Raw genomic sequence first — 64,679 nt, 5'->3', positions numbered from 1 at the left:
ATTGAGTTTTTGGGACTAGAAACAGACCTTTAGGGACCATTTTTCCCTTCCTTACTGGCCATTTTTCTTGTAGTGATACATCAAAATTGAAATATAAAATACATAGTAAGATGTTGCCACGCTCTCAAAAGAAAAAATATTTTACCATGAAACAAGAATCATGTCGAAAAGATGTTGAACGTGCATTTGGAGTTTTGCAATCTCGTTTGCAATTATTGCAGGGCCGTCACGTTTTTGGAGAAAAGAAGTGCTACATGATATATTAACTTCATGTATTATAATGCACAACATGATAATTGAGGATGAACGTGATCTTAATGCACCAATTCAAGATGTGTCGGAAGGTCCAACTCCGACTGTAGAAATGACAATAGATGAAAATTATCGATTTCAACAATTTCTAGCTCGACATAAAAAATAAGGGACAAAGAAGCTCATTTTGAACTACGTTATGCATTAATATAGCATTTATGGGAGCACCGTAGTGATCTTGAAAGTTGAATATTCATGTAGAATTTAAAATAATTTTTTCAATTATGTAATGTTTATTTGATTGTATTTCATTAATGATTTCACTTTTGTTTGTATTATCCATTATTATGTATAATATATAATATTTGCTAGCAATTTATATTATTTAAAAGATTATGGTATTAAAATAATTTTATATTAAACGACTATAAAATAAAATAATATGAATTATATATTGTGAATGTTTTAGAAAGAATTTGTTTTATGAAATAAGAAATAATAATATAATAATAAAAAAAGAGAAAAATATTTATTTTTGATATAAAATTTGGTACAGTGAATTGAAATTGATTTACACTAAAATAGTGCGGACACAAAATTTGATGTTTGGATCCGAGATACCTAAGAAACTGAATAATATAATGGGGGTTAAAATCGAACATTTTCCCATACTACATAAATATTTTTGACCATTTTCCCTTATGTGCAAACAAATATGCAAGTAACACGCGTCAGCCTAACAAGTGGAAGTTACAATAGTGCTCTGTGTGCACTGTGCACTATGGAAATCGATGGCGCTGTAGTACTACACTCTGCTCATTCTGACATTCAAACAAATCCCAATTTCATTTTTTCATCTCACAAATTCATGAAATCCCTCAATTCAATGCCATAGCCGACCGTTGTACATTGTCGTTTTAACTTAACAATCGCCATGGAAACTGATCAACGAGGATTACTTACAGAGGAAGAAGAAGAAACCAAGATAAGCTCAATTGGAATCCAAAGGCGAAAGAACGGGAGATATGCTGCTGTGATTACAGATCGAATTAGGCATAAGAGAGTCTGGTTGGGCACTTTTGATACTGTTGAAGAGGCTTCACAAGCTTATTTCGCTAAGAAAACTGAGTTTGAGAAATTAAACCTGGGAAATAAGGAGGATAGATTGAGGAAAAATTGTGATCCTCACAAAACAACACAGTTCGTTGGGGTTCGGAAGAGAAAGGATTCAGGTAAATATATTTCTGAGATTAGAAAACCCATCAGTAAGAAAAGAATTTGGTTGGGGACTTTTAACACTGCTGAAGAGGCTTCACGGGCTTATCAATCTAAGAATCTCCAGTTTCAGAAACTCGTCGATTCAAAGCGGCAATGTAGTAGTAATAAACAAACTCATTCTACACTGAAATCAGCTGGTGGATCAGAAATTGATGTTACAATCTCAAATTTATCTAATGGCAGAACTGAGCAAAGGATTGATTCTCACGAAATAGGCACCGATGAAGAAGGTTTCCGTGTTTATCACTCTGAGGAAAAACAGGCATCCAAAGTCTTTAACTCGGGTTTAATGGCTAATGTTTATGGCGAAGAATCATCTAATACTACTACGCATTGTGATCCTAAAGTCAAGAGATGCTTAGTTGGAATCCGAAGGCGAAAGAGTGGGAGGTATGCTGCTAGGATTACAGACCCAATTAGGCATAAGAGAGTATGGTTGGGCACTTTTGACACCGTTGAAGAGGCTTCATGGGCGTATTTCTCCAAAAAATCTGAGTTTGAGAAATTAAGCGAATTAGGAAACAAGGAGAATAAACCACAGAAGATGTCTGATCAAATTCAGGACGATACTACGCGTTGTGATCCTAAAGTCAAGAGAAGCTTAGTTGGAATCCGAAGGCGAAAGAGTGGGAGGTATGCTGCTAGGATTACAGACCCAATTAGGCACAAGAGAGTCTGGTTAGGCACTTTTGACACTGTTGAAGAGGCTTCACGAGCTTATTTCTCCAAAAAGTCTGAGTTTGAGAAATTAAGCCAGCAGGGAGAGAAGAAGAATAGTGATCAAATTCAACAGCCTGTCGCAGCATCCTTGTCTATGGCTAATGATCAAACGTTAGATACTCCTAATCTGGGTAGTAGAAGAAAGAAACGAAATGATTCTCACAAAACAACACGTTTCTTTAGGGTTCACAAGAGAAAGGATTCAGGTAAATATACATCTGAGATTAGAAATCCCATCAGTAAGAAAAGAATTTGGTTGGGGACTTTTGGAACTGCTGAAGAGGCTTCAAGGGCTTATCAATCCAAGAATCTCGAGTTTCAGAAACTAGTCGAGGAGAAGCAGCAGCAATGGGTGGGGCAAGAGGACGACGAAGAATTGTGGATGGGACAATGGGTGCAACTTCCAGGTGATGATCGGGCAATCATGTTTTCCCTGAAACTCGGCTTACCAATCATCGATAACTATGGATATCTTTTAGGTGAATTTAGCAGTTTGGATGATCTTAGTATTTGTTAAACTAAAACGATTTCTCTAGCTTGGTGTAATTGCAACAACTTTTTTGACAGTTTCAAGTTTTAGGATTCAGTAGACAGTAGATAGAAGTTAATGTCTATGCAATATCTCATACAATATTCAGTCATGGCTGTGAAATGAGAAGACTTTTCCTAACATAATTTTAATTTTTTACGACCTCCTATGGATAGCTGAAAAGATAGGGAAGCTACATATAAGTTGTATTTGTAGGATATCGTGGATTTAGTGTTACACAATTGTACTTTACGGGGATCCTATTATAAGTCAGGTTGTGACCAAGAATGAATGTATTCCTAATGAAGAATCTTGCATTATTTTTTTCGATAGAAGCATTTCTATTTCTATTACTCCTTAATATGGTGAGGTGACATAATTCCCCCTTTGAATGTTTTTCTATACTTCATTTCATATTTTTAAAAAAGAAAAAAAACTATGTAATCAAAGATAAGACACACACTGGAGTTACTACTATTAGTTTGAGTTATTTTTCAGTTTAATTTTTACACATGATATCATCTTTTTCACCTCTTTAGAAAGTATAAAGGTTGTTTTGTGCAAATGTTCCTTTTTTAAGGTTCAATCTTTTGTGCAAGTCACCTTCTTTTAAATTTTTAGAAATTATAAATATCGCAAGACTCGAATAAAATAATTGCTCATATGATATTCAATCTCATAGATAAAATATTGAATTGTCGTCTCCCATTTACAAATTACTTACGAAATTTTAGAGATGGTCTAACATTTTATCACAAAATTTTCAGTTTGCTTAAAAATTAATCTTTAAACCGTGCTCTAAAAGGTTCGTAAGTTCAGGAGGAACTAAATGAAAAACATTAACAAAACAGCTACCCTATGAATATATCTAATTGACTATGAGGAGTAGATGACTTAATAGGCATTTAAACATAAAAATTATGATGTTTGAAGGAATAAATTGAAAGATATTTAAAAATTATAACTTGAAAAAAAGTAGAAGTTTTGTGAGTGAGAAAATATTTACTTGAAAAACTATCAAAATCGTTATTTCAAACTTGAAACTTATTATTTTTATTTTTTTTAAAAAAAGTGCAATCTATAACCAAACATTTCATTTGTATTTTTATTTTTGAAGAAGAAGAAAGAGGAAAAAATTGTATGTCCAAACATCCCCTTTGCATCACCAAGGCATTTTAAAGACAAGTTATCATTAATACAATCTCATTTGCACTTTACTAAATAATGAGACAACAATATGGAAAGAAGAACCCTTTCTGACTAAAATAAGAGAATATAAAAATCAACATGCTACAATTAATAAACAAAAATAAAAAACATGTGTCCAAGTGGAAAATTTACTGTACTACTCCCTTTTTATATTGCTTGGCTGTATTGTTTAATATATTTATTTTACTAAATTAATTTTATTTATATTCTTTTAAAACTCTTAATTTAACTTAATTATTTTATGTAGTTATTTTAACATTAAAAATAATAAAACTTTCTTGAATTACTGAATCAATAAGTAAAATGAAATATCTATTTGTACTGGGCCAAGTAAAACAGAGAGGGAGTACTACTACTGTAGAAATAACTCAGTGGTAAAACACTCTCATAAATGCTCAATCAAAAAAAAAAAAAAAACATTTCCATCTTTCATCTCATCAAGAAATTTATCAATTCACTGTACATTGTAGTTTTTTTTTTGGTTACATAATGTCCATGGAAACTGATCAAGAAGGACTACTAGCAGATGAAAAAAAAGAAGAAGAAAGCAGCAGCAAGAAACAGAAGATAACACAAATTGAGCAGCCAGAGATTTTTGTTGATAAGGTAAAGTCCACTATTCCTTTACAACACACAAATCACAAAGCACAAAGTACTGCTGATAGAAGCAAACAAGAAACTGATGGTAAAATGCCCTTATTTGTAAATGAATGGCAAATGGGGGAAAAAGGGGCATTCTTGGGTACTGAGGAGTTCAAAGGCTTTAGCTCTAATATGCACAAATTCCAAGAAATAGAACCCTTCATTTGCATGGAATCTTGTTCTAAAGAAACACCATGTTTGATGTGTAATGTTCATGGTGGCATAGAATCATCTAACAAAGCCAAGATAAGTTTAATTGGAGTGAGAAGGCAAAAGAATGGGAGGTATGGTGCTGTGATTACAGATCAAATTAGGCATAAGCAAGTATGGTTAGGCACTTTTGACACTGTTGAAGAGGCTTCACAAGCTTATTTGTCCAAGAAGTCTGAGTTTGAGAAATTAAGACAGCAAGGTAATAAGGACAATAAACCAAAGGTGAATCTTGATCAAATTCAGCAGACATCCTTGTTTGTGGGAAATGACCAAACCTTGGATACTGCTAGTGTGAGTAGAATCAATCCTCACGAAACAACACATGTCGTTGAGGTTCTTCACAAGAAGAACTGGTCAGGGAAAGAACCCGAATCTGCTAAAGAAACCACATGTCTAATGGCTAATGTACATGGCATAGAATCATATGATGAGTGTAATACTACAACAAGTTGCAATCCTAAAGCCAAGAGAAGCTTACTTGGTGTGCGAAAGCAAAAGACTGGGAGGTATGGTGCTGTAATTACAGTCCAAATTAGGCATAAGCAAGCATGGTTGGGAACTTTTGACACTGTTGAAGAGGCTACGCAAGCTTATTTCTCCAAGAAGTCTGAGTTTGAGAAACTAAAACAACAGGGTAATAAGGCCACGGAGAATTGTGATCGAATTCAGCAGCCTGAATCACCTGTTGTGTTGTCATCCTCGTCTGTGGCTAATGATCAAACCTTAGATACTGCTAGTGTGGGTTGTAGAAATAGAAGAATCGATTCTCACGAAACAGCACCACATATTGTTGAGGTTCACAAGAACAAGATGTCAGGAGAAGTACCCGAATCTTCTAAAGAAACCCAATGTCTAATGGCTAGTGTTGTCCACAACACAGAATCATCTGATGAATGTAATACTAGTACAAGCAATCTTAAAGCCAAGATAAGCTTACTTGGTGTGCGAAGGCAAAAGAATGGGAGGTATGGTGCTGTGATTACAGACACCACTAAGCATAAGCAAGTATGGCTGGGCACTTTTGACACTCTTGAAGAGGCTTCACAAGCTTATTTCTCCAAGAAGTCTGAGCTTGAGAATGAGAAATTAAGCAAGCAGCGGAATAAGGAGAATAGACCAAAGAAGAATTGTGATCAAATTCAGCAGCCTGAATCACCTGTTGTACAAGCATCCTTGTCTGTGGCTGATAGTCGAACCTTAAATACTGCTAGTGTGGGTATGAGAAATGAAAGAACTGATTTTCATGGAACAGCACATATTGTTGGGGTTAACAAGAGCAAGACGTCAGAGAAAGAACCTGAATTTTCGAAAGAAACCTCATGTCTAATGGCTAGTGTCCATGGCACAGAATCATCTGATCAATGTAATACTAGTAGTACAAGCAATCCTAAAGCCAAGATAAGCTTAATTGGAGTGCGAAGGCAAAAGAATGGGAGGTATGGTGCTGTGATTACAGACAAAACTAGGCATAAGAAAGTATGGTTGGGCACTTTTGACACTATTGATGAAGCTTCACAAGCTTATTTCTCCAAGAAGTCTGAGCTTGAGAATGAGAAATTAAATCAGCAGGGTAATAAGGAGACTCGTGATCAAATTCAGCAGCCTGAATCACTTGTGGCATCCTTGTCTATGGATAATGACCAAACCTTGAATGCTGCTAGTGGTGGTAGAAGAAATAAAAGAATCGATTCCCACAAAGCAACAACAGATATTGTTGGGGTTCACAAGAACAAGACGTCAGGGGAAAAAATCGAGCCTTCTAGAGAAACCGCAAGTCTAATGGATAATATACATGGCACAGAATCATGTGATGAGTGTAATACTACTACAAGTTGCCATCCTAAAGCCAAGATAAGCTTAATTGGAATTCGAAGGCAAAAGAAAGGGAGGTATGGTGCTGTGATTACCGACCGAATTAAGCATAAGAGAGTATGGTTGGGAACTTTTGACACTGTTGAAGAGGCTTCACAAGCTTATTTGTCCAAGAAGTCCGAGCTTAAGAGATTAGGTCAGCAGGGTGATAAGGAGAATAAACCGAAGGACTGTGCTCAAGTTCAGCAGCCTGAATCACCTGTTGTGCCATCCTTATCTGTGGCTAATCATGATCAAACCTTAAATACTGCTAGAATGAGAAGAAGAAATGAAAGAATTGATTCTCACAAAACAACAACACGTTTCTTTGGGGTTCACAAGAGAAAGGATTCAGGTAAATATACATCTGAGATTAGAAACCCCATCAGTAAGAAAAGAATTTGGTTGGGGACTTTTGGCACTGCTGAAGAGGCTTCCCAGGCTTATCAATCTAAGAAGCTCGAGTTTGAGAGACTAGTCCATGCCAAGCAGCAATGTGGTAATGAACAAACTCATTCTACACAAGATGAGAAATTAGTCAATGTCGAGTCAGGACATGAAAATGAAAATCGTGAACTCGAATCAGCTGGTGGATCAGAAATTAATGTTCCAATCTCAAATTCATCAAATGGTGGAATTGAAGAAAGGATTGATTCTCACGAAATAGGCACTGCTGAAGAAGCTTTTCATGCTTATCAGTCTAAGAAATTCGATCTTCAGAACTCAAAGGAGGTTGAGCTGCAAAGCGATATGCCAACTGATTCTAGTGCAGGGGAGAAGCAAGAAGGTCAAGTGGATGATGAAGATTTACAGATGGGGGAATGGGTGCAACTTCCAGGTAATAGGGCAGTCAAATTTTCACTGAAATTGGGCTTACCAATCATCGATAATTATGGATCTCTTTTAGGTGAATTCAGTACTTTGGATGATCTCAGTATCTGTAAGACTGACCATGACAATGAAACATAGCTGTGCTTTTCCTAGCTTTTAGTTTGAAAGTTTGTAAATTGCAAGACTTTCGGGTAGTTAGAAGTTTTAGGACCCTGTAAGATAGTAATATGTAAGCTTCTTTCAAATTGTTGGTCTTAGTCGATATGATAATGCATTTTAGTAAATGGCATGCTATCCTTCACTATATTTGTTTCAGCTGTGTTTTATAAGAGTTCTTTTCAGTTGTTTTTTGTGTAAATTTCTTTACTATGAAAATTGGAGGTAGAGTAGTTCATCATGTCTACTTCCTTTCGACTTGCTCCTAGTTGTTCCGCCATTTTCCTCAGACTATGTTTCTCGGCCTGATTGTTTTGGAAAACCCCGGCTGAATACTATCTTACAACCCGCCAAGACTTCCTTTCGAACTGTTTTGAGCACCTGTCATTTTGTCACACAGTTATACTCCAAACCTGAAATAATTAACATTCAAAAGTTCACATATTCCACCTAGTGGAATGAAAAAATTATCCTCAAGAGGTTATGCAATGTGACTTCAAACCAAAAGCATTCTTGCATCAGATGTGTAACAGCAACAAATTTGCCAATTGCAATAAGGTCTTCATGCAAATGAGATTACTGGAATAGATAGATTAATACAAGGCAAGAGAATTAGCAAAAGTCATACATAAGACAGAAAATTATTAATACATACCATATATATTAATTCTACTTATACTTTCAAATAATTATGTATCTTATGACTTATTAAGAGTTTTTTAATCATATATTGAGGAAGATACATATGTTTTCGCTATTAGATACATTAAAATAGGAGTAAATGATCGAGATAAAGAGGGAGACAAACGAGATAGTCATGTATCCTAGATACATACGAATCACATTAGATACACGAGATTTATTATGTAGCGTAGATGTATACGAATTCATTTGGATACAATGTATATGGAACAAATTACACATAGTTTTGACTCCATATATCTCGAGATACATGTGTCTGAATGCACCAAGCTATAGACTCCGTATGTCTCAATTTATATGACACTTTTCGTTTTTCGAAAGTCAAATAGTTTAAGTTTGATCAGAAATTTACGCACGGAATCTTCAATTTTTTTGAAATAAAATTTATATATTTGTAAACTATGTAAAAAGTACTATAAGTCACAAAAATTGATAATTCAAAATATTTAAAAGATCTATGAACAACTTACTGTCAAAGATAAATTTGTTTGAATCTCGAAATATGAAAAGTGCCCATAAAATGAGACGGAGGGAGTATAATAGTTGTAATATTATAAACTAACGTGTATCTAAGTAACTAGTCTTTTGGAACGTGCGTTGGACGTTTATCCCCTATTATTTTCATAAAATTTGTACATGCCTAATTTTATATCTTCAAACCCACATTTCCAAAGACTGTTATTTTTACAAAATGTGTACATGCCTAATTTCAAGGCATAAATGTCATTCACCAAATGCGTTTTATGTCTTTCATTCTCTGCTCTTAGGGTTTTTCAAGGTTTCAACGACATGGCGTTTTTTTAAAAGATAAACTATTTATCTTTTCCAGCTATCATAAAAGTAATAAATGAAATATACAAATATATTTTAAAAATAGTGGACAAATAAAATTAAACGGAAGCGGTGATATAGTACTTTCAACAATAAATAATAAGACACAAAATTTTACTCATAATTCGCATTCACTGAATGCGTTTAAAGCTTTTCATTTCCAGCTCTTTCTATTTTGGTATCTACGAAAGTTTTTTAAAGTTTTCAACGACATGACTTTTTTTAAAAGATAAATTATTTATCTTTTCTTGATATTATAAAGATAATAAATCAATATATTATCTTTTCTAATATCAAGAAAAGAAAAATACTTTATCTTTTAAAAAAATGTTATGTCGTTGAAAACTTGTAAAACCTTTCGTAGATATCAAAATAGAAAGAGCTGGAAATGAAAGGCATAAAAGGCATTCAGTGAATGCGATTTATGAGTATTACCCCTTCCGTTTAATTTATTTCCCACTATTTTAAAAATATATTTGTATTGTAATGACTCGAAAGGTCATTTTGGTAATTTTTCGTGGAAATGACTATTTTGCCCTTTCGGTAGTTGCCCCGAGTCCCATGTTTTGTGGTTGTAAAGTTAGTTTGAGGAAAAGTTGGTAAAAAGTTGAGTTTTTGAGAAGTTGAGTTTTTTATGAGTTAAAGTTGGTTAAAAGGTGTTTTTTCGAGTCATTTGGAGTTTCGGGACTCGGATCGGATTTCCGTCGATTCCGGCAGTTTTAGAATGTCGAAACGGGTCTGTGTGAAGTTACGGAGTTGAATTTGGAGTTAAAACGAAGAATTGAGGTCCTAAGTGGCTAAAGTTGTGAAATTGTGATAAAGAGTTGACTTTGGTCAACATATGAGGTTCTGAGGCTCGGATTGAAATTCCGAGAGTACCGTTGGTTTCAGGAGGCGATTCTAAGTCTAGAATGAGTCTTGGTTGAATTTTTAGACGCTCCGTTTGAGTTTCGAATTTTTTTGGCGTTAAACTAGTTTCTTGGCATCTTATTGAATTTCGGGTCAAGGAGTCCTCGAATTCAAATTCCGACGGTTCCATTGAGTCCGGAACGTCGAATTTAGTGGGGGTACATATTTAGTTTGTGTGCACGAGATTCCGAACGAATCCCGAGGGTCCAACGGGGACTTAAACTTTGGTGTTATTGTTGTGTTTCAGCTGCAATAGCAGTCCTTTTTAAGTCAAAAAACAGTAGCCATTTTCCCCCAACTTGAAAAATACCCATTTCTCCATTTTTAGACTTTGAGAGCTCGAAAATAGGTGATTTCAAGTGGGTTTTCGCAAGGAATTCATTGGGTAAGTTATTTCCAACTTATATCTTTGATTTCCATCGATTATTTATGGATTTTAACATCAAAATTTGAGATCTCAACTGAAAAATTTGGGGGTTTTTGCCTAATCCGAATTTAATAGAAAATTTGAGTTTGTGAACTCATTTCAACTCCTTTTTCGAAACGGTTTTCACTATTGGATTCTAAATTTCTTGGGGAACATTTTTCACTAAAAATTTCCAGATTTCGAGAATATTTTTCGGAACGAGATTTTTTTGACCATTTTACCCTTTTCTCCAAATTTCACGATATTGGTGTTGTTAGATTCGTATTGATTGTGAGATTCCATTTATGAATAGATTGTGGTGATTTGGAGCGTGCTCGGAAGGGTAAAACTCAAATTTGAGTTACTAGTTGAAGTGTTTTGAGGCAAGTGACTTCTAAACTTTGTTAAACTCTTAGACTACACATGACTACTTTCCTAATTGTGTTGGGGAGTAATGGGGATTGAGGATGAGTTTTATTTGTTGATTGAAATTGTTGTAATTGAAAGATGGGGAATAAAACGAGCTAAATGTGTTATATGTGACTTGAATTTGTTGAATAAGTCATGTGATAACTGATATTGAGGGGATAGAAGAGCATGAGTAGGCTATGATTGATACAGACATTGATGTTGAGACAGATGATGTGTAATACTATGATGTGGTCGTGATATGGTTGTGATTGAGACAGATGATGTGTAATACTATGATGTGGTCGTGATATGGTTGTGATTGAGACAGATGATGTGTAATACTATGATGTGATCGTGATATGGTTGTGATTGAGACAGATGATGTGTAATACTATGATGTGATCGTGATATGATTGTGATTGATGACATGTGCATATTCATTATTCATCCCATGTGTGAACTATCTGTTGCATGAGTTCTGAGACACTGATATGAGGATGGATGGATATGAGACACAGTTGAGACTAGCTCCGGCTAGAGATATATGAGATGGACTAGCTCCGGCTAGCGATTTGGATGCCGATGGGATCTGGTTCCGGCGGTGATACATGGTCCATGTGTGGCCCCCATGGGTTCTGATTTGAGTATTCAGCGCGGACTGATTACGTCAACAGATGTGTATCGTAGGACAGACATGCATCACGACTACATGACATCATTATTGCATTTGCATCGCATTTGACTTCATCTTTGTCTGTGGTGTGTGGATTTTACCTATTTGCCCCTCTTCATGTGATATATGATCTATTTGCTCTTACATGAGGATATGAGGTTGATGTTGAGACACTGTTGGATATATCTGTTGATTATGAATTGTGTAGTATAGGTTGTTGATTCGCTGTTAGAATGAAGTTTCGGTGGTTCGGTTGGGATTGAAAGGAGTTGTTTGTAGCTGCTAGTTTAGCTTAGTTTAGTGTTACTTGCGAGTACCTGTAGCTTTTGGTACTCACCCTTGCTTCTACACAGTTGTGTAGGTTGACAGCTCTATCAGATCCGACTTATTACTCATCTTCAGATTAGAGCTTCCAGACTTACTTGAGAGGTAGCGGTTCATTCCAGACGTGCCCTCAAGTTATCTATATTTATTGTTTTGTTCTATTCTAGAACTTTACTATGAGACTTGTATATTTTATTCAGATTCCGTATTAGAGGTTTGTACATGTGACAACCAATTCTGGGGTTTCATTGAGTTTATTTAAAGACTTCCGCTTATCTTTCTATCTTATTCTTGTTTTATTAATTTCGTATCGTCGGGTTTTTGGGTGTTAGGCTGACGTGTCCGGTGGGGTTTGGACACGTGCCATCACATCCGGTTTTGGGGTGTGACATGTATATTTCATTTCTTACTTTTATAATATCAAGAAAAGATAAATATTTTATCTATTAAAAAAAGGTCATGTCGTTGAAAACTTGAAAAACCCTAAGAGCAGAGAATGAAAGGCATAAAACGCATTTGACGAATGCGATTTATGAGTAAAATTATGTGTCTTCTTATTTATTGTTGAAATTACTATATTTTGTCCACTACTTTTATAATATATTGATTTATTATGTATATAATATCAAGAAAAGATAAATATTTTATATTTTCAAAAAAGGACATGTCATTGAAAACTTGAAAAACTTTTCTTAGATATCAAAATAGAAAGAACTAAAAATGAAAGGCATAACACACATTCAGTGAATGCGATTTATTAGTAAAATTTCATGGCTTTTTATTTATTGTTGAAATTACTATATTACCCCTTCTGTTTAATTTTATTTTTCCACTATTTTTAAAATATATTTATATATTTCATTTACTTTTAGATTATCAGGAAAAAATAAATATTTTATCTTTTAAAAAACGTCATGTCGTTGAAAACATGAAAAACTCTAAGAGCAGAGAATGAAAGGTATAAAACGCATTTGGCGAATGCGATTTATGAGTAAAAATCTGTGTCGTCTTATTTATTGTTGAAATTACTATTACCCCTTATGTTTAATTTTATTTGTCCACTATTTTCATAATATATTGATTTATTATCTTTATAATATCAAGAAAAGATAAAATATTTATCTTTTAAAAAAATGTCATGTCGTTGAAAACTTGAAAAACCTTTTGTAGATACCAAAGTAGAAAGAGCTAAAATGAAAGGCATAAAATGCATCAGTGAATGCAATTTCTGAGTAAAATTTTGTGTCTTCTTATTTATTGTTGAAATTACAATATTACCCTTTCTGTTTAATTTTATTTGTCCACTATTTTTATAATATATTGATTTATTATCTTTATAATATCAAGAAAAGATAAATATTTTATATTTTCAAAAAACGTCATGTCGTTGAAAAAATTCTAAGGGCAGAGAATGAAAGGCATAAAAAGCATTTGGCGAATGCAATTTATGAGTAAAATTCTTTGTCTTCTTATTTATTGTTGAAATTACTATATTACCCCTTCCGTTTAATTTTATTTGTCCAATATTTTTATCATATATTGATTTATTATCTTTATAATATCAAGAAAAGATAAATATTTTATATTTTCAAAAAACGTCATGTCATTGAAAACTTGATAAACCTTTCTCAGATATCAAAATAGAAAGAGCTGAAAATTAAAGGCATAAAACGCATGGAGTGAATGCGCTTTATGAGTAAAATTTCGTGTCTTCTTATTTATTGTTGAAATTACTATATTACCCCTTCCATTTAATTTTATTTGTCCACAATTTTAAAAATATATTTATTTATTTCATTTATTACTTTTATATTATCCTAAATATTTTATCTTTTAAAAAAACGTCATGTCATTGAAAATTTGAAAAAACCGTAAGAGTAGAGAATAAAAGGCATAAAACGCATTTGATGAATGCGATTTATGAGTAAAATTTCGTGTCTTCTTATTTATTGTTGAAATTACTACATTACCCTTCCGTTTAATTTAATTCGTCCAATATTTTTATAATATGTTTATTTATTTCATTTATTACTTTTATAATATCAAGAAAAGATAAATAATTTATCTTTTATAAAAACATCATGTCGTTGAAAATTTGAAAAACCGTTCTCAGTTACTAAAATAGATAGAGCTGAAAATGAAAGGCAAAAAACGCATTCAGTGAATGCGATTTATGAGTAAAATTTCGTGTCTTCTTATTTATTATTGAAATTACTATATTATCCCTTCAATTTTATTTTATTTGTCCACTATTTTTAAAATTTATTTATTTATTTATTACTTTTATAATATCAGAAAAAGATAAATCGAACCGAAATTGTCAAAATCGAACCAAATCGAATTTATTTTAGTTTAGTTCGAATTAATATTTTCACCAAATCAAAAATCGAAAAATCGAACCGAACCAACCAAACGCCTAGCACTACATGCTGGTTTACTACTAAATCATGATTATAACTTCTAAATTCTTTGTGTATGGAGAAAATGAATGAATAAATTGGGTATATTTTATTAGGAAAATAAATCCTTGATTGATTACGTGTACATTGACATTTCAAAAGTTAATATTCCAATAAAGATCAGAAGATGAAGCAATTAAAAATTGACATTAAATAAACATAATTACGTACTAAAGAAGTGATACAAAGTTCAAGAAATAGTAAATATACATTATTAAGTCTATGAGAATTCAAAATACACGTTTCACGAACTATAAGGAGAAATCTAAACATCCAAGTTATTCATATACTAATGACATACGATTAAATGTATATAGTCTCTTACTANAATGATTCTCTATCTGAATCTTGTTCATTAGAAGGATGGACAGGGTCAGGAATTGGATCAGAGGAAGGATGAACATGGTCAAGAGTTGGATCAGTAGAAGGATGGATAGGGGCAGGGGCAGGGTTTGAGGCAAGGTTTGAGGCATTTTCTTGGGCCTCATGTGTGGCATTTTCTTGGGCCTCATATGTTGGTTCTAATTCAGCATCAAAAGATGCATTAGGCCCACTGTTTTGAGATGCTCCCTCACCTACTCTACTTTCCCCATATTCCAATAAAGGTGGGACCAAAACAGGATCAGCAACAAAGTGACACACAAAACAGTCCAAAATATCTCCATGACTCAAACACTCGGCAATTAATATAGTATCATAGTCAGATTTGATTTCTAACATAGCAGTACTTCTAGGAAGTTTTACATACAACACACATTGTCCAGGTTCATACCCCAACTCTTTCAGACAATCCCTCAATTCAAAATAAGATAACCTATCTATATCAACATCTAAAAACTCATAAACTCCTCCACCATGATATGGTTTCCCCTTGTATTCCTTTTTTCCAATCTTAATAACACCACCGTGGTAAAATCTCAAAGTAATCAATTCAAAAGACATTTTAACCTGAAAATAATGTTATCAGTTAACCCTCAACAACAACGACAAAACATATACAACAACAACGGGGAATCATGTGAATGAAAGACGACATACAATAAACTTGAAAAAAAAAATAAAGATGAAATAACCCTAAGCTAAAAAGTATGAACTATGAAGTAACCCTAGAAATGTTTGACTGACCTTTCAAATATGGAGACGACAACAAATTATGAACGATGAACGTCTCGATTGTACCCACCAAACCCTAGTAACCACCGATTTGCTTCCACCAAATGATGAACGCCTCGATCGACAATGTTCTTCAAATATAACTACAAGGATGCTTCAAAAACACCACAAAATCGAAGAAATCTTTAGCTAAAATTAGGATTTACAGATGAATTTTTTCGATTAGGTTTTGGTGTTCTTAGAGAAAGAAACGGGTGGGTGAAATAAATGGACTAGGGTAAAATAAAATGGATTTGGGTGAAAAAAATCGGGTTTGGGTGAAAAGAAACGGGTTTGGGTCAAATGAATCGGATTGGGGTCTTTTATTACGTGGCTTAAATAGGAGGCGAGTGGCTTTCACTCTAGGCATAATGTCCTGGGTTGGGTGACGGAAGGGGGAAATAAATATACTTTTATGTACTTAAGGTGTGTAATAGGTCACCCCATTAGTTAAAGTGTGTAAATGACTTTTGGGTATACGTTTAGGGGGCAATTTATGCCTTTTGCCTTGTTTAAATTTCTATATTACTCCTTCCGTTTAATTTTTTTTGTCCATTATTTTTAAAATATATTTATTTATTTCATTTATTACTTTTATAATATATAAATATTTTATCTTTTAAAAAAACGTCATATCGTTAAAAATTTGAAAAATTCTAAGAGTAGAGAATGAAAGGCATAAAACGCATTTGACTTATGAGTAAAATTCCGTGTCTTCTTATTTATTGTTTAAATTACTATATTACCCCTTCCGTTTAATTTTATTTGTCCACTATTTTTATAATATATTTATTTATTTACTTTATTACCTTTATAATATCAAGAAAAGATAAATATTTTATCTTTTAAAAATACATCATATTATTGAAAATTTGAAAAACCTTACTTAGATATCAAAATAGAAAGAGCTGAGAATGAAAGGCATAAAACGCATTTGGCGAATGCGATTTATTAGTAAAATTCTATGTCTTGTTATTTATTGTTGAAATTACTATATTACCCCTCCTGTTTAATTTTATTTCTCCACTATTTTTATAATATATTTATTTATTTACTTTATTACCTTTATAATATCAAGAAAAGATAAATACTTTATCTTTTAAAAAAATGTCATGTCGTTGAAAATTTGAAAAACTCTTCTCAGATAGTAAAATAGATAAAGCTGAAAATGAAATGCATAAAACGCATTCAGTGAATGCGATTTATGAGTAAAATTTCGTGTCTTCTTATTTATTGTTGAAATTACTATATTACCCTTTCCCTTCTATTTAATTTTATTTGTCCACTATTTTTAAAATTTATTTATTACTTTTATAATATCAGGAAAAGATAAATCGAATTAAACCAAATTTATTTTAGTTTAGTTTGGATTAATATTTTTATCATCCGAAAAACCGAACTGAAATATGCAAATCGAACCGAACCAACCAAACGCCCAACCCTACATGCTGGTTTACTACTAAATCATCAAAAGCTCAACTATACTAAATCATGATTATAACTTCTAAACTCTTCGTGTATGGAGAAAACGAATGAATTAGTTAGGTTTATTTTATTAGGAAAACAAATCCTTGATTGATTACATGTACATTGACATTTCAAAAGTTGATATTGCAATAAAGACCGGAAGATGAAGCAATTCAAGATTGACATTAAATAAACATAATTAAGTACTAAAGAAGTGATACAAAGTTCAAGAAATAGTAAATATACATTATCAAGTCTATGAGAATTCAAAATACACGTTTCACGAACTATAAGGAGAAGCTTAAACATCCAAGTTATTCATATACTAATGACATACGATTGAATGTATATAGTCTCTTACTATTAACTGATTTATTAATTGTATGAATAGTATTTACTACAACTTTTGGATTTTCTAGTGTTGTATACTATAATATTATATACTCCCTCCGTTCCATTTTATACGTCACATTTTTACTTTGCAGTTGCATTAAGAAATGATGTAACTTTACCCTTCTATCTTTATTTAATTTTTTTGGAACTCAAGTTATCAATGAATGAATGAATGAATGAATTTTTTTTGGTTAATTAATTTAACCAATGAACATGAATCATTTACTTAGCTTTTTTTAAGTTGGTCAAATGCATATATTTTCAAAACTAATAACTCACAAGGATAAAAAAGGAAGAATATTATAATTTATGCATTGATTTTATAAAATGACAAGTATTATGAATTAACTATTTATAGAAAGAGATGACATATAAAATGGGACGGAAAGAATAATTACTAAGTAAATATAATTAAATAAATGTTTTATAACGTTTTAATTTAAAGTAACTGCAATATTGCAGACTTCACCTTCTACCCCAAAATAATCCCAATTTTTCTCAACTTCATTTGGAAATTATAGGCTTGATCCGTTCCGTATAGTCGATGAAGTGTAAATCCATAGCCTGTATATGGTCAGGTTCACCGCCGGTTCACAAAGTCACCGCCGTCGCCGCACTCAACAATCCTCCGACTCTCTACACCGGCGGTTCCGATGGCTCCATCATCTGGTGGAATATCTCCTCATCGGTAAATCACTTTCTCCTCCTTTAAATGGCTGAAATCTAGCAATGTTGAAATGGTTTCAGTTCAATTACGACGTCGTATATGTTGTTAGCTAATCGCGATCTCCTTGCGCTTTACTGACTGATATCACATGGCAGTAATTTGTGATTTTCTATACGCTACAATTGTTGTTAGTTATCACTTCGTCAGCTTTAGTTGTGTCATTTTGCTTCCGTAAGTTTAAAGAAGAGATCTTTAATTGATATTTTAGCATATTCTTTCTGAACAATGCAACTTTCATTATTTGATTTGAACTGTAGTGTTTGGGATGCCACTGAGTCCATTGACCAATTGAATTACTTGGTTCCGGAGTTTATTACTAGTCCTGAGCCAAAGCTATTGGGTTTGGTTAAATCCATAGCGTATACTGTATATTCCTCATATGTTTTATTACAAAATGAATTAATCTAGGTTCGACTTAGCTTTCTGATTTTAACATATTTTTTATGAGCTTTGCAACTTATAGTACTTCTCCAATACTTTCACTTATTTTATAACAAAATGAATTAGTCGGGGTCTGATTTAGCTCACAAGTGAAAAGAGTAGACTTCTATCTCAAGTTGCGTTTTGCAGGTTGTGTCCCTGAGATAAACCAAGATAACTTTTGATTCTACCCCATTTTTTTGGACATTGTAGGATATAGTATGTTTATTGCAACTAATGGTATCTTAATTATTAAAAAAATGAAGCAATCTATGTCTAATTGAGCTCATAAGTGAAAAGAGATGAGCGAATTTGGATGGAGGGAGTAAATCATTGTAATAATTTGCATGAAATTGGACCTTTTTTCTTATTCTGAACAATGTATGGTAAAGTAACATTGGATCTTTTCTTAGTTGTGGTATTTGTTAAGGTTTAAGATAATGAGCTCTCCTTTTTTTCTGGCTCAGGAGATCACACCTGTTGCCATACTTTGTGGTCATGTTGCTCCGATAGCGGATCTTGGGATATGTGTTCCTACTACAGTTTTGGGAGATGGGAAATTAGATGATTCAAATAATGTGGTATCAACTTCTAACTCATCTGACTGTGGTGCGTTATTAAGTGCATGCACTGATGGTGTGTTGTGCATTTGGAGCAGAGCTAGTGGACAATGCAGACGTAGAAGGAAAATGCCTCCCTGGGTGGGGATGCCATACTTAATTCGACCATTTCCCGAAAATCGTAGATATGTATGTATAGCTTGTTGTTCCTTTGACCATGTTCATTTATCCGATCATCACTCGCCTAGCACTGCTGAGAAGGGTGAAACATTTGCAGATAGAGACTCACAAAATGCAAAACCGATGAAGTGCACAGTTGCTATTGTTGATACGTATACACTTGCTATCGTCCAAACAGTTTTTCATGGGAGCTTATCAATTGGGCCTTTGAAATCTGTGGCTGTAATTTCGTCCTTTGGAGATGTGTTGACCGAGTCAGTGATGATGGTTGATTCTTTTGGTAAATCACAATGTATACCAATATTAAAGGAGTGTGATTCAAGCACAGAAAAAATGACCGCCAAGACTAATTTGTCTGATGCAGGCAAAATGGATTGGGTAAATGGGTCAAAAGACAGGGGACTTCTGGTGGCCTTTGCAAATCGTGGGCCAGTTTTAGCTTTTGTATATGGTACATGCTGCATATTTAGTCTATTAGAGGATGGAAGTTCCGTGGGAGAGATATATTTTTCAGATGATCTGCTCCCTATTGAAGGAAAGTCACATGCCATTGGTGGCATGTTTGTTGGAGATGATAACAATGTGCTTGATTCTGAAGATTCAGATGCCACATTCATTGAAAAATTTGTTGTATGGAATGGTAAAGGAGCGGCGATAGTATACAGGATATCTTACTCAAGTAATATCTTCAAATATGAACCTTTTGCTGCTATCCCGGTCATTTCTCAGGAGTCTAACATGAGCTTATCCATCTCTTTCATGCAAGTGAACAACTGTCTTTTCCGTGTTGAATCAAATTCTTTTCCTATCAATGAATTATTGATTTGGAAACCTCGTCTGACATGTTGGGTACTGCCTAAGCGGCATGACAAAAAGGAGATAAATTGTCAAGAATGCAGATTTTCTGGTGAAAGTAGAATATTTGATAATTGGACTCATAACCAGAATGCCCCTGAAAATGAGATTCCTAGGCAGGTTGTTGAAATAGACAGAGCAAGTGGGAAGGACGAATTAACTTCGTCGCAAGATGCTGCTACTTGTTCCAAAGCTATTGATGAAAGGGTTTTAAATATCCACAAAAATGGAACTTATGAAAGAAAAGAGCTAGTGTCTTCTTCAATGGTTATTTCTGAAGAGTATGTGCCATTGGCTATTGTATATGGGTTCTATAATGGTGATATAAAAGTTGTTCGATTTGATATGTTCTTTGAAGGATTGGATTTTCATGGTCAAAATTCATATCCCGAGTCAAAAGCACATGCCACTCAACATTATCTCTTGGGGCATACAGGAGCTGTACTGTGTTTGGCTTCACAACGAGTGCTGATTAGATGCCAAGGAGGTAGCAACAGTTATGTCCTAATCTCTGGAAGTATGGACTGTACTATTCGTGTGTGGGATCTTGACTCCAGCAGTCCCATGGTTGTAATGCACCAACATGTTGCTCCAGTTCGTCAAATAATTCTTCCACCATCTCAAACAGAACACCCGTGGAGTAATTGCTTCCTCTCTGTTGGGGAAGACTCATCTGTTGCCCTTTCTTCACTTGATTCCATGCGTGTAGAACGAATATTCCCTGGCCACCCATATTATCCTGCAAAAGTTGTGTGGGATAGTAGAAGAGGCTACATAGCATGTCTATGCCCAAACCAAACAGGAACAACTGATGCAGATGTTTTGTACATTTGGGACGTAAAATCAGGTGCTCGTGAGCGGGTCCTTCGTGGATCTGCTGCTGTCTCAATGTTTGATCATTTCTGCACAGGAATTGACAGAGATCTCCCTGGTGGCTGTATGATAAGTGGAAATACTTCGGCTTCCTCATTGCTTTTTCCTGCTACTGATGAAACCAGGTCTCCACCACCTCAGTCACAAACTGTGGGAAAGGGAATCTCTTCATCAAATATATCTGTTAGTACAAGCGTGTCTGGAAGTACTACAGGATCTAATCGAGCTGCATTGCCTTCCTTGCAAAACAGAAAACAGCCTGTTAAAGGTTCTTGTCCTTTTCCAGGAGTTGCCGCTCTATCTTTTGATCTCACATCTTTGATGTCTCTTTGTCAAAGAGATGAGTACTATACAACAGAGAGTTCTGATGCGAACAAAAACCAAGTGAAAGAATTAAGGGTTGAGTCTCCCATTAAGAGGACTAATTTCAGGGATCAGGAAACTGGCATCCCTAGTTCCAGTGATCAGAGCATCAATGATAAATCTGGTGGTACCTCCATTGAAGCTGCAAGAGATTCTGAATGGATGTTCTTGCTTGAAAAATGCCTGCTTCAGTTCAGCTTGTCTATTTTGCACATGTGGAATGTGGATGCTGAACTTGATGAATTGCTAGTGACTGAAATGAAGCTAAAAAGACCACAGAATCTTCTCGTAGCTTCTGGTCTCTTGGGGGATCGGGGGTCGTTGACTCTGACATTTCCTGATGACACTTCAACTCTGGAGGTACTTTGAGTGTTTTGCTAGATTTTGATTGACACCAATTTCACTTCCCCCTTCCCCAAATGAAAGAAAAAAATACTTCTCCTCACTTCTTTGCCTCTAAGAAATTAAAATTGACATACAGCTTTGGAAATCATCATCAGAGTACTGTGCAATGAGATCTCTAACGATGGTGTCCCTTGCCCAACATATGATTAGCTTGTCACATTCCTTTCAGGCGGCCAGCAGGTATGAGATTGTTATGGCATTCTTTCTGGATTCTATATGTCATGACTTCAATCATGGAATGTAAAAGACACTCACATCTGCAGCTTTTCTTACTATTTCTTGTGACCAGTAAGGTTTGAGCAATATCTTTTAGATAAACGTTGTGTCAACTCAACCCACTGTCTTTTTCTGCATTACATAGATGTAGTGTCATCTGGCATTTCATTGTAGAAGCCTCGTGCCACCGAACTCTTATAACACTACTGTCGTAGTGATATTTGTCTTTTCCAGTTCTTTGTCAGCATTTTACATGCGGAGCTTTGCTGAGAAAGTTTCTGATATAAAGCCTCCCCTGCTTCAGGTAACAAATCATCTAAATAGATCTTTCTTTCCTTTTTTGGGGGGTGAGGGTGGAGGGTTAAAATTCTTGCTGAACTCTGTTTTGGATGTGGATATAATCAGATTCTTTTTAACAATCAAAATATAGTAAAGATTCTTTTTTCCTTCTTAAGGACCATGTGACGGAACATAAATAATTACCTTGATGTTACGGTCTTGTTTTTGCATAACTACTTTGCCGTTATCTAATCAGTAATCCAGATAGCTGATCCCCTTCCATGAGAAGCAAGAGAGACACCTTCAGACTCCTTTTTTAAAAATGCTTTCTTCTGGACTGCTCATTTCTATACTCGTTTTCAATTATCGTTCATTCTGTGAGCAACCCATCATCACAGTGTCAATGAAATCCATCTGAAGGCCTGCCTGAGTTAAGATTCAAGTTCCTTCAAATTTTTCCCCAGTAATAGAAGGCAAAAATATAGGAAAGCTTGTCTCCGATTTGGTTTTGTAATTGCAAGGTTCTTAATTCAAGTCTGAGGACTGATACAAAATATGTTTCTGGTTGTAAGCAACTCCTCGTTCTGCAATGTAAGTACTCCTACATATGCTATGATACCATGCATCAGTAATCAGTGTTGTGAGTAGGTTTTATGACTCAGATGTGATATTGCATACTAGTGCTAAACCCTCCAAAACTCTTGCAGTCAGCCCCCACCAAAAACGCAAAAGGAAAAAATAAAATAAAGGTTCCTTTCCTGGATTACATGACTGAGTGAGGTGATTGCTTTTGTCCCTTGGTGATTAGTCTGGGAACTTGTCAAGTACATGTTCACCAAAACTCGTGCCACCTATTCTCTTATTTTTTTTGATAAGGTAAAGCTTACTGGCGGTGTTCTTGTTTCTACGTGTTGCAACAGTTGGATGCATTGGTTCTTTGGGATATCTAGTGTCTAAAGAAACGATTTCGGCAAAACTATTTCTTAATGGTTTGAAATCTCTGTTTTGAAGCTTTTGGTGAGCTTTTGGCAAGATGAGGCTGAGCATGTTAAGATGGCAGCACGCTCCTTATTTCATTGTGCTGCTTCACGAGCCATTCCACCTCCACTACGCCGGGATAATCCAAGAGACAATGAGAATGGAGTATCACCAAGAGGAAACTATGATTCAGTCCCAGCGGAAGCACCCACCAACTGCTTGAGGGATGACAAACAAATTGTCACTGAAGGGAACTCTGAGGATGAAGAATCTGAAATAAGATCATGGCTAGAATCATTTGAAATGCAAGATTGGATTTCTTGTGTTGGGGGCATGAGCCAAGATGCAATGACATCTCATATCATTGTTGCTGCTGCATTGGCAGTTTGGTATCCCAGCCTTGTGAAACCAAATCTTTTTGGCTTGGCTGTTAATCCATTGGTGAAGTTGGTTATGGCGATGAATGAGAAATACAGTTCCACTGCCGCAGAAATCCTGGCTGAAGGCATGGAAAGCACATGGAAGGCATGCATTGGTTCTGAAATACCCCGCCTGATTGGAGACATATTCTTCCAAATTGAGTGCGTCACTGGTGCATCCACTAATACACCTACTAAGAATCCATCTACATCTGTTAGGATTCGTGATACTTTGGTTGGAGTTCTTCTCCCAAGTTTAGCAATGGCCGATGTATTGGGATTTCTGAATGTCATAGAACGCCAGATCTGGTCAACTGCCTCTGATTCGCCTGTTCATGCAGTATCCCTCATGACTATAGTTAGGGTTGCACGTGGTTCTCCAAGAAACTTAGTTCAATATCTTGATAAGGTTTGTTAAGATACTACTTTATTTGCTAAATTGAGATAAAGTACTAACTTGATGTTACTTGTTACTGCTGTACCATCTTATAGTGTGGTGTTTTCGCTGTGCTTTTATGTTATATATCTGCTTTTCTACTGCACCCCCTTGTGCCCAACTGATACACACAGGATTTCATAGTTAGCTTATGATACTTGATAAGCTCCAACAGTTGTTGACTATTGGAGAAATACAATAATTGGTGTTTCTAGCTTTTAAAGTGGCTGTCAGAACCTGATGCCCCATAGCTAATAAGAAACTGAAAAAAGTTGACATTATCTTGCAGACTGTCTTGTTGACCACCATTCCCCAGCCTCCAACCTGAAACACTGACATTGGCACTAGCTCATGCTGAACACAAGCTAAAATGAAGAGGGGAAAATCTTAAAATTAGCGGAACACAGCATGAATAGGACCCATAATTACTTGTTTATTTGCTTTATGATTGCCAAAAGAGATTAGTAACTAGTAAAAGAATGACTGTTGTTTGCATCCTCAGTTGTTGCTTCACAATCACTATTTGTCTTGCAACCATCTTTGTTTCACATTGTTGCCCCTTCTTAGTTTTCTACTTCTCAGCGACAATTGAGTAACATGGTGCAGTTATAGTGTTGCTGATTGTGTTAACCAGGAGGAACAATCTTCCTCCGACACAAACTTTCTAGATTACAGGTCCATCTTTGAATTTGTAGAACCAAAACTGGAGAAGCTGAGAAGTTTCCTTTTTCTGTTGATAAGTGAATGTAATAACAAGACAAATGTGCTTCTAGCGATGAAGCATTCTCAAATTTAGCATGTCTAACACCTAGATAGATCTGCAGGTGGTTACTTTCATTTTACAGACAATAGATCCTGGTAACTTAGCCATGCGAAAAACTTGCTTGCAAAGTTCAATGGTGGCATTGAAGGAAATTGCTCGCATATTCCCTATGGTGGCACTTAATGATCCAGTGACACGATTAGCTATTGGAGATGCGATTGGAGAGATTAACAGTGCAAGCATTCGGGTATATGATATGCAAAGGTTAGTGAACAGTACTACGTAGCCATATGAGGAGCTTCTTCCCTCTTTGTTCTAGTAATAGTTTAGTATCAAACATGCTGGAACACAAAACTTCATAAAGTACCAGTTTGTGGTATAAACTAAATAATTTATATTTCTTTTTTCCTTTCGAGTATTCCTTGGTTGTCAATATTAAGCATACTATTTAGTTTCATAGCTTTGTAGACCTTCCTTTTTGGAGATAAGTAGCTCTAATCGATGTCCTTTTATAAATTTTGAGATAAGTAGCTCTACCTTTTTGATTAATCGATGTCCTTTTATAAATAATACTTTATGGCTATTTTCTTTTAAGAACTTCAACTTCAAGGGCTTGCTATGTTCAATCCCGATTCAAAGCTTTTCCTTGCTTTCTCTCTAACAAAGCATGTGAAGCATGGGTTAGGGCATGTCACTGTTTTGAACTCTGATGCAGTCAAAAAACCTGGTATTTAAATGGGGAAGGGTAAGGCATGGCGGGACCATTAGCCACCGAGTTTTGAACCGTGGTGCCACTGACCATTGGGGATTTCTCTGTTACAAAAAAAAAAGGTTTTAACATGAACTGGAGTAAAATGCCTTCCTTGTCCACTTCTAAGTGCTAGGATCCTTGTTTGGGGGACCTGATTTATATGATTGAGAGAACCTAGGTAATGTGAAACCTGTTATTCATCTAAATGCTTGTAATATTGATTCTGTTTTAAACTCCAATGCAGCATCACAAAAATAAAAGTCTTAGATGCAAGTGGACCTCCAGGATTTCCCAGTTTGCTTGGCGGAGCTTCAGGAATGACTGTGACTACTGTAATATCAGCTCTTAGCTTTTCACCGGATGGAGAGGTACCATGCAGGACGAACTGTTTCACATGATCTTCCTCTTTAAGTTCATCAATGGAAAATTGCCAATGTTATTGTGCAGGTTTTATTGCATGCATGGGTTTGTTATCCACTTGATTGGGGACAAATGATGCTTTACCACCTTCTTCAAGAGATTGTGTGCACTGTCTATACAAAGTTTCATATAATGTTGTTTTACTTGTAGGGGCTAGTTGCTTTTTCTGAGACTGGGTTGATGATACGATGGTGGTCCTACTCCTTGGGATCTGTGTGGTGGGAGAAACTTAACAGGAACCTAGTTCCTGTTCAGTGCATGAAACTGATTTTTGTCCCACCTTGGGAGGGATTCTCACCTAATGCCAGTAGGTCAAGCTTAATGGAAAGTGTATTCTCTAAAGATGGAGATGCTAATTCACAGGTATGCTACCCTGATGCAATTCTTTTAACCAGCCATTAATTCTTATATTCAATAGGCATTGTTATGCTTGTTACATGTAGATTCTTACGACTCCAATGATGACTCGTGCAATTAGTTAAATCTAAAAATATATTTGTTTACTCCATTATCCTGCCTTATTTCTTGATCATCTTTCATGCAGGAGAACACCAATGCATCGAATGAAATCGACAGATTTAAACAACTGCTTCATAATATTGATCTTTCTTATAGATTAGAATGGGTTGGTCAAAAAAAAATAAAGCTCACACAACATGGCCGTGATTTGGGCACTTTCCAGCTATGATACTAAAATTGCAACTCCTTTAAGTAGGTAAAGTTCCAACTCTTGTGTTTTCAGTGGTAGTTTTGGGTTTCAATGGGAGAGATAGTTTATATTTACTGTGGTTATCATCAGTTGTTAACTTGAGCTGCGTATATGCCTAGTTCTCGAGTTGATATTTCACCAACATCTCTACAACAGTTTCAAACTTTTTGAACTGCATTTACGCAGAGAGGAAATTCTGTTCAATGCAGCCAGAACAGTCAGATATGTGCATGAACACAGTACATTTTGCCCATTTAGTGATATGGTAATTCAATCCTCTAATGATATGAATGCCAATTTTCAACAGAGACAATTTTGCCACTTTCATCTTCTGTTTGGTTCTTGGGGGTGGTTGACAGCATAGCGACGGGGTGGTTCATGTCTTGTACAAGTAATTGATTATAAAGATGTGGTGGAATTACTAGTACAGATAGTACAAATGTAAATCAATAGCTCTGAAGTCAAATAGTTTTTGTATATTTCGATTGATTTGATCTTCATTGATGCTCGGTGAGCTCTCCTTCGAGCACTTCTACGCGAAATAAAACGAGATATACTAATGTAGTGACCTAGTTCAATTATCTGAGGATTAATATTTTCTTAACATATGGTACATCACCTCATTTGTGCCCTTTGTTTATTTATGATTTCTTCAGGTATCAAATTTGTGAACAAAATAACACTTCCATTCTGTTGCTTCATAATTTTAAGATGCATGACAAAGTTTTAATGTATGCACGAGAAAGAGAAACACTTCTCACAGGTTCTTTAAAAACCCGAACGGGGTGGCCTAGTGATTTGGGCTTGGGACTTCCATGTTGGAGGTCTCAAGTTCGAACCCTTCGCTAAGCTAAGGGGTTTGCCTTCTGGGTCGAGCGAGCTATTGCATAGTAGCGGTAGCGAGGATTACCCTGTGTGCACCCAAAGATAGCGATTGTGGGTTTCTCTTGTCATAAAAAAAAAAAAAAAGTACTTGTGGAATTAGTGAGGCAATGAAATAATAATGTCAATGTTTCGAGGTAGAGTATCAATAATACAAACAATTTTAACAAGGACAAACTACCATTCCAAAAGTCATTCAAAAAAATAAATAAATTAGAATCTCGGAAAAGTGTAACATATAGTTAAATTAAACATATAAAAATTTAGAGGATTTTTTTCGTTGGTTCGTATAAATACATAACATGGTAACACTAGAAACGATTGCTTCTTCTTCACTGTATGATATCTTAATTTACATTTCTATACAGAATTTTATATGTTGGTTCATATAATTAACACCAACATATATCATATATGTTACGTTACTTTTTCAGTTTGAGATATTTAGATAATATCCCATTTAGTATAATTAATATGAGTAAAACATATTTTATTAATTTAGAACCTAGAGAGAAACTGAAGTTGCTTTAGAATTGGACTTAAGGTCTCCATTAGCTTCTCACAAGGGTGATTATGAATGCCTTCATAAGTTGTCACAACAATGCTTGTATCCTTTGAAAGTCTTTGGATTTGTTTTTTCACATTGCATGTGTGATGTGTACATCGATAATAGCTCCTGTTACATTAAAAAAATAAAAAAATAATGAAGATTTTTACTAAAATGAAATATTAGGAAATAAGGTTTTATTATATAATGATGCTATTGAATTCAATGTATGAGAATTAATTAATTATATATTAAACTTTTAAGTTAGTAAATATGACACATAATCAAATGATCATCAATATTAACAAATTGGCCAAACTTGTGACAATTTATAATATATGCTCATTCTCATGAGAAGGTGAACAACCTAAACTTTCATACTCATCAGAATAGACTATGCACACACATGGCTACATAGAGAAATTGTTATACATATAGTTAACTACGACGAAATGATAAAATGATTATTAGTACTCTTCTCCTATTTTTTTTATTTTTTATTTTGTTATTACTTATTATTTTCTCTGTTTCGGTTATCACTATTTGTTGTCACTACTATTTCTCTCTTTATTTCCTACATAGTTTCTTTACTATTCTATTCCTTTTCTAATTGATTTTGATATATTTTACTTGAGCTGATTGTCTATAGGAAACAAACTTTTTTCCGTTACAAGGTAGGAGTAAGACTATGTATACACTACCAGTCTACCCTTCTTGATCCCACTTGTATAGTTGTATAATTACACGGGATGTATTATTGTTGTAGTATAATCTCATGATTCAAATTTAATTTTAGATAATTTTAGAACGACGATTAATGCAAGATGAAAAGATGTAGGAGTATTAATAAATTTGATCTTAGATGTTTGAAAGATGGAAGAATACTACATCAAAGGAATAACTAGTTACGTATTTATTTACTACTACAAATTTTAGTGTACGTGCAAAGTATTTCACGTCAATAAGTAAAAAATGCATGCAAGAAGAATAAATTTGAGATGACATCAAATTAAAATTCGTTGTGTTATATAATCTAACATGTTCTAAATTATAAGTTCATGACTTTACTATTTCATCTATTTTTCTTCTTTTTCATAGTTTACGTCTTTGATATTTTCACCCTAATTAAGATTCTAACTCTTCATGATATAAGCTATTATCACTTTATTAGTTACACTTCAATTTTCAAACTAGTTCAGCTCGTCTGTATAAATCACTTGTCTCATTTCTGCGTACTGTTCAATATTCACAATTAGATTAATACGTTAGATCATCGATTACCAATATTCTATATCTATACAACAACGATAACATATTCAGTGTAATCCTATAAATAGGGTATGGAGATAGGCCTTCAACAACAATAACATGGCAATGTGTACACAATCTTATCACTACTGTTTCCGATAGGCCTTTGACTACCGCTCTGTATGCACACATATATACATTTATATAAATGAAATCAGCAATGGGTATATAGTATACTTACCTTGGATGTGTGCTATTTTTGACAGCTTTTTGACCGTATTTTCTCCATTTAAATCCATCATCAAGAATATCCTCAGTGCTCCTTGTATGAAATGCAACCCTAGGTGGTACATATTTCCTCTTCCTCCCTTTATCTCTTCTAAAATTATGTTCTTGTAATTGTAATTGTAATTGTTGTTGATGTTGTTCACCACCTTCCATCATATTTATATTCGTATTCATATTCATATTCCTATGATTTATCGACACATTTGATGTTGTTGCAATCGACTCATTATTGTTATTAATCGAAGAAGAGCCCGATAAAAGCCCGGCCCAATCAATATTATCACAAATAAGTCCAACTTGACTAGAGTTACAATTATTTTGCATTGCCAATTGATCATTAGGTTGTTGCATGAAGAAGTTGGCCGGAGATAGTAGCGTCGGAAGTGGAAGAGGCGGTGGTGGTAGTGGTGGTGGTGGCGGCTCCTTGCCGGCGTTCATCGACAATAATGTTGAATTATTATAATGCATTTGATCGATGAGATATAATCAAAAGAAAATGATGGGGTTGATCAAGATTTGCAAGAATGTTACAAAAATAATTATGTTTGAAATTTATAGATGAAGTTAGGTGATAGCTGTTGGACAGTTTTATATATATGTTGTGAGAGATATATGTTTTTTTTATGGTAAAGAGAATAATGAGAAATTAATTGGCTTGTACCCTTTGATAAAAGCCAACTACATTTTACCTAATAAAATCTGTTCAACTGCCTTAATAGAAATGGTAGACGTACGTGCCCAAAAATCATGTTATTACCACCATAACACGTTGTGTAATTATAACAAATTATTATTAATAATAATTATTATTGTGGTGTGTTTTTATCTTGTTTTAAGTGTAAAGCATAAATGCATGGTTTAGGCAGGAAAGTTATGAGGTGAATGAAACATTATAGGATGTTTAAAATATGTATGTTCAAATTGTAGTTTAATTTGGATGGTTAAGATAAGAGTTAATTTCATATATCATAGCCCAACTTTCATTTAATATTGCATTAAATCTACTAAATATTTTTTGTAACGACAAAATCATTTAACTTAAGCCAAGTATTATTTATATATAATAAGAGTCACTAGACTATTTTTCGTAACAAAAAAAACTACTCAACTTTCCTAACTATCACAAGAAGTAATATGTTGAATTATATTGTTTGGTGAAATATTATAATTGGAATTATAATGAACTCTAATTTGATTTTGGGCATAACTCAACCCTAAAAACTAGATCACGAGGGAAGGATTATCCAAAGCTATATCCATGTTTTCACCCCAAAAATGATGTGGGACGACTCCACCCCTTGCACATCCAAGACTGAACATTTGGCCTGTGGACAATATAAGACAAGAGGTTCAACATCGTAAATAATAAATTAATTGGTATGAGTCTGATTCTGATACCATGTAAAGAAATGAATTTGGATCTAACTTAACACGAAAAGCTAATTCATGATAAGAAAAGAATTGTCCAAGACTATATAAGGAGTCCATGTTTCGATCCCACAAACTATGTTGGGTTCCAACAGTTGGATGAACCAACTAGATGGTTTTATGTGCTCACTAAAAAAAATCTTTTGGACCAAGAAGAGCATGACTCAATATTGAGGGATTAAAAATGAAAAAAAAAAAACAATTAAATGCTTACTAGTTACTATAGTCAAGGCATGCAAACTACCTTCGCCTAATTATTAGTGTTACCCTTCAGTATTGCTGCCCAACTTTACCTAGTCAATTGTAGTGCTTTTTATGATAATCTCTTTTACATATATATATATATATATAATAATTTTCAACAAAAAGAAAAAGAAAAAAAGACAAAATCTATTGTTGATGTAATAAAATTGACCAAGAGAGTTATAATATATTATATGACTCTACCTACATACAAAACGAGAGGGAGTGTTCCTAAGAGATTTGTTTTGGTTTTTTTATCTGGTATTCAGTACTTGCATTGGTGATCCAATAAATTCAAAATAGCACCACCTAAGAACCATTAAAGATGAAAGCGCTTCTAGCCTTCTATTGGGATTTTTTTTTATATATATGCAATGCTTAAACGTAAGATATCTGATTATAAAAGGTAATAAGATCATATTCATCTCACCACAATCATCAAGCAATCGATTCGTCCTTTTATTGCATAGACTCTAAAATGTGTCAAACCTCCTATTAGTATAGTAATAATATTCACATAAGTTAACAGTGTATTGTTTTGTACTGGTTAGATTATGAAATAATAATACATGTATTGGCAATACGTGAAATCATGAATAAAAGTAGTATAAGTAAAAGCAAAAGAAAGTCTTAAAGTTATAAGCAATTATATATAATCATATGCATAATTGTCCTTATATTAATTAGTCACTACATCCATAATCTCATATTATTATTTTCCACATAAAACAAATATCCATTATTTGGAATAGAATATTGGCAACTGGATTATTCACCAAAAAGACATAGGAGGATGAATCAAACAAACAACGGAAGCTACATGGAAATTTAATTTGTTCGACTTGTAGTGTTCTTTCTTACTGTGGCCATTATCAAAAGAATTTTCACGTGCTTGAAATTCAGGGCTCGAGTTTTATTGTGCCCGTCTTTTATCAAAATTTTCACGAGCTTTGGTTCATGAAGCCACACATGCTTTAGTTTAGATAAGGTTATAAACATAATTTTTTCGGTTCTAATTAAGGCGAAATATATATAATATATCGTTTTACAATATTATATTATTCGATTTATCTTACATCTTTTTTTTTCTTTCCCTTGGTAATATCCCGTGTTTTCACCCTTAATAATATCATCAATTCACTTGCCCAATTTAATGAGATCCTAATTTTATCAGGTAGGTAATATTGTTGGACTAGAAAAGACTAAATTTAATGTTGAAAAAAAAAAAGCAACTTTCACATATAGCAAACACAAAATTCATATTTGTATGCTATAGCAAAGTTTGCATAATTGCGCTCCATAGCAAACATATATATGTGTAATTCGCTGTACATATACAAAAAAAACAGTTGTATAATCTGCTTTGGTATACATATACAAAAAGATCAATTGTATAAAGTGAGAGAGATGAGTGAGCGAGCGAGATCTGGGAAAGGAGAGAGAGGGGAACTAAAATATATGTATGTATACAATTTTCACGCATTTTATACATTTGCGTTTTTGTATAAAGTGAGAGAGGCGAGTGAGAGAGCGAGATCTGGGAGAGGGGAGATAGGGGAACGAAAATATATGTATATATACAATTTTCTCTCGCTTTATACAAACACAAACGCACTTTATACACTTGTGTTTGTATAAAAAATGAGAGAGGCAAGGGAGAGAACGAGAGTGGCGAGCGAGATTCACCAGGAGAGAGGTGAAATAGCAACAATTTGCTATGAGGTACAATTAAATCAAACTATATTTATAGTAGTTAATTTGAATTAATAGTTTGCTATTATATACAATTTTCCCCAAAAAAAAAGGGTTAATGGTTTAAAACATATATAAAGTATCCACGTTTTTTTGAGTGTCATATACTTGAACTATTATGTGTAAAAAAAAATGGAATTATCATCAACTATATATTTATCAAAACACACATCAACTATTAATTATTTGAGTTTTTTCACCCTTCACTTAAAAAGAAGAGACTAAATCTTCTTTTCTTTTTTTTTTAAAAAAAAGTTGATAAATCTTATAAGTACGTGCATGCTTTGCACAGAAAATTGTCCCATAGATAAAGAATATATAACATTAATTTGTAGGAATTTAAGTTTGTAATTTTGACAACTGTAACGTCAGGGACTGGGCTCAACGTCTAAGTAATGACCAAAAAAAAACATCACCCTCCGTTTTAAAAAAAATGGTCTAGTTTGACTTGATATGAAATTTAAGCAATAAAACTTTTAAATTTTGTAGTTCTAATTTAAAATTATGTCAAACATTCTAAAATACCCTTTAATCTTATGACTTTAAACATGTCATGTGAAAAACTAAAATTAAAGTACTGTCAAAACAGTAAAAGAGTCATTTTTCTTAAAATAGATTAAAAAGAAAAAAATGAAACAGGGGAGTATTAGATTGTGTAAATTAAATTCAATTAAATGTGACTAAAAATGGTTTCATATGACTTTGCTATTATATTATTGTGTAAATTAAGTTTGGGAGATAATTACAAATTTATTTTTAGTTTTATGTTCTTTTTCGAAAGAGATTTTTCATTTTTTATACGCAAGAAATTTGAAAAGCGATTTTGTTGATCCGTTCGATTTATAAGTGATTATTAGAGATCATTTTCAAATTTGTAACGATGAGAAGTCAGACGCTAAGGAATGGGTTCGGTATATTTCTGTATGTAGATCTTGCGTAAACTTAATTAAAAATAATTTTTTATACATAAATGAAGCGTGCATCTTTGGTCTCTATCTTTACGCTACCCATCTACATTCCACATAAAAAAAAAACAAATTAAAAGAATCTGATGATTACTCCCTTTGTTTCTATTTATATATCGTCATTTTAAATTTTACGTTCCTTAAGAAATTACTTCCTTCGTCCAATAATAATTGTCAACTAACTGTTTTGGGATGTCCAACAATATTGTTCACTTTATGAAATTAATAGATAATTTTACAGTTAGTTCTTAATTTAGCCTTATCATTAATTATAGTCATTTACTTATTATGTTTTTCTAGACATTGTATTTATTATATTCAAAGGGTGATATTGTAAAATAACCCTTCTATTTATAGTTTCTTAAGTGCAAAGTCAATAGCGAATAGATCAACAAAATCATTTTTTAGATTTATTGAAGTCAAGTTTTCAATAAATGAACAAAAATTAATTTATTTTGATTAATTAAATTGACTAATGAATATGAATTAATCATTTAGTTTCCTGTGTTGGTCAAATTCATACTTTCAAGGCTAATAACTCTCAAGAGTAAATAGAAAGAATAATGTTATTTACTCCCTCAGTCCTTTTTTACTTGTCATTTTTGACAAATCAAGAAAAAACAATACTCCATCCATCCATCCATCCACTTTTAAATAAATAATTTAGATTTTCAAAAACTATACAAAAAGTACCATCGATTACAATTTTTTGCATATCAATATGATGAAAAAATACACTGTAAAATGTTAGTCAGAGTTTTTATAGTTTAATTCTAAAAGAGGAAACTATGACAATTAAAAGTGGACGGAGGTAGTATTTTTTTTTACCTATTATACCCTCAATTTATTTAGAGACTTATGTTTTTTTTAAAAGGTAGAACCTCTTTAATGAGTAAATTGATTTCGGAATTCTATCAATTAATAGAAGTAAAATAGTAAACTCACTATGTTAATTATTATTTTCTTAATAGGCCTGTCAAATAAAAAATAGACAAGTAAATGGAACAGATGAAACATGTACTGGTTTGTGAAATAATAAATATTAAAAAATACTTATACTTAATAAGAACGACGCGTAAATAGGAATGGGGTAGTACTAATACTCTAACATTGCCATATTTTTCAGATTTTGCAACTTACTAGTAATGATTTTCCGTGTTCAACTTCCTCACGAGAGACGTTGTAATAAAGTTAACGAATAAGGCAAAAAATGGAAATTACAGTCCCATCATGAATGTTACTATATGGACCCCTTTGTATTTTTTTCCTTAACAAGTACTACAATTTAATTTAGGATCTTTACAAAATCGTTGGTTGTTTCCATCTATACGATTGTTTGAGCAGTTATTTAAGTTAATTCTTTAATAATCTCCTATGATATTACATGCCCTCACGTAACTTGAGCATTGATAACAAAAGTAATTATGAAATTGAATCATATGACAATGTTGGCAGTGGAGGAGTCAGGATTTTTAATAATTGGTTCAAAATTTGAGAAGACGAACTAGTGAAAGGAGTTCGACATCTATTATACATATCTAAAAAATAATTTTAATCATGTATAGATAGTAGTAATATTTTCCGCTGAACGAGATTCGAATGAGCCCCCTAAGTATATGCTGCCTCCGCCCCTGAATGTTGCGGAATTAAAGAAGGATAAAATTAGTTCATCAAATATGACTAGTCTAATCCGATCTGTTTATTTAACATTGAATTGTGACTAACTGACTGTTATAAGTTGTTCAATCGTAACATGTTAATTACATTCCTCGTTTTCTTTTCATATTATTAATTCCATTGCTTAAAACAGTGTAAATTTTTTATTTCTTTTTGTACGTATAAAAACTGAACTCAATATTTATTATAAATTATTTTAAGTTATATATCATCCCCTTAATTAACGCAAACAAATCATTCTAATTTCTGAGTCTCACATAGGCCATAGTATATAGTTTTCTAACTTATCACAAACATTACATAATGTCATAATGGGCAATTTCCAGATTTTGCGCCTCTTTTTAACTGTCAAAAAATGTCCTATAAATACCACCAAAACATTATCAAACTTTCTAAGATAGACATAATATTAAATAGTCATAAACCATATGTTATATAATAATAATAATAACAATATGGCTTGTTCAAAGAATATTTGGGTTGTTATATTCTTTTTGTGCATTTTGGCTGGTCCTATTATTGCTCAAGATTACAAAGATTCACTTGGCAAAGCTATTTTATTCTTTGAAGGGCAACGTTCTGGGAAATTGCCAGTTTCTCAAAGAGTCAAATGGAGAGGAGATTCTGCACTCATCGATGGGATAATTGAACGTGTATGTATCTGTTTAAAAAAGAATGACGTCTAAGAGTTACATGTTTTTAAAACTATGTAAATTCAATATTGATACATTAATAGTCTATTTTATTAGGTGAACTTGATTGGAGGCTACTATGATGCTGGTGACAATGTGAAATTTGGATGGCCCATGGCTTATTCTTTAACCTTGTTGAGTTGGGCTGCTATTGAATATCAAACACAAATCTCTTCAACAAACCAACAAGTCCACCTCCAAAATGCAATTCTTTGGGGCACAAATTTCTTAATTCGAGCCCATACTTCAAGTACCACTCTCTATACTCAGGTGAATACCGTTTTATCTAAAAATTTAAATTATATATTATTGGTTCGCATCATGCTTGACTTTTTCTTCTTTGGCTAAACATGTAAAAATTAATAGTAATTATTCCTTTCTTGTATTGTGTGGTAAAGAGATCACTTGAATCTAAGACATCATTCTTCTACGATAGAATATTGAATTATGTGTAGTATATATATTGTCTAAAAGTTTAAACTAAAGTATTAATAATAAGAACCATATTTTTATTTTGCAACACTTATATCTTTATTATATCAAAAATTATAACTACAAAAAGATTTGTGGCAGACTGATAATCAGTATTCCTCCATCCTTAACTAGGAATATTGACAGGAAGTTAAGTATTGTTCTTGAGTCCAAAAGCTAATTTTTAACATGTCAGTGTGCACTAATTCTGGAAATGAAGTCATCTTTGATAGGAAGCGCTTTACCTTTTAAAGTGAAACTTTCTGACGTGAATTCAAATTAATCTGACTTTAAAACGAGTTATGTAATATTAACAAATACATTATATGGACAGGTCGGAGATGGAAATGCGGATCACCAATGTTGGGAAAGACCAGAAGACATGGATACTCCTAGAACACTATATAAAATAACATCAAATTCTCCAGGATCTGAGGTGGCAGCTGATGTGGCAGCTGCTTTTGCTGCTGCATCTATTGTTTTCAAAAATATTGATTCCAACTATTCTACCAAGTTGTTAAAAAGATCAAAATCTGTAAGCATACAACTTCTAGACCAAAAAAAATAATATTTATTTTAAAAGTTTGATCAAACAGACTATTAATCGATTGACGTTTGAGCACACAGTTATTTGCGTTTGCGGACAAGTATAGAGGATCTTACCAAGCTTCTTGTCCATTCTATTGTTCTTACTCAGGTTATAAGGTAGTAAATAATTTCAAAAATCTCATTGTTACTATTATTTAATTATTTTTAAATCATAACTCAATTAGTATTTTTAATTAATTTATTTTTTATAGGATGAATTGTTGTGGGCTGCTGCTTGGCTATATAAGGCAGGTGGAGGAAACAATTATTTAAATTATGCTTCAAATAACCAAGGTTGGAGTCAAGTTGCCTCTGAATTTAGTTGGGATAACAAGTTTGCTGGAGCCCAAACTTTACTAGCTAAGGTCAATCCTTTATACATGAATTCAACATTATATTTGTTGTTACGGTTGAGTGCGCGAATAAAGTTCTATATTGATAGCTAAAAGAATTGAGAAGTTATGTAAAATCGTGTAGAATTGATCCAAAATAAACAATATCACATCTTGTTAAGGGTATCTTTGAGTTGATATAGCCCAACAACTGATATTAGATTCCAGGTTCAGTAGGATGAGTATGACAAAGGCAATGATAATACAAAATGAATCTCAGAAATTGACATGTGGGTTGTGGTGATGGGTCATGTGGAACTTAGTTTGAGGTAGAGATTGTAAGGGTGTACGAACAAAGTTTCACATTGCTAGTTGAATAAATTGGGAAGCTACATATTATATTTATGATTTTTTAAAAGACGAGGCCTTTTAGGGAAAATCATGCGGATTTGGCCCAAAACAGACTATATCACACCTTGTTAAGAGTACTATTTTGAGCCGATACAATTAAAACATTTAAGTTCTATACATTGAAAGTGTAAAATATATTTATCACAACAAATCTCTATGATAAGCATTAATCGATAAAAATGATAAACATGTTAAATAATTGATAAAATTATTATTTCTATGAGTAGCTCAACATAATGTGATTTAAATTTGACAATCACAAGTACAAATTACTAACATTTTTATGATCAGGAATACCTTAATGGAAAGAGCAATTTGGAAAAATTCAAGAAAGATGCTGATTCATTTATTTGTGGATTAATGCCAGAAAGTAGCTCTATACAAATTAAGACAACCCCAGGTAAAAAAAAAAAACAATTATTCAGATTTTAGAATAATTACTTTCTTGATATTTGAATTGTTTAATATAATATATACTTTCTTATACTATGGTTTATAATCTACAGGTGGACTTTTGTATTATAGAGATAGTAGCAATTTGCAATATGTGACTGGTGCCACTATGGTACTTTTTATGTACACTAAAGTCCTTGAGGCAGCTGGAATAGGAGGAGTTACATGTGGATCTGTTAATTTTTCCACCTCCAAGATTAAAGCCTTTGCAAAATTACAGGTCAAATGCACATTTATTGTATAGTTTTTTAAAAAAAATTAATAATAGTACTATAAAACTATTGCTCTATGCATCCATTAGAGTCTAGCCTTGGTCCATTTAATAGCATGTTTGACCGATCTTTCAGAATCTGTTTATTTTGAAAAATACTTTTTTTAAAAGTACTTAAAAAAATGTTAATTTTATTTGACTAATCAATTTGAAAAATCCTTTTGTCGATTGTAAATCAACAATTTATGCTTGTCAAAGCTTTCAAAAAGTACTTGTAGATAGACGTTATTACTTCTTTTAGTTTCTGAAAAACAATTTATGCTACTACTAAAAAGAATACTTATATTTTTTCTAAAAGCTTGACTAAACATCTCAACTCACTAGAATACGTACATTTTTTAAAAAAAAACATGATTTTGTAGACTAGCAAAAGTATATCCAAGTATCATGCTCCATGTATTATTTACATGTACAAGCTCTTTCTTGAGAAAGTCTAAAAAAGTTACCAATCAATACCTAGTTATTAAAAGTTACTTTTTAAATTACCTGATTATATGAATATTTTTATATTTATCCGTATATAAAACTTAAACTCGTTAATTTTTTCAGGTGGACTACATACTTGGAAACAATCCACTTAAAATGTCATACATGGTGGGATTTGGCAACAAATATCCAACACAACTTCACCATAGAGCCTCATCACTCCCTTCAATTTATAACCATCCAACTAGGGTGGGCTGCAACGATGGCTATAGTTCATGGTACAATTCTAACAATCCAAATCCAAACACACATGTCGGTGCGATCGTCGGTGGGCCCAATTCCGGGGACCAATTTGTTGATTCGAGATCAGATTACTCTCATTCTGAACCCACGACTTATATGAATGCAGCATTTGTAGGATCCGTGGCCGCTTTGATTGGTCAAAACAAAGAAGGAGAACACTATGGGGAAATTAATTCACAATTTAACAAAACAGTTTTATGTGATAGATAAATTAGTAAAGAATTGAATGCCATGCAATTATTGCTAAATACATGTACATATAATAAATATCATAAATATATCAAGCTATAAATATATGTATATACATATAGTAATAAATATCAGAAATGTATCAAACTCATGTGTTTAAATGCTTATCCTTTACAAGTTCTTTTTCATTTGTCATTTATGCTAAAAATATATATATTCTGTTTACTTGTTATTTTAAAAAATGAAGAGTTTTTCATCCCCTTTTTATTATTAATTAGCTATACATAAAATATAGTCAAACTTAGAATTTCGAAGCATAATAAATAAATATAATTTAATAAAATAAACTCCAAAAAAATAATTACTTCGAGTGAAGTGTCAAGTCGGGCCAAGTAAAAAAGAAACACATGGAATAAAGGATCGTTTGATTTGAAGATAAGTTACATCGAAATTAGTTATATTGAGATTAGTTATTCTAACTTTATTTCTTATTATCTATTTTATTTGTATTAAAAATAATATGCTGCATAATTTGTAAAAGAAAAAAACTATTTGCTTTCAAAAATTCAAGTACACTGAATTTAGTTATATTGAGATACCCCAATCTTTTTGTTTCGAGATAATTAATCTATATTCCACCTTTTGACAAGATAATTTAGCCCCATACAAATTATTTATTCCCGTATAACTTATCTCGTGATTAATAATCAAATAAAATATAAAACTGTACTAGTAAATTTTATTCTAAAACAATGTATATTTATCCAACATACCAAACTACCCCTATTAGTGTTTTATGCTGACGAAGTCTTCGCCTTACTGTACAAAGTTACTCACAAGAGTTGTGGCCCAAATTGTTGACCGAATCCTTTTTCTTATTTGGGGTTCGGTATTTATATTGAAATTAGATTAATTTAGATTCATGTTGTAGAAGGCCTTCGGAAGAAAGTCCCCTTATCAAAATTATTCATATTCGGCACTTGAACTCGAAATCTCTAATTAAAAAAAGAATAACCTTATTCACTACACTACATTCATTGATGATGACGGAAACTAATAGTAGTAGTAAACGACGTCAACAATGAAAATAACAGGTAAGTGCATATTGTTCGACATCCACGCGTACTAGGAAATTTTGGGTGTATATATATATATCTATAGCTGACGATACCTAATTAATTGAAGAAGTTTACATGTAATTTCTATAACTTATAAGAACAGACAAGCTTATAAAACAGGGTGTAAAAAATAGAGATTCTAAGATCCTTTTTCAAATCTGCTCCCATTTCGATTTCGAGTCAAGAAAAAAATGGCTTGAATGGTACGATCCCTCTGCCACCCTAGAATGAAAGGAGTGATCTCGTAGTTCTTGGTCTATGAAGATGCATTGTCAGGTGCTCCATTTTATTTTCTCATTGAGGCCGAACCTAAACCTGTGCTCGAGAGATAATTGTCCATACACTGATAAGGGATGTATGAATTCTCGAGAAGAGAGGAGCCGTGGTGGTCCCCGAAATCAGAATTTGAATAAATTTAAAATTTCACTTTGTTGTAATAATAGATTTTAAATTAATAACTTGCAAATATTTAATGACTTTTTAAAATAAAATATCAAATTTAAACTAAATCTATTAGGTTTGAGCGAATGCGTAATCTAAGTGTTACATCCCATTCACGTGACATTTTAAATGATTTACATATTGAAATAGAGAGAGCCTAGAATTTTTAAGGAATAAGACAAATTCATATTATATGTTTATTTACCTCAATAATAACGCGTAATCAAAAAGACAAATATATCAGATCTATTGGATCAAAACGAACAATATATCTCATGGCTTTGGAGTGTGACATCTCATAACATTACAAAGATGGAGTCAGAATTTAAAGTTTATAAGTTTAGAATTTAACCTTTTAAAAATAAATAAAGAATTTGAACTGTAATTACTGAATTCAACTGAACTCGTATTTCGAAACAGAATCCCCTTCCTGCCAACTACTTGTAACCTACATGAGGCTAACTCTTCAGGACATTGCTACTAGAATTTTTTTTTAAACTCACATTAAATCCTTGTACTGATACTTGTCACCAAGATTTCACTCGAGCCTAATTTCATCATTTTCTATTTTTAACTAATATGTGGTGAAGGTGAGAACTGTTCACCTACATTTGAGTTAGAGAAGGTTTTAGTTAGGAAAAGTTATGGATATATGATCAACTAGTTTATTAATATGATCGAAATATACATTATATATGTATTAGTATGAAATATATATAATCTATACACTTTAATATGTATGCTTTTTATAAACTAGATCACTCAACATTGAGTTGTAATTATTATTTTAGTTACCTCATTTTAAGTATTTCTTTGTATTTTGAATTATATCATTAGAAAAAAGGCTTATTACGCCAATTACCATGTACTAATACTTTTTTTTTTATGTGATAGTATTTAACTCACAGAGTTTCAAAATTAAAGAAAAAATTATTAAAACTTGTGGCTTTTAGATATATCATTTTTATGATTATAAAATATGCCAGTAAAGATAAAATGTAAAATCCTTTTATCCAATACGAGATCGCTTCCTACATCGTTATGCTAATTACATCTCTCACCTAGCTACCAAAGTTCTATTCAAAATTATCGTTTGGAAATTAAACTAGTAAGAAAAAAGAAAAAGTTCATATATATTGCTAATTAATCTCTTATACATCTTCTTTTTTTTCCCTAATGGATTATATTCTCTACAAAAAAGAAAAAAAAAAGGATTCTAATACATATATTACATGATCAAAAAGAAAAGGGAAATGTTGAATTATTACATCCAAAAGAAGAACTACTAAATCCATCATGAATATCTTCAAGACCAGCAAAGAAATCTCCATCAAACATTTCTTGAATTGAAACACATTCATTTTCATCACTTCCTTCAAACATATTTTTTATTTCTTCATGATTATTCTCTTGATTTATTTCGATTTCTTGAAATTCATCGATCATAAGTGTTTCTGGAGAAAAACCTAAATTATTTGATGTTGAACCATGTGGACTTGAAATTTTTTCATCTTTCACAATACTTTTTTTGTGACTATTAATAGTGTTTTTTGAATTTGGAAATTTGCTTTTGATAGTACCAGCTAGAGAATTTCTACGTGTTGGCTGACTATGATTATGTTCAGCTGTATATGTCACAATAAAAGTTCCATTTTCAGTACAACTTTGTTCTACTTGTTTTCTTGCTAAACATCCTTTTGAACTGCTGCACCTATAATAGCTCCTGTTTTTAACAAGAAAAAAAATGAGAGTTAGACTTTTGAAATACGACGTTATAGTTGAGTTGAATATCTATCATAAATAAACACCCAACCGTTCACAAATCACACATGTGTAATTACAATTCACTTTTGTCACATTGAAAACAACTGAATTTTACTCACTATAATGATGAAATCATAAAAACTATTTTTTGTTATATTAATTAAACATGAACTATGTGTAAAGTGATCGGAAAATACAAATGATTGAAAGGTCAAAATTAATTCTTCCTCTGATATATATGTTTATTTGTTGTGTCAATGTTTTGCTACTTTATAAATTCCACGTCAGAAAGCAAAAGAATTCAAAACGTGTTTAAATTATGACTACTCATATTTTATTTTTTAAAAAAAGATAAATAAAACAACATTGAGATGTTTTTCCTTTTTTTTAAAGAGAAAATAATACAGTATATATAGAAAATGGTTGAATCTAAGTTCCGTCGTGGAAGAAAAATTAGTCTTTTTATATGATATTGAGCAATACTTTTGAGATTGGATTAGACTCTAAATCTATTTTCTATAATGATATCTAAGTTTGATTCATCTCAATTCTTGATTTGCCTGATATTGAGCTTCCATATTATATTACCTACCATCGAAATATTCAATATACGAAGAGTGTTGAAGGATCTCATATAAATTGTGGGAGACAAAAATGGTTTTTTTTAATATGATTTTGATCAATACTAACCTTTTAACTAACTTTTGAGATGAATTAGACTCTAATTTCTTAACATTTAATAAAAGGTGTCAAAGAGAGATCTAATTCAATAAAAAGTTGTTTAGAGAAAATTAATTAGTACCTTGGATAAGGAGAGCCTTTAATGGGTTTTTGACCATATTTTCTCCAAGCCCATTTATCAGAAGAAAGATCATCTGCTTTTAACTGAAGCACCACTCTCTTTTGTTCATTTTTCCTATAAAAAAAATAATAATCAAACAATCTCCATGTCAAACATCACACATATATTCATCCAAAATCACACAAAATAGGTTGGGCATCATGAAATTCGATATTCAAATTCCAGCAAAAATAAAAATATCATATGATTTTTAGTGGTGTAGACAGAGTTATCGCATGTCTGTGCTGATGAAAGATAATAGATACCCAATCAAGCTGACTCAGACATACCAGTTATTATCGGAAAAAAATAAGGAAGATATGTACATACACCATGAATATTCCTCACCTTTTTTTGTACTTAGGTACATATGTACCAGTAGGAGCCACCACTTGTTGTTGCTCTTCTTCTCTCTTCTCTTCTTTAATAATTTCTTTGGGAATTAATGAAATTGAAGATCCCATCAACATATTTTGCCCACCATCAACATGATAAAATGGCTTGTAAAGTTCTTCTAATTCATCACTAAAAAACTCTTTTTTCATCTCATGTGAAAAAGATAAATATTGATGATCACTTTCTTGAAAATCCAATTTAGGAGAAAAATCAATATTATTAGCACTACATGAACTTGATGATCCAATAACAACAGCTTGAAGACCCCAATCCATTATCATCATAAGCTAAAATAAAAATATAAAGAGAGAGCAAAAATATTGAAATAGTAATAATGGCGCTGACTTTTTTGATAGCTAAAAATATGAAGTTTGAGGGGTATTTAAAGACTAAAAATATTATTTTAATCAGCAGTTTTTTTTCTCTCTCTTCACACACAAGCTATTTTTATTTATTTATTTTATGAAGGATTTATCAAGTTGACTTTATTACAAAGTCAAAGGGTAACGACAGCTGAAGCTAATTAGTGTAAATTATACACGCGTTTGTCTTAATTTTTGGCTTATAAGTTCTCATTTGTTGACTAAAGTGATCAAATATCCTACGTACGTAGATGGATTTTTTCAGCACTATTTTATTTTATTAAAAAAAAAAATCTAATTAGTTTGGCCTTTCATTAAATTAAGAGTTGTATATATAGTTTATGACATAATATATGATTAGTTTATACTTAAATTACATATCAATAAAAATTAAAGTATTTAAAGAATTAGCCAGCTTGTTTTGTTTTAGGCATTTTTAATTAGGGTGTTTGCCCCATTTGGCAAATTTAAAAGTGCAATAGAAACTTTCTACTTGTGAGTCTGGTGGAAATTAGAAACAATAATGTTTTGAGTGTTTGTTGTTTCCTTATTATTATTATTATGATCTAGTTTTTGGGGTTCGAGTTAATTAGCTAGGTTTAAGGATTTATTTTCTTTACATGATGTTAAAATTAGATTCATTTTGATATACTATCCCAACTTAAAAATACTTAAGTGTTGTCATTTCTCATGGATTTATTTATTCATATATATACAAGTGGAAGTATGAATTTAGATTTAGTCAGATATTAATACAAACACGGAATATCGAGTGGAAATTAAAAATGAGTGGGGGTCTTAAAAAAAAAACTGTCCTTAAAAGGACAAGAATAAAGAGATATGTCCCATATATACTTATCTTTAACTGATTTCTGGTTTGTCTATTATTCAAAATTAAATCTCTGTCATGAATCATGTTAATTTAGATTATATTAATGTTCTTGCACATCATTCATATGTAGGGAAAAAAAAAGAAAGAGAATTAGCAACCTTAAGTATTTGTTTTTTAGTTAATTAGAAAAAGACAACCAACCTAACATACATTAAAAAAAAATTGTTCAATTATTATATTCTGCAGACTTGTTAAATTATATTTTGAGAAGAATTAAAATATTAATATTGAAACATAAAATGGAATCGGTTCCCAAAAAGTCCACATTAGGGTACGTTGTGTTCGTGCTTAGGAAAATATTTCAGAAAAATAAAGTGAATTTTTTTTTTTTTTTATATATTTGGTACATAAATAAAAAATATTATTCTAAAAGCATTAATATATAATAAAAAAAATATTATAGGAGGTGGATATGAGGTGGTTGGCGATAAATACTACGGGGATAAGGGTGAAGATGAGGTAGGTTGAGCGAAAGACACAAATAATGTGCAAAATATCATTCGTGAAACTTACTTTCCCTTCTTTCACCAAAAAAGTTATTTTTCTCAATTTAAAGAAACTTATTTTGCTAAAGAAAATATTTTTAAAATATTAAATGTTATATAACTGAACATGAAAAAATTAAAAAACTATACCAAACATACCCTTAGATATTTAATATCGAATGGCTCAATTATTATCAACGTAAGCATGACCCCATAAGGACGAAATAAACAAGAAAATAGTAGCACGCGAGCAACTTGCATTATGTATAAAAATAATTATTTAGTAACAATATATTGCGTGAACTATAGGGAACTTTGAATAAAAACAAATTAAAAATGAATCTTCCACCCCTACACTTTCTTTTTCTTTTTTTTTTAATAAAAAGGACCACTATTTATGGGGGTTACCATGCCTAAATTATTCAGTATTTTCTACATACAACTATTAGTATATATACTCCTATAATTTCATCACATAAATAGGTGTATTATTTGTATACGTATATAATTAGAGGCGAAGTCAGAATTTTAATTTAATAGATTCTGAACTTTTATAATTGTGATATAATTAAGTTCTGAATTTAATTTTTGAATATAAATATAGTGTTTCAACAAAATTTACTCGATTTAACCGAACCTACATGTGGACGACCAATTCCACTAATATATATATATATGTATTTTAGGTTTGTAGGGTGGGGTGGACTATGGAGGGTAGTGGGGGTAAAATGAATAGAAATTGAAAAGATTTGAAAGCTCATTTATATGGAGTTGAGGACTGAATTATCAAAGCAACTAGTAGATGAAAGGAAACCGTGTTTTTTTTTCTTATTATAAGAAAACTTCACATCAGTCGGTAGTACATATTCAATATTTCACGCACAACTTGCTTTTTAAATTTTTATATTTTCTTAATTCTTCATTCAATAGTATTCATTTTGATACTGATTAATTTAAATTCACGTTACGTAAAGTCTATTAAAAAGGAACATACTCTCTACTTGATTATTTTTCAATCTCAGAATTTGAAATTGAGGCCCTAACTAGTTAAGGATAATAGAATTCTATCTAGGGCAGAGTAGAGTTTCACGTCAGGCCAGAGTCAATAGCTTTGATATGAATTCTACATTTGTCTTATTTAAAAAAACACATTCAATATATTTAAATTATCGATTTAAAGCTTAAAAGGGCTAAAATCTTGAAGTAGTTACATTTAAAAAATTTATTTCGTCATTTAATTTTATCCATCTTATCACAACTCGTTCGTGTAGTGATATTTGTTTAGTCATAGAAATCAAACAACTTGCCATGAGTTAGTCATGCCTAGAGTTTTTATATATTTAAGATGTGACTACTATATACCCTACAGAATTTTCAGGAAAGAGATAACACTACTTTCTCGTAACTTGTAAGATAAGATGAAGAATAATCTAAAAAGTAGGATTCTGTGAGCTATTAAAGGAAATAATTTTATTTTATTTTATTTTTGCAAAAAAAAAAAATATTCCTCAATTTGTAGGTAATTTCTCATGTAATCACGATAAAAAATTGAAACTAAAAAGTTACTAAATATGGGAAGCATCATTGTTTTGTAAAAACAAACGGAAAAAACACTACAAGAAAAGTGTGAATTATATGGCGATTTTCCTGGGGATTAGTATGAAAATCTACAGGAAAATACTTTTCCTGCAAATTTTCGTACTAATCTCCAGGAAAATCCTCATGTAATTCACCCTTTTTTTGTTGTGAAAACTAAATAAAACACTTAAATTGAAATGAAAAAAATGATAGAGCACATAAAAAATTATATAAACAGAATTGAACGTCCACTATATTTTAATTTAATTTTAACATAAACTTATTATCTTACAATATGACACCGCAAAACTTGAAATGAAAACATAAATAGTCCTCAATTTTCGAACAATTTCTAACTCACTCACCCATTTTTCAAGTGTCACACATTTGAATTGACTCCGTGTCTAGAAAATTTATAAAAGCCAGTGAAAAGAACCTTAGAATTCACATCACATGTCATTGGAACAGTGGTAATACTGACTAATTTTGCCTTTTTATCGCGGGTTTAACTGAATTCATTGTTCTTTACTCAGAATTATGAATACATGTATTACGTATGTTATATGTTTGTCCATGTGCGTATAATGCACAATATCTAACTCATACATGACTTTAAATCTTAAATCCGTTTTTTTACTGTTCCAATTTCGAACCTCGAAGGTTTGTTATTTTATTTTTTGTCCAAACATTAGAGTAGTTATTTGTCTCTGTTTGGACTTTGGTCAATCTACTGGTAATTATTTAGGCTGACACGGTCAGCTTGCTTAGTGTTAGCTGTGGATGGAGCTAAGATTTTGAGTTTGAGGTTTTTACGTTTGAAAAAAATAATGATTGAACTTTTAATAAATTATTTATACATATTAAACGATTTTTTGATTTGCTTTTATGGGCGTTGGATGCAGTAAAGTTAATCTCAAAACATAATCAACAACAACTTAAGAAAAATTGAATAAAATAGTACATTTTTAAAGCAAATACCAAATAGTTTGAGTTAGCTTTGAAGATAGATATATGCATCCTATTTGACGTTAATCTTACATACATGATAAATCTTTGGATGTTGTGTGACCAAATCACTAAGTGAATTTTTTTTAAAAAAAAGTGTAATTGTAAGTACCTTGCTGGTAATCGATTTTGATTTTCTGAATGAGAGATTGTTGTGCTTTTGGATTTTTTTCAAGGCTCAGGAAAATATTTTTCAGCCTTATAACTAGTGAAATTAAATGTGAATCTTTTTTCTAAGATTCATGAATAAATGGTGAATTGGTGACTGCTGCATTTTTTAACTTAGGGACGAACTCACAGCATGTATTATACTATGGACAATTTAGAAGGAAAGGAATTGTCGATGATTTGAAGATACTCTACATTTGCTATATACGCACACTAATATGCAAATGTCACGACACTAAAACTGACCTTTAGCAGTAATTAATTAATGATATTAGTTTAATTGCCGTTATATATGTTTTTTTATGGGACAATTAACACTCTTTGTAAATGTTAGTACTAATTAAAGCCTACAACGACATAATTGAATCCAATGACAATTAACTAATGTCAGTAAAAGATTTAGCATTATTTGTTAATACATATTTATTGCTGCTACAAATTATTTTGTTATCGTGTGTTTGCATCAGTTAACATTTTGGACTAACTTGCAGGATGTGTATAACACATTCTTTGAGCTACTTTTGGAATTCAAAATTGTATATATGTTATCAACTATATCAGTTGATATCATTTTCCAATTGAAAATCGTTGATGCTTGCTAGCTCTTCTATGGCACAACTGCGCCAAAAGGAAAAGAAAGCTACTTTTGAACTACGTTGGTCGAATTCTCCAAAAATGTTGTTGCACCAGTATTAAATGATGCAAAAATATACTACTTTTGAAGAATTCGACACATACACGTAAAAGAGGTCGATATGAAGTCAATTTGAAGCCGGGCTATGTAATATAGTTTGGCAGTGGCTTGTAATGTTTAGTACAAGAATATTTTATTTGCTACACATAAAATCTAAACGCAATTCAACAACAACAAAAAAAAAGAAATTAACGGCAAAAAATATGTACATTAACAAAGAATGCTCAAGTTTTTATCGATATTAGTTAATGGGAAGTGCTAAATGGCCAGAAAATTTTAAAAACTATAAAAAAAAAATTATTTTAAAACAAACTGATCTTTTTTCCATATTTAGTTAAAATGTATTTAAGTTAAAAGGGTAAAAATGTTTAAAAAGTTAAAATAACATAGAAAAAATATCATTCTGACCAAATTTTCTGGCCAAAAAATTTTTTCCTTAGTTAATTATCATTTGATCCATTGTTCCTTCCCATCAAAGTTTACAAAGCTGAATTTCTTTATAATTAAAAAAAGTAGAGAATAATTCATCTCTTTTTGCATCAAATCATCAACTTCGCGTCAAATCATATACATATTTTCAAAGTGTATGATTTGGAGTAAACATTTGTTGTGCTGCAGGGGCAAATCAATCGTACTACGTAAATTGTTTGTCGATAACAAAAAGTAACAACAAATTGATGTCGATTAAAAAACAATAACACCATTAAAAGCATAATCAAGATGCATCGTTTGTGGAATTTATGATAAGTACTCAATAAAGCCCTTTTAATTACTCTACTAATAATTATTATTGGAAACTGGAAAAGACTTGACTGAATCCAAAGCAACAAAGATAATTAGAGTGTGTTGAGAAATGTTTTCTACTCCCTCCGTCCCTATTTACTTGTCCATATTTCCTCTTTTAGATGTCCCTATTTACTTGTCCATTTTGACAAATCAAGAAAGGACAAAAAAAAATTCCTATTATACCCTCATTTAAACTTCTTGAAAATTTAAACTTCCCCCAACATTAATTAGTTATCTTGAATAAATTTATTTTGGAATCATAATTAATAAGGGCAAAATTGTAACTTCACTATGCTAATTATTGTTGCCTTAATATGTTTTTGTTAGGTGATTTGCATTAGTTGCCACAAAAGCTAAACCGTTGGTGACTATTTGTGTTGTTGCCGCTGAAAAATATCAGTCATTTAGTATAACCAACGACCCATGGATCGCTACGATAGGTTATTAGTGGCGATATTTTGACTTTCTGTAGCGATTTGTGTCGGCACAAAAAGGTTGTTTTCTTGTAGTGTCAGCTAAAAGCTAAATGAAAGCCATCCCAACAATTATTTTTTACACATTCCTATTTAACTTCTAGCCTGTTTTTCACCCACAAATAACAAAAGCAACACTTTAACAACACATTTTGATACTTCAAGTAATCAAACGGGCCACTAGAATCAAGCTAAATGCAAATCATCCCACTAAAAATGTAATAGGAAAAGGAATATGATAAGAGTAAATTCGCAAATAAGTGTAAAATTATCCATTGATTTCATAAAGTGAACAAGTATTATTTGACAATCCAAAATAGTATAGTCCCTCCATTTCAAATTAATTGAATTGTTGGGACATTTTTCATTTTTCAAATTACCTTAACTGTTCAATTTTCAAGACTACTTTTAGAATGTTCTTCCAATTTTAGCCTTCTTTAGTTAGCATTGGAATTAGTTATTAATTAATATTTAGTTATTTTAATCATAAATTTGACAATAATTAATAAGGGTAAAAATGGAAAGTTATGCCTAATTTATGTCTTAATCTTCTTTTCTTAAAGGGTGTGAAACACCTCAACAATTCAATTAATTTGAAATAGAGGGAGTAATAGACAACTATTATTGAACGGAGTGAGTATGTCCTTAAATATTTTTCTTAATATGTGTGCATTATCTCATAAATTCACTTTATACTATAGAATAGAGGGAGTATTAAATTGATGTCGATGATTAAAAGTAACAACATAACTAAATTGATGTCAATTAAAAAAAAGGTAACAACATTAAAAGCATAATCAAAATGCATCTTCTGTGGAAATTCTGAATAGTATTCATAAAGCCCTTTTAATTACTACTCATTATTGTTATTATTGGACACTGGAAAAGGCTTGACTGAATCCAAACTATTCCAAAGCAACAAAGATTTAGGGTGTGTTCGGAATTGTTTTAATATTTCTCCTAAGAAAATACTCCTTTCATTTTAATTATTTATGCATATTGTTAAAAAAATTTGTCTTAATATACTTGTCAATTAAAAAAATAACCTAAATTCTCTCATTTTGCACTTGTAAGTACATAAATAGCATGTATTAGAAAAAGTAAAATGATAATTAGTAAAAGTACCTTTCTATTTGTTAAGTGATGTACTCTATTCGTTTATTTTTACTTATTATTTATTTCTAAAATAGATGTTCATTTTTGCTTGTCACTTTTGACCTATTAAGAAAAGACAATTAATTTTTTCCATATTTTACCCTTGACATTAAATACTATTCTCCAAATCTTTTTCCAAGACCTAATATTAACTATGTAAGTTTACCGTTGTAAACTCATTTAAAATTCACTTGAAGTCAAATTTTCAATAAATGAATATAAATTAATTTATTTTGATTAAATTATATTGACATGATTTTGTTTTTCTATGTTGGTCAAATTCATATTTTCAAGGCTAAAGATAACTCTTAAGGATAAAATAGAAATAAAAGTGTCATTTATGCATTGATTTTGTGAAATAAAAACGATATATAAATAGAAACAAATGGAGTAAATATTTTTACAATATTGTGCCAAATGTCTAATAAAAATGAACAAAGGGAGTATGAAAGAGAAAAAATAGACAAATAATACAAAATAAACTTATTAAAAGAGTAAATTATTTAAAAACGAGGACAATAACTTTCCATTTTACCCTCTAACAAACCTTGACAAAATTTGAAAACATGATACTGAACAAGAAATTAACTTTAACATTAACAAAAAAAAAAAAAAAAACACAACATATCTATTGCTACGTCTTAATTAGCCAAAATAAAAGTTGGGTACAGAAGAAAACATAAACTTTTTTCAACTAAAGCTAAATGTTAATCATCCTAGCAATAATAATCCCATTTAACTTCTAGCCTATTGCATTTAACTTCTAGCCTTCTTTTCATGATGACACTTTTTCATACTTTTAGTAATAAAACGGGCCAGTATTATCAAGCTGTCTGCAAAGACTCAAATACGTTTGATAAAGAACACGATCCTTAGCACCCGTCCTGTGGATCTCGTTATGTTTGCAGAAATACTTGAGCTGATCAAGCGTACAACATCCAATAAACTGACCCAATAGTAAAAAAACCCAATTAATCGATTTCTTCTTCGATGCAATAATCGGTTTCACACTATTCTCTTGTTCACAAAATTTGCAATTCAGATAAATCGGATTCATCCAAATACTCGGTGCACGTTGATGCATCAACTCTTTATTTGCCAAAATAAAGCTTCCAATTTGTGCAAACTTATCACACAAATCGAATCCTATTTCGTATTTCCTATCACATCTTCTGCATTGAACTTCACCGGTTATCGTTGATATCTGATTCAATCGTAGCATGTTAAGACTGTGAACCTTTGCTCGATGATTAGTCGCCCATGGATAAGGCGGTGGAATCGTTTCGCTTTTCAATGTGCGCTTTCGCTTACGTGGACGGCGAGAAGATGGTGGTGGTGGCGGTGGAGGTGGCGGTGCTACGACGGGAGGAGGAGGAAAAGATAGTGACAATGTAAGAAAGTTATTGTCGATTTCATTGCTGTTTGTCGCCATTTTTTGTTGTTTGTCTACAGAGAAATGGTTATATAAGGAAGAGAAAAATGGAAATGGGAAGAGTTTGTTATGAATAGTACTGTAAAATGTACGAGAAGATAAAGACGAAACAGAAACAGAGCAGGCAGTAATTCCATTTGGTTTGGACTTCTTTTCTTTTTTTTTGAATTTCGAAAAATATTTTGGCCTTTTCAGATTCTGTTTAAGTGGGAATAGATTTATGATGTGTTTTTATATACAAATAAAATCTTTAATACTCCAAGATTTTTAAAAAATAAAAATTCACAGATTATTTTTAGTTTTAAGTTATTGGATAGTCGTCTATTTAAGTTAATTCTTCTTGAGTTTTTTATTTGATGGAAACAGTCATTTGCACTTATGTCCCTAGTTTGTTGGTCTTTAATTTCTATCCGTCAAGGCAAATAACTTTCTCGCGAGACATAACTTGATATTTTTGAATTATAATACTCCAAAAGTTATGCCGCACACCCTTAAAGTTGGATTTCTAGGACAAAAATTAAAAATTTAAGACCAACTCATTTAAACGATAAACTATGCAATTAAATCGACTGGAATTTGTCCCATCGGCGGCCCCAATTTTGCTTATCATATAGCCCAAGTGAAGTGTTATAAATTCAGCCCATATCCAAAAGTGGGCCAAATCAAACCCTATATAAATACTTAGCCTCCGAATTCAAATTGTAGATTTACCGCCATATGAAGCATGGGAGAGTTTTGCAGATCAACCATTTTCTTCTCCGATCAACACCTTTGCTACGCCGATATCCTTCCTCCTTCACAGGTAACTCTCCGTCACAAAAATATTCGCAGATTTGTAGCAGTGTTGAATGTATGAATTGCTTCATTTAGAAGTTCAATTAAATTAAATCGGATCGATAATTTTCAGTCCATATGAAAAGTTGAACTGTTAGATTCAAAATTCAAACCGTATTGCGATTTCAGCATGTCTTTGTTTTCTCATCTAATCGAATTTATCTATTCAGGTTCGAGCTAGAATCGAAGTTGCGGTCCTGAATTTTCTCAAAGCTCTAAGTTCAAACTCTCCGTCAATTTCCGATCTATCACTGGTTTGAAATTTTACCTCTTCATCTTTTCGAAACAAAATCCCTCTATAATTTGCACCTTTAGCCTACTTTATATGCGTGCTGTAAGTATCAGTAGCTTCTGTGCATGTTATAATGAAATCCCAAAACAGCTGATAAACTCCATCTTATTTATGCTTTCTTAATTGATCAGAATGCTTATTGTTCATATCAGAAGAGGAATTTAAGAAAAACGTAGATTTGGAACAAAATTTAGCAATTTTGGGAGATTTATATGTGAACCTCTCTGTCACCTCAGAGAACAAATGATTTACCAGTTCTGGGATGAATTAAGCCTGAATATAAATGGATACAGATGATTCATATAGTGGACGTCAACAACAGGCATAGTTGATAATTTATATATATGGCTGATACAGATCAGTAGGAACTCCAGCAATAGCAGAGTGAGCCGTGGGTTACTTACCAGTGATTCACGGATCTTCCTGTCCCATTCTTTTTGCACGCGATCTTTGACGAGAGAGAATAGTGCCAAGTCATTTATAAGAGGTAAAAGACTACAAGTTTCTTACCATTGAATTACTTATGGACAAATCAATAATGCTGGCTGTGTTTTTGTGATCAAGTTTGGAAGGTTATGGAGATGTGCTACCAAATTCTGGTTCAGGAAAAGAGGGTGACACAGAGAGAGCTATACTACAAGCTGCTCTGTGATTCACCAGATTATTTCACTTCTCAATTGCAGGTTAATAGGACCATCCAAGGTCATTGTTGTTTCTTCTTTCTTCATCATTTCTGAATATGATCTGTGTGTTTGGTTGATTTTGTTAACACGAGGTCCTTCATTTACTATCTATGAGGAACAGACTTGGTGGCTTTGCTTCGATGCAGCCGTTATAGCCTTGGAATAATGGCATCAAGCAGAGGGGCAATAGCAGGCCGTTTATTGTTACAGGTACTATTATCAACCCTTTGGTTGTAATTTCAAATGTTTATACTTTAATTTAGTCAAACGCATAGCAGTATTAGTACCTTGACTTGGCCAGTAACATGATCTGTCATATTGGAATGAAATAGGCCATGTACAACATATGGATATAGAGAATTCATATAGCCCATCTCAACTAGTGTATAATTGAGGCACAGCTGATTGATTGATTGATTTCAATTTGAGCCAATCTAGTCAAACTTTCAATGTTTCCAAGTTTCTATAGTTGGTAAAAGCTACCTGCTGGTAGCCGTCTATGATCAACTATTTTGCTTTGTATCTTGATTTTGTGCTAAAACTCAAGGAACCTAATATTTACATGATGTACAATTCTTTAAGTTCCTATTTAAAGCTTGTTCAAGAATTTGAAATAGGCAGTTTATCCAACATTTAGAACTTGGTATTTCTTTCTTCTAAAGATGGATATATGACTTAAGTTTCTTTCTTTAAACCACTGAGATAGGAGCCAGACAAGGAAGTTGTTGACTGCTCTACTTGTGGATCTTCGGGTTATGCTATATCAGGAGACCTGGAATTGTTGGAAAAATTAACCATGGAAACAGATGCACGATACATCATCATGGTGGAAAAGGTAATTTATCACTTGTTGGAAACTCTAATCAATCATTTTTTGCAAGAAACTAAAACTAGTTCCACTTTTTAGCATGCTATATTCCAGCGACTAGCAGAGGATCGTGTATTCAATCAGATTCCATGCATTCTGATTACTGCCAAAGGATTTCCTGATATTGTCACCAGGTGAGGTGAAGAGTTATAAACATCTTCAAAGAAAACTCGTTTATTCTGATGTTCTAGCTCACAGAATAGCTGCTAGAAGATTGTCCATTCAATTATTAACTCATTACATATTCTAATCTCTAAAAACATATTCAGGTTTCTACTTCATCGAATGTGTCAGATGTTCCCTAATTTGCCAGTCTTGGGGCTGGTTGACTGGTATAAATGACTTCACTAGTATTGTCACCACATAGTTGCAGAGCAAAGTTCTTACAAATCAAATTGTGATTTTTAAGGAATCCAGCTGGATTAGCAATTCTTTGCACCTTCAAGTTTGGAAGCATAGGGATGGGACTTGAAGCATACAGATATGGTGCACTTTTCTCTTAGGAAGTATATTGAATCATATGTCCTTGCTATCTTAACTTCACTTATAATAGTTCATTACTCTACATGTTATTTTAGCTTGTAATGTCAAGTGGTTAGGACTGCGAAAGGATGATATTAATCAACTTATACCTGAAGAATGTTTGGTCCCTTTGAAACCTCGAGATCTCCAGATTGCCAAGAGCTTGATGTCATCAGAGATTCTGCAGGTATAATTCCAGTTACTACGTAAACGCCATTTATTCCTCCATTATTTGGTTTGGAAAATCTTATTCACCTATTTTTACCAGGATAGCTACAAAGAAGAGGTGGCAGCAATGGTTCAAAGTGGTCGAAGGGCTGAGATTGAAGCTCTTTATTGTCATGGATATGATTACTTGGTTAAGTTCCTTGCGACAAAAATAGTACAGGCCAACTACCTCTAATAATTCGACCACTCATTGAAAACAGTACTGAGAAAATATTGCGTTTTCCAGAATTGAATGCCATCTGAACGATGGAGGAAGTTCAAAATTTAAAAATTAATTTTCGTATTAGAAATTGAAACCATTAGTGCTTACTTATGCAGTGATATGTTATACACTTATGATATAACTCCAAAACACCACGTCTTACATTGAGAGATAAGATTAGGGCATTCGAATGAAGTTTGCATCGTTGACCAGTAGGGCAAAAGATGCAATCTCAAACAAATTCCCAAAATAAACTGAACACATCCAGGCTAGGGTTAAACTGAACAACATCCAGGATAGTGTTATGATTGTGTATCAATTTAGAGCTCACAGGGTCCGTGCTGACTGGGCGAGCCTGCAAGGTGACTACACAATCAATCATATAGAGACGAACCGAATTGACCACTCTATAATAAAGAAAAAAATATGGCCATTCAGCTGGGAAAGGGGAGTTAAATCTCTCATCTCATTTGTGCAATAACAAAATTATAAATGTGAAACAATCAAATAATTATGCATCTGTTAAATAATACAACTTATACCGACCTCTATTCCTTGGCCAAAAAACACAAATTATCACCCAAAAAAAAAAGATTAAAACAAAACAGCGGGGAGGGGTGGTAGAACCGTAGAAGAGAAGGAGGAGAAGAAAAAGAACAAGGGCAGATCACTGGGTGAAGAAATGACTGCCTAAATGCTGTACTCCCCTAAACGCAATGCTGTGCACCTTGATATATCTCAGCAAAACAAAATAAACTTGATTTACTGTGAACCTAGTCTCGGTGGCCATCTACATTTCGTTACTACAGTTAATCTCAGCAACGGCAAAATTCTTTCAGTTCTCTTTAAGAAAGAGACACCCTCTTTCCCTCCACTGAGAACTTGTTACTGCCTTCAAGCTGCATACAAGGAGAGACATCATCATTATGCTAAAAGAACAATCCAAAAAGATGATTGCAAAGACAGAGAACAATATGTGTCCTGTAGAAGACTTCAAGATTGCAATAAAAGTACTTTACCTTGCCCTTCAAAAACGCAAGCGCCTCTTTTTTAGAGAAATTGCAGAAAAAATCTGATGATTGTTCATCAATTAGCACTTTAAGCTGCTTCAGCTTTAACGAGTTCCCCGGTGCCTAGAGTATGAGACATCAATAGAAGGAAGTCAAGACATAATTTGGATAAATCACTTAAACCAGAGACAAAAACAATATAAGGCAACCTGTTTCAACAGCCGTTTACACAATTTCTTCAGCTTCAATTTTGGTTCATCATTTTTGACTGGGCCATTGATTTCTTCATGTTCTTCTTTCATGGGAGGGTTTGACTCAGAAGAATCTTCATCGTCGCTATCATCAAAAGACGTCTTTTTCCCCTCAAAGTAGCAACCAGCAACCTTCTTCGGCCGGTCCTTGATACCCAGTCCTTGTTTTCCAGTTGTGGCTGTGTTCTGCAGTTGAAAGACATTATTATCATTATCTTATCTGATAAACTTCTCTTATACTAATATGCATCACTAGAGAACATCAGCAAGAAAGCTAATTCGAAAATATTCATATCAGAACAATAAAAAATTGCAACCTTCTAATAAACTGTACATCAGTACACACGTTGCACCTTCACTTGTTACCTAGGCATATGTATCTTACAGTTTTTCAATTACACTATATAAGTAATCAGATCCTGATAATATTTGCCAACATTACAGTTATGAGAAGATATAGATGTATTGGGTGAAGTTAGTAAAGATAAAGCTTCATTAGAAGTGTCACACTTGTGTTGAGGGGACAGTGACAGTTCAACTCATTTATAGCAATTAGCATAAAATCTATGCTTCTTCAAATTGGTTGGAAACCATACTTGAACAAGATTATAAAGATTTTCTTGATCATCCTCATGGAATGTGGTCCTCTCACTGAAGTCTCGCATCTTATCTGATGAGGATGACGTTTTTCTCCGAGCTTGACTTCCAAGAAATCCTCCTGAGACAAATCCATTTTTATAGCCCCACCATTCTGGGGGAACCCCTTGATCTTCATTCCCTGGCAAAAAAGAATTACTTTAGTAAACAATCAGCACTCATCTCTAAAAGCCCAATCCAGGTTCAACAAGTATTAAAATCCATTCCTCATCTCACGTAAACATATCCTTGTTAAACATTCGCACACACATTAACACACACTTATAAACATACACCACCACAACGATCCCACCACCCTCCAAGAAAATGAAGAAATATTTATAGACATGATTGAGAAACAGGAGCTGCAATGCAGGTCAGACAGAAATTAGTACCTACTCATATTTCCAAATTCTCCTTCCACCAACCAAAAAAGAAAACCCTACCCAGACAAAGCAAATCAATGGAAGAACACAATCTTCCTACATTGTTTATGGGCCTTGATTCGATAATTTTGATTGGAAACTAACATAGCAAGAAAACATCTACTAGATCAGAGGAGGCCTAGGCAGCCTAACTGCAACTAACATATCAAGAACTTACATGCATCATCAGCAACAATAATAGTCTCTGCTGTATCTGGTACCTTCTGATCATCGTTTGTCTGAGAAGTCTTTGTCTTTTTGACCTACATAAAATGCAAATTTGGCTGAGCAGATTTTTTTTTTGAAGATATTGCCAAAAGGAGCATGAATTGCAAGCTTTTGAGTCAAATAAGGACTCAAACATGGGCAAGTGATTGCATTTTTTTTGTATAAGACAATCATGGTTCCACTAAGCTTCATCAAACCTTGACTCTTTCACGAGTATCTCTATCCTCCAACTAGAACAGATACCAAGTGCTGATACAATTTTCAATTTTCTTATGTAATTGAATAAGTGAATATTAAATCATATAAAAGAAACAAACATTTTCAATTTTATTGCCAGGACTCCTAATTTTTATGGAAGTATACAGGTTTTGAATGGTCAAGTACCCTAAAAATAGTTTGTTCATTGATTGTCTATAACAATAATAAATTAACATCCTCAGAGAAAACATCAAGGATAAATTGCTGGTGAGCTTGGTATATCCTTAATCAATATCCATATAGTGGAAACACAGTTGTCATGCAAAAGTAAACTTACAAGAATTCCTTCAAGATCCTGAGCTGAATATGCATGCACAAGCTTCCCTCTCTCCCTTTTCTTATATCTGGTGCACAGAAATATAAAAGATATTATTACAGTGTGTTCCAGGCTCCAGCTCACCACACATGAAGAAGCATACAGTGACGTTAACTTGCTCACCTTCCTTGAGGCCTCGTAACCTTAGCAACAGTCTCTTGTTTGCCACTAGAAGTTCCTGTTGCCGTGTCATTTTGCGCTTCTTTTTTCTCTTTTACTGTTAGAAACAGCCAAAATAATTCATACAACAGAATGAAAAAGTTCAATTATAAATTAAGAACAATTTCCAATTCAATATACCTTCATCATTGTTGGTTTCAGCTGTTTGCTGCCAAATAACATAAAAGAATATTAGTCATATAGAAAATTGGAAACAAACTTACTAATTAATTAAAACTAAAGTCTAAAAAGAGAGTTACCACTTTCAATCTTTTAAGTATGCTATCAAACTGAGCAGTGTCAAAAGCCCATTCATTTGGCTTTTCTGTACCGATACCTATTTCATAATTAAAAAACAAAAACAACTAATTATTGATTTTTGAAAGCCGAATGATAAAGAAGGTAACAAATTTCTTCCAACTTCAGTTTCCACGCAACCCAGTGAAGCAGAATAGCACTCGGTCGCAATCACTTGCTACTTCATTGCAGTGCTAAGGAATCTCTATTTCGTTCAATCACCCCCCTCCCCCCCCCTTAAACCCCCTTCCACACACACACACAGAGGAGAAGGGGGAATTGTTCTTTTTCCTTACTGCAGCAATGTAACAGAGCACATTACTACTACAGAAGCAATAAAGCAGTCAAAAAAAACCTGCAGTGTCTTGTTTGTTCTGAACTCTGACATATCCTTTGATTCCTTGCTTGTTCTTGCCTAGGCCTTCTCCTTCTTCCCATCCCTATTGAACACGCATTTCATACGTATTAGAAATATATGTATCTATGGAAAGTTTGCAGATTAACTAGCAATACAAGTTCCTAGTTCCATCATTGGTTCATTGCAGTTAGGGGTGTACATGGTACAGAGCACCAGAAAACCTCTCATTAATCCCGAATCAAAATATACATCATACATAGAGTAAGTCTCAAAATCAAAAGCTCAGCATCACTCAATTGATATCATTCACTTCTCCTAATCACAAAATTCATGGAAATTAAACAAATATAAAATCCTCGAGCTTTAATATTACTATGGAGACAAAGGAGAGTACAAATATATAACTTATTCCAATTTGGTATTTACATTTCTACAACTTTATGTAATTCATTTTTCATAGAAAACAAATAATTATTCTTAATCTCATTTTCTGTGGTTTTCTAGAACACGAATATGCAAAGTTACCAAATTTCAACTCAAATGACAGGGATCAAACCATAAAAACAAAAATAATTCAAGCTTAGCAATTCAATTCAGTACATTACAGACAAATACGAGCATTTACAAATGTATATGAAAGTAGAATGAAAATTGCGAACCATTTGTTTCATGAGACGGAAGGCAGCAGACTTTCTGGCAACTCCGACGTAGCAAACGGGAGCTTCCGGCGCCGCCATAGCCAACGATCGGAGGTGAAAATTGTCTCTTTGCAACGCTCTCTTCCTCTTTATACGCTGGTAGAAAACGAGTTTCAATTAGCAAAGAGGAAGAGAGGGTTGGTGAACAAAGGGAAAGAGCGAAAGGGTTTTAGAGAAAGCAGTTGAGACCCTAATATCAGTGAATGCATGAGAAAAACCACTACAGTTTTGTTGGGCTGAGTTTGGTTGTAGAGGCCCATGAAGTAGGCCCAAATTTGAAACTGGATGCTGAAGTAGGCCCAAATTTGAAAGTGGATGTCCAAAACTAGTAATCAAAATGTACAAAGAATACTTATTAAAAGGAAAAATTACTTGGATGATTGCCTTTTAAAAAATAACTAGTATACGTACCCGCGCGTTGCACGGATATTTTAAAATGAATAATTTTTTTAATTTTAAAATGAAAATTATGAATTATTAGTGAATAGTGAGAGTATATATTTATATATATTATATATTATTTATTTATTTATTATTAATTTTTATTTTTTATCAATGTTTTATAAATTATATAAGGATACATAAAATTAATTGTGTTTTAAATATTAAAATTTTGTCCACAATGGTATTTTTAGTTCAATATATTTTGTTAATTTCAAATTATATCTGTATATATTTTATAAAGAAAAACATTTAATGTTGAGATTAATAAGGATAGTTAGAAATCATGTATCTTTAACTAATGTTTTATTCAAAATCAAAAGATTCAATATATTGATATATTTAACTAATGTTTTATTTAAATTTAAAAAATTAAATGACATATTGATACATTAGCAATTTACTATTTTTAATTTGTGTGAATTATAATAAAAAAATGATTTTAAATGTAAAAATAATCTTAATTGATATATCCGCTATATTAGGTTTACTCAAAGTGTTTATTAGATATTTTAGTTATTTAAAATCTTGATTTGAATTGTATTAGAAAAGATATAAATGTGGATGAATAAGGTGTTATGTTGATTTGAGCTTTATCAGATTAAGCACATTATTATTATTATTTTATTATTATTATTATTATTATTATTATTATTATTATTGTTTAAACTTATATATATATATATATATATGTAATATTTTTTAAATTGAGATATTTAAAAGTATAATATTTGATAGTTCCACAAAATTAGATAATGCTTGATAGTTCCACAAAATTAGGCTCAATATTTTTTAAATTAAGATATTTAAAAGATAATACTTGATAGAGTTCCACAAAATTAGGCTCAAAACCAAAATTTTAGCGTGTGTGTTTTTATTTTTATTTTTTATAGTTTTGAAAGTTAAAATTTTTATTTTAAATATTACGGTTTTTTAAAAACTTTTTTTTAGGATTATTTTTTTAATTAAAAAATTGAAATTTTATGGTAGTTACTGTTGCGTAAGTTTTACACATATACATAAATTTTAAACTGATCCCACTAATTTTGAAATATTAACTACCAATACACGTGCATTTGTTTGTTTTTTTTTAAATACAATTTAATTATTTTTTAATTTTTTTGAAAATACTGATACTTTAGTACTATATAATTCTTATAGAAGGATGATATTATAATAAATTTATTTCCAAAAATTAATTACTTAAATGGCTTTCCAACCAAAGTAGATTTTTTTTTTTATAGATAAATGATATGTTTTGTGTGGGCGTTATGGGCATTTTCCCCATTCTCTTAATAATATAAGAAAAATATAGATAAAAAAATAATATATATATATATAATTCTATACTAACAACTTATATTACATAAACTTAAATAACAAAAAGAATCTTTATATCTCAATTGAAATTTAAAATAACTACATTGATTCTAAACTAACAAAATATATTGCATAATTTATTTATTTATAACATTCTTCTCCACTTAGAATTTCAAAATTAAATATATTTTTTACTGATTTACCATAGTAAGTATTCAAAAATTAATTTTTTTGTTATAAGTTTAATATTTTTTGTTAATACATCTGCATTTATTTATATTTACCCTCTTTTTATATTTTTTTTCTCGTAATTTCATTCATTGATTTAAGGTCTATCAAAAATAATTTAGTGCGAATTTTTCTTTGTAGATCCACCTTAGAAAATTACACTGAGTATGCTATTATTTATACTATTACTTAATGTTCAATTCATGTATGCCTCTTTCTCTTTTTTGGTAGTACAATAAAAGTAATAAATAATCAATATAATTCGCATTGATAACAATAATAACTTATTAAACTCTTGCAAATCATTGTCACAATATAAGTAGATGCTCACTAAAGAATTAAGCAACACTATTCATTCTATTCAATAAAAGAAAAAGAGATTGACCAAAATAAAAATCATACTAATTAACACTATTTTTTTAAATATGTTTTCTCACAAAATTCTTGCTTTAATAAAGTATAACAAAAATAATTGAATTAATACAATTTAATACATTTGACATTTTTTTCTACCTACAACACCCAAATCATAAGGAAAGATTTATTTTTACTATTTTCTTCGTATACTTGTTCTTTACATTGTCTTCCCAACATCTCCCTATTAACTTTTTTACATTACTCATATAAGTCCAAATAGCCACAAATAATGATCATAGACAGCGTATAGATGTGTAAACAATCTTATAATGAGAACTTGAGAAGTGTCATTAAATCTTCATCATAATTGAAATAACAATAACTATCTTATAATTAAGAGGGAATTACAACAAAAGGTGATAAAAAACAAAACATATATGTAATGAAAAATAATTAAGAATGCAGAATTCCAAATGATTCGTAAATTCCATACACAGATATAAATAAAGCACATATACATGATTGACATGGAAAAAAAATAATGTTGTGC

At 32.1% G+C, this 64,679-nt stretch overlaps 8 protein-coding genes across 11 annotated transcripts; 4 read left to right on the top strand and 4 right to left on the bottom strand.

Moving 5' to 3' along the window:
• The first annotated feature begins 4,468 nt into the window (after positions 1-4,468).
• On the top strand, positions 4,469-7,741 carry LOC125841287 (uncharacterized). Its single transcript, XM_049520388.1, has 2 exons — positions 4,469-5,808; positions 6,280-7,741. Exons 1-2 carry the CDS (start codon positions 4,478-4,480, stop codon positions 7,661-7,663), a joined length of 2,715 nt encoding a protein of 904 aa, XP_049376345.1. The 5' UTR covers positions 4,469-4,477; the 3' UTR covers positions 7,664-7,741.
• A 10,130-nt stretch (positions 7,742-17,871) lies between these two features.
• Positions 17,872-27,337, top strand: LOC125842666 (uncharacterized). 4 transcript variants are annotated; one of them, XM_049521989.1, is made up of 10 exons: positions 17,872-18,096; positions 19,023-21,746; positions 21,868-21,971; positions 22,242-22,311; positions 23,298-24,092; positions 24,944-25,146; positions 25,878-26,001; positions 26,204-26,416; positions 26,598-26,768; positions 26,949-27,337. In XM_049521989.1, the coding sequence occupies exons 1-9, from the start codon at positions 17,953-17,955 to the stop codon at positions 26,739-26,741; spliced, it is 4,521 nt and encodes a 1,506-aa protein (XP_049377946.1). In that variant the 5' UTR covers positions 17,872-17,952; the 3' UTR covers positions 26,742-26,768; positions 26,949-27,337. The 4 variants fall into 4 exon arrangements, 3 of the variants coding, with proteins under 3 accessions (XP_049377946.1, XP_049377948.1, XP_049377947.1); XM_049521990.1 differs by lacking the exon at positions 17,872-18,096 and having other exon boundaries at positions 19,023-19,136; positions 19,214-21,746; XR_007443936.1 differs by lacking the exons at positions 26,204-26,416; positions 26,598-26,768; positions 26,949-27,337 and having other exon boundaries at positions 24,936-25,146.
• Positions 27,338-27,886: 549 nt separating this feature from the next.
• LOC125842671 (probable WRKY transcription factor 12) lies at positions 27,887-30,226 on the bottom strand. The gene is made up of 2 exons (XM_049521996.1): positions 29,681-30,226; positions 27,887-28,320 (listed from the first exon to the last, which is right to left on the bottom strand). Exons 1-2 carry the CDS (start codon positions 30,193-30,195, stop codon positions 28,143-28,145), a joined length of 693 nt encoding a protein of 230 aa, XP_049377953.1. The 5' UTR covers positions 30,196-30,226; the 3' UTR covers positions 27,887-28,142.
• A 5,963-nt stretch (positions 30,227-36,189) lies between these two features.
• On the top strand, positions 36,190-40,138 carry LOC125842667 (endoglucanase 18-like). The gene is made up of 8 exons (XM_049521992.1): positions 36,190-36,445; positions 36,542-36,754; positions 37,290-37,490; positions 37,583-37,660; positions 37,756-37,908; positions 38,578-38,686; positions 38,793-38,959; positions 39,560-40,138. The coding sequence occupies exons 1-8, from the start codon at positions 36,221-36,223 to the stop codon at positions 39,947-39,949; spliced, it is 1,536 nt and encodes a 511-aa protein (XP_049377949.1). The 5' UTR covers positions 36,190-36,220; the 3' UTR covers positions 39,950-40,138.
• Positions 40,139-42,602: 2,464 nt separating this feature from the next.
• LOC125842670 (probable WRKY transcription factor 29) lies at positions 42,603-44,842 on the bottom strand. The gene is made up of 3 exons (XM_049521995.1): positions 44,441-44,842; positions 44,054-44,167; positions 42,603-43,210 (listed from the first exon to the last, which is right to left on the bottom strand). Exons 1-3 carry the CDS (start codon positions 44,770-44,772, stop codon positions 42,724-42,726), a joined length of 933 nt encoding a protein of 310 aa, XP_049377952.1. The 5' UTR covers positions 44,773-44,842; the 3' UTR covers positions 42,603-42,723.
• Positions 44,843-52,885: 8,043 nt separating this feature from the next.
• Positions 52,886-53,518, bottom strand: LOC125842673 (uncharacterized). The gene has a single exon (XM_049521997.1). It carries the CDS (start codon positions 53,516-53,518, stop codon positions 52,886-52,888), a length of 633 nt encoding a protein of 210 aa, XP_049377954.1.
• Positions 53,519-54,229: 711 nt separating this feature from the next.
• On the top strand, positions 54,230-57,120 carry LOC125842668 (meiotic recombination protein SPO11-2). The gene is made up of 11 exons (XM_049521993.1): positions 54,230-54,320; positions 54,523-54,606; positions 55,002-55,131; positions 55,209-55,346; positions 55,449-55,537; positions 56,034-56,162; positions 56,235-56,329; positions 56,465-56,527; positions 56,605-56,681; positions 56,774-56,904; positions 56,986-57,120. Exons 1-11 carry the CDS (start codon positions 54,243-54,245, stop codon positions 57,118-57,120), a joined length of 1,149 nt encoding a protein of 382 aa, XP_049377950.1. The 5' UTR covers positions 54,230-54,242.
• A 489-nt stretch (positions 57,121-57,609) lies between these two features.
• On the bottom strand, positions 57,610-61,952 carry LOC125842669 (G-patch domain-containing protein 1). Its single transcript, XM_049521994.1, has 11 exons — positions 61,745-61,952; positions 61,083-61,167; positions 60,691-60,767; positions 60,572-60,599; positions 60,395-60,488; positions 60,233-60,299; positions 59,648-59,732; positions 59,005-59,186; positions 58,367-58,594; positions 58,167-58,280; positions 57,610-58,046 (listed from the first exon to the last, which is right to left on the bottom strand). The coding sequence occupies exons 1-11, from the start codon at positions 61,820-61,822 to the stop codon at positions 57,993-57,995; spliced, it is 1,092 nt and encodes a 363-aa protein (XP_049377951.1). The 5' UTR covers positions 61,823-61,952; the 3' UTR covers positions 57,610-57,992.
• Positions 61,953-64,679: the final 2,727 nt, after the last annotated feature.

Source organism: Solanum stenotomum, chromosome 10 (genome assembly GCF_019186545.1).
Source record: "Solanum stenotomum isolate F172 chromosome 10, ASM1918654v1, whole genome shotgun sequence".
Taxonomy (NCBI): Eukaryota; Viridiplantae; Streptophyta; class Magnoliopsida; order Solanales; family Solanaceae; genus Solanum; species Solanum stenotomum.
Note: the sequence above shows the minus strand (reverse complement) of the source record. Positions and strands in the feature narration are given on the sequence as shown.

What these genes read in the sequence shown, in the direction of transcription:
- LOC125841287 (XM_049520388.1), top strand. Translation starts at nt 4,478, where the DNA reads ATGTCCATGGAAACTGATCAAGAAGGACTACTAGCAGATGAAAAAAAA. An exon ending in CGAAGGCAAAAGAATGGGAG is followed by an intron (nt 5,809 to 6,279) that starts GTATGGTGCTGT and finishes AAAGAATGGGAG; the next exon opens with GTATGGTGCTGTGATTACAG.
- LOC125842666 (XM_049521989.1), top strand. Translation starts at nt 17,953, where the DNA reads ATGAAGTGTAAATCCATAGCCTGTATATGGTCAGGTTCACCGCCGGTT. An exon ending in GGTGGAATATCTCCTCATCG is followed by an intron (nt 18,097 to 19,022) that starts GTAAATCACTTT and finishes TTTCTGGCTCAG; the next exon opens with GAGATCACACCTGTTGCCAT. An exon ending in ATGACACTTCAACTCTGGAG is followed by an intron (nt 21,747 to 21,867) that starts GTACTTTGAGTG and finishes ATTGACATACAG; the next exon opens with CTTTGGAAATCATCATCAGA.
- LOC125842671 (XM_049521996.1), bottom strand. Translation starts at nt 30,195, where the DNA reads ATGCATTATAATAATTCAACATTATTGTCGATGAACGCCGGCAAGGAG. An exon ending in AAAAATAGCACACATCCAAG is followed by an intron (nt 28,321 to 29,680) that starts GTAAGTATACTA and finishes TTAATGTAACAG; the next exon opens with GAGCTATTATCGATGTACAC.
- LOC125842667 (XM_049521992.1), top strand. Translation starts at nt 36,221, where the DNA reads ATGTTATATAATAATAATAATAACAATATGGCTTGTTCAAAGAATATT. An exon ending in TGTTAAAAAGATCAAAATCT is followed by an intron (nt 37,491 to 37,582) that starts GTAAGCATACAA and finishes TTGAGCACACAG; the next exon opens with TTATTTGCGTTTGCGGACAA. An exon ending in ACAAATTAAGACAACCCCAG is followed by an intron (nt 38,687 to 38,792) that starts GTAAAAAAAAAA and finishes TATAATCTACAG; the next exon opens with GTGGACTTTTGTATTATAGA.
- LOC125842670 (XM_049521995.1), bottom strand. Translation starts at nt 44,772, where the DNA reads ATGATGATAATGGATTGGGGTCTTCAAGCTGTTGTTATTGGATCATCA. An exon ending in GTACCTAAGTACAAAAAAAG is followed by an intron (nt 44,168 to 44,440) that starts GTGAGGAATATT and finishes TTTTTTTTATAG; the next exon opens with GAAAAATGAACAAAAGAGAG. An exon ending in AAAGGCTCTCCTTATCCAAG is followed by an intron (nt 43,211 to 44,053) that starts GTACTAATTAAT and finishes TGTTAAAAACAG; the next exon opens with GAGCTATTATAGGTGCAGCA.
- LOC125842673 (XM_049521997.1), bottom strand. Translation starts at nt 53,518, where the DNA reads ATGGCGACAAACAGCAATGAAATCGACAATAACTTTCTTACATTGTCA.
- LOC125842668 (XM_049521993.1), top strand. Translation starts at nt 54,243, where the DNA reads ATGGGAGAGTTTTGCAGATCAACCATTTTCTTCTCCGATCAACACCTT. An exon ending in CAGGCCGTTTATTGTTACAG is followed by an intron (nt 55,538 to 56,033) that starts GTACTATTATCA and finishes CCACTGAGATAG; the next exon opens with GAGCCAGACAAGGAAGTTGT. An exon ending in TGTCATCAGAGATTCTGCAG is followed by an intron (nt 56,905 to 56,985) that starts GTATAATTCCAG and finishes TATTTTTACCAG; the next exon opens with GATAGCTACAAAGAAGAGGT.
- LOC125842669 (XM_049521994.1), bottom strand. Translation starts at nt 61,822, where the DNA reads ATGGCGGCGCCGGAAGCTCCCGTTTGCTACGTCGGAGTTGCCAGAAAG. An exon ending in GTTACGAGGCCTCAAGGAAG is followed by an intron (nt 60,300 to 60,394) that starts GTGAGCAAGTTA and finishes TCTGTGCACCAG; the next exon opens with ATATAAGAAAAGGGAGAGAG. An exon ending in TATTGTTGCTGATGATGCAT is followed by an intron (nt 59,187 to 59,647) that starts GTAAGTTCTTGA and finishes CTTTTTTGCCAG; the next exon opens with GGAATGAAGATCAAGGGGTT.